Source organism: Clinocottus analis, unplaced genomic scaffold (assembly GCF_023055335.1).
Source record: "Clinocottus analis isolate CAN_PGR_092001 unplaced genomic scaffold, fCliAna1.0.p SCAF_2, whole genome shotgun sequence".
NCBI classification, from domain to species: domain Eukaryota; kingdom Metazoa; phylum Chordata; class Actinopteri; order Perciformes; family Cottidae; genus Clinocottus; species Clinocottus analis.
The window spans coordinates 12,239,740-12,304,237 of NW_027175931.1; the positions used below are offsets into that span (position 1 = coordinate 12,239,740).

Here is a 64,498-nt window from a genome sequence, read left to right on the forward strand (position 1 = left end):
CTAAAACTCTATTTGTATTATGAAAGTAATTTACATTGAAATTAGACTGAAGTTTGAAATGTATCACCAAGTGCAACCGTGTAGCCTAAACTGTCACTTATTGATTACCAACTTTGCTGCCTTTTATTAATATTTGTCCTTAAAATTAAGAGTCAACCTCAAATTAATCAGTTAGTTGAAACACACGTTTTCAAAGTGTGAAATGCACTCTCATGTGCTGCTGCAAAACAAAACGCTTGTGCAATTTCACATGAGATCGGTCCACATCTTACCTCCGGCAAGCTTGCTATGCAAATCCACCGTGCAGCGTACGTGACAGTCTGAGAGTACGCATGTTATTTCCGGGATTGTCTTGCCGGTGCGCGTCCTATCCAATTTTCGTGTCCGTTATAAATAAGACCCGGAGGTGATCTGACGCATTCAACTCAGGACTCCTCGAGTCACACGAGGTGCCTCAATCACCCCCCAAAATGGCTCTTCGTTCCGTTGTGTCGGCGAGTGGCCCAACGTAGCCCCCCAGCTCCTCTTCCTCCTCTTCCTCCTCCTCCCACAGCGTGCGTCTCTCTCTCTCTCTCTCTCTCTCTCTCTCTCTCTCTCTCTCTCTCTCTCTCTCTCTCTCTCTCTCTCTCTCTCTCTCTCTCTCTCTCTCTCTTTCTTTTTCTTTTCGTATGATTTCCATTGTATTGTAATTGGTCGAGATGGAGTCAATTTGTACTATTTCCTACTCTATCTAAAATAATCTGAAAAGCAATTTAGCTTCAAATGAATGTAGTTAAGTAGAATAGACTTGCGACAAATGTAACTTCTTCGTGACAGTTCAAGCAAAGCACAAGTACAGTACTTCCAAATTGTACTTGTAGAAAAGATTGATTGATATTCTGATGATCCTGTTTATCCAATAGTGCAATACATCCGTCCTGTGTGTTGTTTTTTCAGCACTTCTCGAAAATGGCCCTAGACAACAGCTATGTAAAGGATAACACTATAATGAACAGTTTAAGAGATAAGATAAAATAATCCTTTATTCGTCCCTCAGTGGGGAAATTACAGGATTACAGCAGCCTTGCTCACAGTAAATAAAGATCAAGTAATATAAATAAACAGTAGAACCGAAATAAAACATTTAAAAAAATTAAACAGTAAGAAAAATATAAAATATACAGATGGAATAAAAATAAAAGAAGTGAAAGTGTGTATAAAAGTACTGCACCAGGTGATGAATAAAATTAAAGTGTTTAATGGAGTGCTCGCAATAAATGCAGTCACACTGTTCTATGTATTTATTCTCGGCAGCGACAGTCAACTTGTAGTCATTTAGATTTGTATTAGGACTGAATGAGTTTGAAAGACCGTCTCTGACCTCGGCACTAAACTCTAGGCTTTGCCTACAATTGACAGTACGGTCCACCTGTTTGTTTGTGTAACATGACATGAAGTAATGTGCCGTTATAAAGCAGGCCTGGATTTAGGGTGGTGGGTTTAGGATGGTGGATTTAGGGTGGTGGATTTAGGGTGGTGGGTTTAGGGTGGTGGATTTAGCGCGTGATCCAGAGGGATTACAGAAATAGTGTATTGACACAATACTGGCACGCAACATCCCTCTGGTGCTTTCAGTGCAGCCTATAGTCTCAGCCTACATGGACCACAAGTCACGCACATTCTGGATGGAGGTCTACTGTACCACTCAGCATACACGTAAACTGTCCATGTAAATGTAAACATGACGTGTTTATCAAAATTCAGATTGAGAACATCTTCAGCATGAACGGCACCCCACAATGAGGCTTTAGAGTACCATACTATGAACGTAGCATTCACATTCAAACATGCACCCCGCCGAGGGTCAAGATGTACACATGCATAACAATGTGCATTACACGCATGCTTATATTTACTTACTGTATGTAAAAACACAGTGAGTAATAAACTCAATGAGTAATTTGACATTTTGGGAAATGCGTTTCTTGCCAAGAGTTAGATTCAATTTTTGTATACATTGATTCTATTCGCTAAAACTGTGAATAATTGAGCTTTACCTTTCAATAGAATTGTTTCAGCCCACAGCAAATGAAATCCTTCATGGAAGTTCAGAGAGTTTCATCAGGCATATGTGATGTATAACACACGAGCACACATATGTGCAAACCATTAGCCCCGGATCCAACGATGTAACAAACATAAGAGTTATGGTCAGAGAAAACATAAATCAGGGCTCCCACTTACCAGGAGATCAAAACAAAAGCTGTGCCATAACTAAAGGAAAAAAACAAGCTTGGAAAAACATGCATTCATGCACCTGCAGCATTAAACAACCCCGACATCTTCCCTTCCTGTATCCTGTGGGTACATTATGGTTCCTCAAAATAACTTACAATGCACAGTTTACGTAATGAAATACGACAACATGACACCAGTTTGATTTGAACGGTTAACCGGTGTATTTGTAAAACAATTTTAGTTCTTTTTCAAAGTTCAGCGGTAACGTCTCTCCTTTAATTAATGTCAGTAAATCATTTGTCTGCTGACGAGTTAACACTTGAATTAAACACTTGTTTGTCCAGAGACTGAAAAACAGTGTACTCTTTGCCAAGGTCAGTGCTCCCAGCGCAGCTGGCTGCCATCCCCCAGACTGTGTAACACAGTAGTGCAGCTCTGCACGTACACATCTCCTCCTCCTTCTTCTTTTCTCAATCCCTCTCTCTCTCTCTTTCTTTCCTCTTTCCTGTCAACGCCACAGGATTCAAGGAAAGGCGATAAGAAAGAGTTAACAGTTGAGGCCTCCAAGTGGATTTGCTCACTTGGCCTTTTATGTGCTTTCTGAGTTTACAAAAGGCCAATATGGCTGAAAAACATTTGGTGTGATCATGCTACTGTTCTTATAACCAAAATATTAAAATTCTCTTTTTTTTTTACTTGAATTGTTTGGGGGTTATGGTTATGTTCTATAAGAGGTTAGGAGTGTTGTACATGATACACAGGGGTTTGGTTAACGGCAAACTGTGTGAAAGCAAACAGCAAATGAAGGATAGCGTTCAAGAAAAAAGGTTTTAAAAAGTATTAAAACTCGACATACAATGTTTGAATCCATAATTATATCACTATGCTCGTAAAAATCTATTCAAGAAATTACATAGGGAAAAAAAATGATGTAAAAAGCATCATAATGACCTTGCAAAATAAAGAGGAAGTGGATGTGTTGAGATGAGAGCAAAGGGGAAAGGAAGTGAGTAAAAGCAGTGAGGGACACAGAGCGATACGGCTGAGTGGACTTTTTATCTTTTAAGAATCTTGCCCAATTAATTAACGTTGTTTTACATATGCATTTATAATATAACTACTAAGTACCAAGTCGCCACCACATGCAGCCTCTTTCTAACTTCAGTCCAGCCTTAAGCTGACAGCAGCTCATATCTGGGTGTAGATGAGATAAGCAAAGCCATTGTATGGCTAACATCTTTTTTCAGGATAAATATCTGCTGAGCTCACTAACATGACATATTGTATATTCAATTGGAGAATAGTGTGTATAGTATACTGTATGTTTCAAATAAACATGCTGTTTAAAAAAGACACATGCAGGGTGATTAACTATGGTTTTAAGGGTGAAAAACCTTATTCAATAAAAATCTGATATTCGCCAGGAGTTGGAGAAAATGTAAACCGACCCTTATTGCACATCGAACATCTATATATAGATGTTGACATTTGTAGTTTTTCACAATATGTGTGCTTATAAGAAAGGGGTCTGTATACATTTTTCATCTACATTTCTCAATAATATGTTTTCATTTTTTCACTCTAGAATATATACATAATAAATTGGTATATCACCAATTGTTTATATATTTGCACATGTACTGTATGTATGGTTTGCATGTTAAAAATAGCACCAATTTTGTGTTTCATAAAGTTAATAAACACCTTTAGAATTTTGCAAATAATATATGAATGTGAGTAAGCATCATTAAAGGTCAAGTCTCCTATCAGGAAAGCGCTGCTGCTGCATCTGGAAAATGTGTCATAGTGCTGGAAAACTTATCTGCATGTGTAAGCATGTGCATGTTTGTGTGTGTATGTATGTGTGTATAACAACATCAGTCCCCTATTGTGTTGGGGACAGTGGGCGTGAGAGCGACCAAATAGTCAGCTGCACATCACATCAAAGATTTGTCTGTTTGTAAAAGACCCCACTGTTAACACACACACACAAATACAAAGTCCCATCTGAGACCCGCTGCAGCTCTCCTCACACTCAACAATCAGCTGACAGGTGGGGCCTCGCTGAGTCCCAGAGGGCCATGAAAGACAAAAGACCTTCAGGAAGAGGCTGTCCTATCATCCTCACTGAGGACACAAGTCTCTCCTCTCTCTCAGTGAACCCCTCTTTCTTTCTATGTATCGCTCTCTCTCTCTCTCTCTCTCTCTCTCTCTCTCTCTCTCTCTCTCTCTCTCTCTCTCTCTCTTTCTCTCTTTCTCTCTCTCTCTCTCTCTCTCTCACTCCCTCTCTCAGTCACACACATCAGTCACACACACACACACACACACACGAGCGTTAGATTGTTGTGAGAGAGAGACAGGTTAGTTTTACTCTACTGATGATGTGTTGTTGCAATAGTAATCCTGCTCATACAGATATATTCCACGTGTGTGTGTGTGTGTGTGTGTGTGTGTGTGTGTAGGTGTGTGTGTGTGCGTGTGTGTGTGTGTGTGTGTGTGTGTGTGTGTAGGTGTGTGTGTGTGCATGTTTTAACCTCAGATTACATATTTACATCTTTCACTTTCATCTTTCATTGTCCCCTTCAAGTTCAGTTTAAGATATTCAAGACATACTTCCTTTATGTTTAAGATATTGTTGGTATTATTTATTGTACTTGTGTGTATGCCTTGATCTGAACCTCAGTCAAAACCTTGTACTCTGGCGCCATCCGGTGACATATCGATGTAACTGCACATTATAGTATGTCATTCAAGGGGAAATCTCGACAACAAACGTAACCTACAAGACAATACATTAAAAGACAAATCCGCTGTGGTTAAACATTACTTAACTAAACATGTATTTGACTCCAACGTGATGAATATCACTTCCTTCAGTCGCATGATGGCGCTGAATCATTTGCGCGCACCTTTTCGCTGCGTCGTGCTTCACTGGAGACACTTCCGGGTGTCGTCGTCGTCGTCGTCGTTGCCCGGTGTGAGAGTTCAGAGCGAGTGCAGAGGTCGTGTTGTGTTTTCCACCCGCGTTGCGTTTGGCTGTCTGCGGGACACGTAATGTGATGGCTTTCTTTAGTCTATTCATGAGGAGGCAGTTGCCGCCGGCCGTGGCCCACTTCGTCCGGACGGTGAGGCTGCTGCGTCCCCCCGCGGCTCCGCGGAGGAGGCTGCACGGCTCGGCCTCTCTGCGGCTCGGGGAGCAGGGACCGTGGGTGAAGGTCCGCGGGGATCTGCCGCTGCAGCAGCCGCTCACAGACCTCGACAAAGCGGACGCTTTGGTAGGGATACGTCACCGTGATGGTGCTCTGTTCATGGTGGAGTGGGCGTTTTTAAAGCTGTGAGATATCGCAGATCATGCTTCTGCTTTCGGTACCGCTTCCCTGTTGCAAATGGGCATCGAAGCCGTTGCACATGCACAACAGATACTTTAACTCGTCATTATAATGCGACTGATTAAATGAAGAGGTTGATGTTACTGATATTGTTGTTCTCCAATTTTCGCAGATGCTGAGAAAGTCCCACGAGACAGGTAACCTGAGAAAGGTCATGCTGTAAATGTGTCTGGATTAAACCCAGAACCTCTCTCACCACCGTTGTTCGTGTAAATGCGTCATTGTAGGTGTGATTACAGGAGGCAAAGCAACTCCTTGACGTTTAAATGAGCTTTACAGTATGTTGCTTTCCTCACAGTGTCCTGTAGTGGTTTGTTTGAGCTTAAACGTGGAGCAATTTACATCAGAATGACCTTTTATCTTATCAGTGTTATTTTTATTAGTATGTAGAAATTGGTGACATCATGTATTGTCCCTGCATAACTGCACCCAATCTTATCAGCCAAAGTTAGGGGATAAAGGTCAAATAGAGCACTTTAAAAACAAACTAAAGTGTGCTAAAGTGCTTTAAAACATTTATTATGAAGAAAAAAGATCATCACAAGGTATACATATTTATTTACATTCTCAGATACACAGTGCACAAATACACACACAAACACACACACACAAACAAACAAAAGTTGCACAGACATTCACGTGCATCAATGCAGAATGCAAATCATGTCGATACGTTTATGTTAAGTCACAAAATGTCTTAACCTTTTAAAGGATGCAATCAGCTTTATTGTGTGTACATAGAAGTTGACTCCATTTACACTTTGCTCTCCTCAAACATATACATACAGTATTATATACAATAAACAGAAATACACTGCCTGGCCACCAAAAAAAAAGGTCCCACACACACTAATATTTCGTTGCCTTTAGCTTTGATTATGGCACGCATTCGCTGTGGCATTGTTTCCATAAGCTTCTGCAATGTCACAAGATTTATTTCCATCCAGGGTTGCATTTATTTCTCACCAAGATCTTGTATTGATGATGGTAGAGTCTGACTGCTGCACAAAGCCTTCTCCAGCAAATTCCAAAGATTCTCAATGGGGTTCAGGTCTGGACTCGGCGATTTGATCCCCGACTCCGCTGGCCCATGTCGATGTGTCCTTGAGCAAGACACTTAACCCTAAAGTAGCTGCGCCTACAGCGTATGAATAGTTGATAATACTGATGTGGCATCTTGCATGGTGGCTCCTCTCGTCACTGTGTGAATGGGTGACTGATGTCATGTAGGGTTTAAGTGGTCGGAAGACTAGAAAAGCGCGATACAAGTACGCGTCCATTTACCATTCAATAGGGTTGTTGATCATCTTTCAATTGAATCATCAACAACCCGAGCACCGCTTTCACTGTATACTTCTAATTCACGGTTTATACTAGCATTTTTTTCAGATTAATATGCTGTGATCTGCTATTGTATGTATATTGAGTATTTCCCATACTTCATACTTTCATATTTACTCTATAGCGTGCTTGCTGCTGCTAAAAAAAAGTCCCCTTGGGATGAATAAAGTATCTATCCATCCATCCATCCATCTATCCATCCATCTATCAACGCATACTAAATACTCAATTTGGTGTTTGAGAGTCTGTGTACTGACCTCTTTGAGTGTCATTAATGTTGTCTTTTTTTCCAGTGTGAACGCACATACCCTGTTTAGAATTATTCTTTGTAGTGTAATACGAAATAGAGACACAGCTTGTTATCCAGGTATGCTTTGAGTAAAGCATCTTTACAAGTCTTAGAATAATCTAACTTACTTGAAGGTTTTGACAGACGGAGGCAGCTGAGGCCGTATTTCTCTCATCATAAGCAGACTGTTTGTGGTTCTTGGTACAGATTTCTGGTCTGGCCGTAATGTGTCTGACTCTGCTGTTTATTTCTGCCTTTGGCTGTTTTTTGCAGGATTCCTTTCATGGTTCAGGAACGGTCTGCTGGCGACGGGGATCGGAGTCATCGCATTTGTCCAGAGTGAAGTGGGACGAGAAGCAGGATACGGTACCGGCTCCAGCTCGCTATGTTATGTACAGCAGAGCTGCAAATCAGCAGCTTGTGATTCTAGATTATTTTTACTGCTAAATTATTCAAAGCTAGTGGATTTAAGAAAAATAAAGTCTTGAAAATCAATGAATGGTAATGCATTTTATATAACTATAGCATATGTACCAATAAACCTCAGCTCTTTTTTTTTTTAAATCCTAGAATCAATTTCTAAGAGAACCCTGCTGTAGATTTTATTTTTTGATTCAGCAAATGAATAATTTTACAAGAATTTCTGCAATTGACTAAAATCATCATAAGTTAATAAAGAGCTGACATCCTTCATATCTCGTTGTAACCGACTGATCAAAGGTTATTTAAATCATGCAATAGTCATTGAGTTTTTACACCAGTACAGACGAGGGCTCGTGTTCTTTTATTCTGTTTAAAATCAGGAAAAGTCTATTGTATTTTTCTTTTTTTCCATCAAAAGAAAGTTAAAGTGCCTCATTCCAAGATTCCATTACAATGTGAGTGAATTGGATCTCTACAATGGTTCCATGCCGATGTGGTCTTCCTCAGCGTTCTTCATCCTGGGCGGTGTGTGCGTGTCGTTTGGCGGCGCCTCGTACATCGGCAGCCTCTTCGCCGTGCGGAGGATGATGCTGCTGTCTGTCCCGGCGCTGCTGCTCCAGAGCGCCGCGGTGGGCAGCGTCGCCCTCTTGTGGCTCTGTGCCGTATCCCTCTACATCGGCCGCCTGGAGGTGGAGATCATCCACGACGGGGAGGAGGGTGACACGGAGGAGGACGATGAGGAGGATTGCCGGGAGTGCCGCGAGAGGCGTGAACCCCCGGGTTACCGTGGCTCCCACAACAGCCGACATCACGGCAGAGAGGACAATGACAGCAAGGGGCCGAACGAGTAGACACCGGAGATGGAAGTAGTGTGCGTGTTGCTTTAATTCAGGGCTCACTTATTGTGTGTGTGTGTGTGTGTGTGTGTGTGTGTGTGTGTGCGTGTGTGCAAGCGCAAGCAGCCTACATATTCATATGAAGGCTGTGTGACTCTATAAAAATACAGACTGATTGTTTACCAGTATATTGATGTAAAGATTATTTGTTCAGGGGAACAAAGACTTGCAGGCCTGTTGGGAAACTGCTCAGAAAATGCTGACATTTTGGTAGTTCAACTACATTCACTTCTGGTGAATATATCAGTCTTTTTTGTAAGATTTCTTATAGTCATATTCGACGCTGCTTTACTTGCATTATCAATCTGTCTGAAAAGTGTATCAACTTGTTCCTTACAGTGCAAAGATTCACTGAGAACGTCCTATCTGTTGATACAAGTTTATAGTTTGCACCACCTGCAAATATTGCTCTTTGTCTCTTTGTCTTATCTCGTTCGACATCATTTACTCTCACTACTTGAAGCTTTTATACAAGTCCTGAAATTAAACAAGCGAGTTTGAGATCCAGAAGGAATGATCGTATATGTGCATGTTTCAGGTCTGTTTTTTGTTTTTTTTATCAATGAGGGCTTACAATGAATTTTTTCATTATTATTTTTTACAGAGGTTAAGTGTGTTTTTTAAATTATTTTTTTAAGTTATTGTGGTGGCTCCAGGTTTGTTTTTTTTTAACAAAAAGAATTTTCATATATTTGGCTAGTACCTAAAAATAACCAAAACACATTTGACCTTTTCCCACCATCTGGTATAGTTACTGTTTTAATGGATGTAAAGAATGGGTCTAGCGTTTGTTTCTCTTCTGTACATAAAATAATAAAGCGAGAATAAATCTATGCTGATACAGGGTCAAAACTTCTGAGTCTGCATGATTTGCTTTCACAATTAAATGGACTTGTGCTTCTCCACCTGTAGGGTTAAGTTTCAGGAGTTAGATCTGAAGGTTATGAGAGGATGAGCAGGACGAGAAAGACGCAAGTCTGCTTCACAAAATCATATTCATATTTTCACCAGTATAATATTAGCTCTACTAATTGAAATTCTCTATGATTGTACCTCAAGTGTTGCAAGTAGACGTTGCTTCATATCCCGGGGATATTCACCACTAAGGTGAAATCTGCATTATGACTTGAAGTTGATTATTTTAATTAGAGCTCGCATATTCCTGAATAACTGTGTTTAATGAAATGAAACCAAACTGACACATACAACTTTGTAGCCTTGTAGTATTCCTGGTTGATACTTGTACTGGTTGGTTTCTTGACCTCTTATTATATCATAAAAGTCCATTTACAGCATTGTACATGGATGGGAATTAGGTGCATGAATACAGAACATTCATAAACAATTTAGGAGCCTCCTCAAATAAAACATGGAAACAGGATTTTTGATTTAAAATTTAAATTAAAAAAAAAGATCTTAAGTTTTGCAAACATTTTCAAGTCTCTCCAGAAATGTTCGATTGGGTTCAAGTTGAACCTTCATCCCAGTCCTCCGGTCCTGGACCACTGGACCAGGTTTTTATTGAAGATATCTCTATCATTCCTAAACAGCCCCACGGATGGACGGGTGGATGAGCTCGCTTTCCTGTGCATGGCGCTCGCAGCCAAACAGTTCCATCTTGGATTCATCAGACCAGATCACGAAGGTCTTTTACCCCTGGTTGCTTAATTTGACCAGGCAGACAGCTCAAAGAGTCCCGGTTGTTGCAAACTTCTACCATTTACAAATGGTGGATGTCGCTGTGCTCTGGAAAACCTTCAATGCAGCAAAATGTCTTTGCACCCGTCCCAAAATAATCTATGCCTCCACACAATCCTGTCTCTGAGCTCTGCGACCAGATTTTCTGACCTTGTGTGGGCCTTTCCATCAATCATTCCATGTCCAATCAATTGAATTACCACAAGTGGACTCCAATCAAAGTGTAGAAACATATCAAAGATGATCAAGAGAAATGGGAGGCCGCAGAGCTAAGAGGTGTGAATTAAAAAAAATTGATTTCTTGCCAGTACAGGTGCACTGGAAATCCTGTGCACCTCTTAGTCAGCTTCATATGAAGCTGCTCATTTGCAAGCATGTATGAATATATACAAAGTGAGTTTGAGCTGAGTGTTTGTGTGTTTGTGTGTGTGTGTGTGTGTGTGTGTGTGTGTGTGGGAGTGCTGGTGATGAGGAGGCTTTGTCTGTGATAACCATCACTGACTGGGTTCGGGTGAAGGTCTGTGATATCTCGCGGCCATCGACACAGTGTTGCTGTTGAGACTCACCTCAGAGTCACCCTCTCTTCCTCTCCTCCTCTCCTGCTCTCTCCTTCGCTCTCCCTCTCCTCTCCTCCCACCTTCCCTTCGCCAATTCCCAGGGCGTTCCAATGCAGCTGTGTTTCACATGCAGGGTGTGTCTAGATGGCTGCTGCAGTGTGACCAGCACCCTACCTCCTCCCCTCGAGCTCCTCTCCTCCCTCCTCTCCTCTCTCACTCAGATCCTCTTCTACCCTTTCGCCCTCGAGTCCTTACTTTCTGGACTCCTCCTCACGTTCTCTTCTCCTCCTCTCCCCTCCTCTCCTCGTCTCTCCTCCGTGGCTGCATCTGACTGCACAGGTCTGTTTGGCATGCAGGAGGCTCCTGAGGCCTGGCGCGTCTAAAGGGCAGGGCGCCCAGAGGCAGGAGACGCGCCCTCACTGACAAACACCATCCACCCCAGACCCAGAGCCTCAGAAAGCACAACAGCAGCCACGGCTCCGAGTCCAGGTCGAACCTCATACATCTCTAAGCCTCAGCTGCACATCCACACTCCCGGCTCTGGAAGTAGGAGCCATAACCTCTGCTTACTTTGAGACGAGATTGCTCATCTGCTCTCAGGTGTTAAATGCCACACCTATGGATCAAAGCATCTGCCTTGAGTTCTGCATTAACTATGGATTGGCCTTATCCCGGCTGAGAGGAGGAGGAGAGATTGTTTGGAAACATTGACAAAAATAGTCGAGGTAGCAGAGGAAGGATGGAGGAAAGACAGAGTTGTGGAGATGTAGTAAGCCCATGTCAGGTGGAAGCTGACTGGGTGTCTCCTTCCATCCCTCACTCTATTATTCCTACCCATATTTTTACTCTTTCAGGTGCATTTACATGTGCTCAGGTATTTCCCCCGGGAGCGCGACTCCAATTCAGGGGGTAAGATAAGCCATCAAAGTCCGTGACAGAGAGGGCATATATGGGTGACTCAATGACAGGCTGAGGAAAAGACCGTCAGGAGAGCTGCCATGAATCGTGCACACAGACACACATGGACATTGACACAAATAGTGCGCTGTGTACAAGCCAAGCCTTTATTTCCCTTTATAAAGACTGTACTCCACAGAAAAGAGGATATAGAGACAAAACCAGAGGTTATTGTGCAGCTCTCTGTCCCAGCACACCAGCGCACACACACGCACACGCTTACGGTTTTGCACGTACAATGGCATTTTCTCCCCAACAACTGCTCTTGTTTAGTATGCGCTTCCTTTGGTCTTGAGGAGGAATGATCCTCACTCTAATGAACTAGGGCCTGCCACTTGAATGTAAAACAGGATTTAACCCGTCTTCAATGTCAGAGCCCCTCCCTGGGGCTGCTTCAGACAACACACACACACTTGCAAATTCATGGAGATGCACACACGCGCAGACACACAAGCAAACCACCAAAGTACACACACACACACACACACACACACACACACACACACACACACACACACACACACAGTGATGCGTGCCTGCATATAGGCTCTCATAAGTGAAATGCTCTCCGTGTACTTTCTGCTTTCTTGATAGTTTCAGATGAATCGGAGTCGTTGTAAAATCCAGGACACTTGAGCGACGTCCTGCTTCATTCAGGGTTGCTCTCATTTGCTCCACATGCTACTTTTTGAATAAAAGATTCAAATTATTGTTTTATTTATTGTGCGGGTGATTGCGGTTCATCAATTCCAGGGGTATGAAGGATCGCACATCTGCTTTGTTGATGACACATTACTACTTGCAGTGACATTTTGTTATATTTATTCACCACTGATTTGTCGCATGTGTTTGTTATTCTTGGCTGTATGTTGCACTAATTTGTTAGTTTTACATGTGTAGTGAAAGTGTCCGTTTTGCCTTTAAAGAACGAGATATTGGTGTGTTGTGAATGAGATGCGCATTAGCAGCTGATATTAAGACTAACACATCTATTGTATGCAAATGTTGTGTAGAACAACCTAATTTACCTGAAAATATGTGTCCCACGGCCACATGATCTGTTTGAATCACACCTGAGACCTTAATTAACTGTCATGCCATTTTATGTATCTTAACTGCTGAGTTTATGTGCAACAAAGAAACAACAAAGCCTGGAGTTGTGCTCCTCTACTGGAATATTTTATTGTTATCGTCATCTGTATCACTGCTTTTCTTTTTACATTTGTTCATTTTATTTGATGATTGGGTGGAATATTCACAAAGATGGGAAGATAATGTTAAATTCACAGTGATGGGTAAGGGGTTAGCTATTTAATTAAAGAAAAAAAACATACACACTTGGACAAGCATACATCATACACACAGGTTATACCAGTAAACACCCGAGAATATGTGCGCTCACACATGTGACAGCTACAGTATGGGTGCGTAGTGCATGTCGGATCTGAACGATTAGAAATCATCTTTCTTCTCTTTTTTCTTCCCACATAAACTGAGACCTCAAATCAGACAGTCGACCATAATCTCAATTTTATAGCGAAACATAAATAACATATATATGGTGCCTTGCTTTCGGCCTCATTTTGAAGACTTGGTTTTCAACAGATTTGATCAAATTACTTGTTTTTTGATAACATCGTAGATCAGTTTGAAAGACCTTTTTCTCAGGCGTTAGAAAGCTATCTGATGTTTATTTCTGAGAATGTTGATTATTTTTGTATTATTTTAACCATCTTATGTCTAATGCATTTTACTATGTTAAAACCAACTTTTCGTTCCAAATGTAAAATGTCACATTTTGGATTATTTTATTCTCAATTGCAACCACTTTGTGACTCACTCCAGTTCAAATGCAATGTTAAAAAATGTATATTATATTTTGTTGTTTCTGTTTGTCTTTTTTTTAATCCTGAGAGGAATTCAAATCAATCAGTGGAAAAAAAAATGAAATTTAAAGTGTTATATGTATATTTCCACTTTTTAATTTTAAACTTTACAGTTAACTGAATTGGACTGACACCTTTATCAGAATAATTGTGTTTATTTTTATTGACCTCTAATGGTCGCCTTTTAATGACCACATCTGGTCTGTTTTTTCATCTGCTTTTTAAAATGACCAAACACCCGCTCCACTCCACTGTGGTCAGGCGATGATATTAGTGACCACTCTCGCATTGTTTTCTGTTTTAACAGGATCTCACAGTAAGTGTTAAGTGAAGAAGTGCTTTGAGTTCACACCGGAACAAATTTTCAGTAAGTGCTCAGTAAGACACTTGTGTCCAGCACCATTTCCCCTCCTAAAAACGTTTTCAGAAATATATTTATTTTTACATAATAATAAAAAGATATTTGGATGACATTGTACATCCAATAAAACAATGTTGTTTTGTCTGTCTAGACAACATTTTCACATCCTTACATTTGTTTTATCTGGTGGAAAAAAAATCAATACAAACTTTAAAAACAAAAAAAACAAGAATATGGCTTTCATACGCGAACACAACCGCAGCATCATACAGAATATACTATAATTAATACTCAGTTAAACAAATTGCTCTCCTATGATCAAACAACAGAAATAGCGTCCTGTCAGCATTGCATTTTTTTCCCTTATATATATATATATGTATATATATATAATGGAATGTCTGGGACGACATTATTCATGTTTCTGTCCCAACAGTGTGCTTTAAGTATGGCTGACTGATGAAGATGTTTTTATCATTATCGTTTTGAATCTCAATACAAAAACACCACAGGGCTTTCTCCATATTTTTTAGGGAAACCCTATAATCATATTCTCACCTGCATCCCAGGGTGAGAAATGATTTGTCTAATACTGCGATAATAAAAATGTATATTCCAAAGTCGCTTTCATTCCTACAGACAAGTGGCCATCTCGTTCTACAGGCTTTAGGGTTAATTGGGTTAATTGAAGTGACAGTGAGGAGGATGTGAGCTGAGGGTCTTTATGGTTTTGTCTCTATATACAATATGGCTTCTCTGAGTGGAAGAGACACAGAAATCAACACAGTTGTCTAGAGAAAGACACAGAGCCGAGTTCATTATTGTTGTACAGACGGAAAGTCTTGAGGGACAACCAGTCAAAAGTGTCCAAGTCCCGTTTTCTTTGAGAGTCACTGTCACTTGTCCACAACGGGCAGACACAATAATTCCCTGTGGCAGCAACTTGTCACATATTTTAAATCACAGTTATTCAACTCATTGTCCAATTAGTAATGTCCTTAGAGGCTTAATGTCCTGCCACTTCTGTCTCTCCTGCCCTTTTCAATGTCTCTTATTCTGCTCTGTCACTCTGCGGTGTCTTTCATTTTTTATCTTCCCTACTCGCCTCCTCCCGTCTGCGTCTCAGTCCTCCTCGGGGCCCGCAGCCCCCCTCAGTCCGTTCATACAGAAGGGCAGGCCGGAGGAGAAAGGGCTGTCAGACGGGGAGAAACCGCTGAAGGGTGGCAAGCCGGCCAACCGCTGTAGGTGGGGAAAGAAGGCTGGCGGGGGTCCCTTGTGGTGGTCCGAGCGTAGCTGCAGGCCATCGCTGTGTTCTATGCCGTGGTGGTGAGAGGGGGGCAGCTCAGGTGGAGCGTAGCGGATAGTGCTGGGAGCGTAGAGGCTCTGAGGGCCCTGCGGGCCGAGGGCAAGGGGGTGGAAGAGGACCCGCCCCGCTGCACCGCCTGCAGCCAGTCTCTGGAGCAGCTCAAAGTCAGGAGTGCTACCTGCACCACCACTGCTCCGAGCGACCAACCCCGACACAATCCTGTCCTCGCGAGGCAATGGAGAGGACACGGACATGGCGGGAGAAAGAGCAGGGGAAGGGGGAGTGAACAACCCTTTTGGAGGCGCCTCACTGCTGGAAGAAGAGTCAGGGATGGTGGTGGTGGGGCTGTCGCCATTGAGGCTGCTGGAGGGTGTGTGTGCATGTGAGGGTTGAGGCTGAGTGCTGTGTGCGTGGGAGGCGGAGGTCTGCGTGTGTGACCCCCAACGCCCCCCTGTGGTCAGGGCTTCATGTTCAGTCTTGATGCTGGGGTTGCCAGGCAGGGGAGACGGGGTCACTACGCTTTTCAGTTGCTGGATCACAGCCCGGCCGTTGTGCACCCTGCTCCCCCTCTCCCCTCTAGTGGGGATGTCTCCTCCCCTACTATGTTTACCTCCTCCACTGTCTTCCTGTTTCAGTCTCCCATTGTTTTCCCCCTGGTCCCACTCTGTCTCTTCCTCCTCGTCCCCCTCGCTTTCGCTCGCCAGGTCCGAAGAGGCCGATACACTCTCCTCTGCGTGACGGAGCTCCTCCAGTCTGCGACGGGATTCGGGAGGAGCGCCCTCGGGGTCGGACCTCAGCAGGCGCTTCCTCCTGTCCTCTGATTGGATGGCAGCGGTGGAAAATTTCTCTCTGCCTTTCGTGTCGGGGTCACTCTTCCCCACAGAGCTTTTCGCTAGTTGCGAGCCTGTGCAGGAAAGGAGAATAAAAAAATTGACACAAGAGTGTTTATGTGTATCAGTGGGCATCATGAGAAAGTACTAATGTGTGTGTGTGTGTAGCACCCTACCTCGGCCCTGGGGGGAACTGTTTGTGGGGGACGAGCTAACTCGAAGTCGCTCTGCTCTTACGTTCTCTGGTAGCTGCATTATATCCAGGGGAGTATCGGGCAACTCTGTTCGGCTGGATGGATGGATGATAATATATATATAGATAGATAAATAGATAGATAGATAGATAGATAGATAGGTAGACATATGAAAATGGAAAAGAAGAAAGGGAGGAGAGAAAAGGTGCACATATACTCAATTGATCATACACCACTTCAAAGCCACTTACAGCAACAAAAGAACCCACTGCTGTGCTGATTTGAGTGAATACTTAGAGATAGAAAGAACATATAATCTGCCTAATAACAACCTCCAAAGCCAAACTGCCCCTTGTAACCTTTACCTAGCACATCAACCCAATTCTCCAAACAACAGCCCCCATCACACAACACACACACACACCGCCACGCAAACTGACTGATAGGCAGAGACCGCCCTTCAAGACACGCACACACACACGCGCACACACACACACACACACACACACACACACACACACACACACACACACACACACACACACACACACACACACAGAAACACACACACACAGAAACACACACACGGCCACACTCAGCAGCCCACCTATACACAGCTAAGCTCAGACAAGGAGGAGAGGCTGTTGGAGAAGTTAATGAGCTCTTGTAATTACAGCACTAATTAACTAAAACACCATTCAGCCCAAAAATTCTGACATCCATTTGTTGTAATTATATAGCTTCATTCCAATTAGCATTGAAATTCAGCCTACTCCTCTTGTTTTTGTCTCTGCCGTTGAGCACACAATTTCTATTATGTGCGTGCATGTGTCATGTGTGTATGTCTTCCAAATGTCTGTTTGCGTCAGTGCCCGGGTGAACATGTATGTGTATACAAGAGGAAAACAAGGGAAAAGCATATTTTGTCAAGGTTACAGCAGTTGGTGTGCCTGTTAAGTAAATAAATAAAGCTACTTCTAATTTGAACAGAAACAAAGTGCAGAGTTTTGGAATTTCCTTAATGAAAGCTTATAAGATCATGCTAAGTAATGGCAATAAATAGTGAGTAAGTCATGTTAAATTACTGTTTATAGACAACATTACACACTGCAGAGTAATGACTTTTACTTAAAATGATTTTAACTTAACTCTACAAAATACAGAAATAGACAACAAGAATAGACACCACAAAAGGAAAGTGATCATGCAGTCACAAAGCTAAATCTCAGCTGAATCATCTCACCAATATCTGCATCCTATAATAGACAAAAACATTAAATAAAAGGGAATTCATCAACTATGATCTGTTTTTTAAAGAAAAACAAATCAAAAATCTATCAAACATAAAATACATTTGTCATCTTGACTATTTATATAAAAAGGTCAAATAGCTGGTAATGTGCTTTGCCCTGAGTATCCTAAGTGTTGGAGGCAGAGAAACTCTTATATTAATCCCTCTTCAGGGATGAGTTCAGGGATGAGTGCAGTCCCGGCTGTACTGACCTCAGGATGTAGTTGACCCAGATGACGTTGCGTTCATGGGGGGCTTTGTGGTTGATGGAGACGGTGGCGCTGGACTGGATCCACAGGTAACCTCCTCTCCTCTGGAGCCAACGGTAGTAACCGGTCACGACCTGGCCTTTCCTTAGCACTGAGAGGAGGCAGGCGGAGGATAGAAAGAAAGAACGTAAAGCAGGACACGGGAGAGAAGAAGGACCGGGAAGAAGCAAGTTATTGGTTTGGCAGTTCATGATGATGGCAGCAGAGGGCGCCTATCACAACGGGACAGATTGAGATTTCAACAGGCTCTCACTCCCAAGTTCAGACACTGTGCAGAACAAGGGGGATGGGGATGAATTACATATACACATGCATATAGAAGTGACTCACAGTCCTCATGGCTCTGCCGGAGGTTTTCCAGGTCTTCTACATGGATAAAGTGGTAACAGGTGTGTCCCACCACCTCTGCTGGGGTCAGATCCATATACTCTGAGATCCTATAAAGTCATGCAACAGAAATATGAATTAATATTCCTTTGTATGTATTCAACGTCCGTACTGCTGAACTTCAACACAAGGGCGAAACCCCTACCTGTTCTCGCAATATGTGACCTGTAGGTCCATGTTCACTCGGAAGACAAACATTTGACTCTCCATGCGGACTTCGTTGAGGGAGGAGGGCGGGAGGGTGTGTGCCAGTGAAACCAAACCTATCGGTCGACGCACCGAGCGAGCGGAGCCCGGCACAAGGGCAGGGCGGCAGCGGATTCGTCCTGTCACATGGATTACCTGACAATCAGAAAGCACCAGTATTTACTCGTTTCACAGGAGGATTTTATTTTTCATTGCTCGTCCTCATACGATCCAGGATGTAGGAAATAGCTTTACCAGGTGATGTTCTCAGCTAAAGAATGAGGCTGCACAGGCAGTAAACTGACTGTTAGGTGCAGCGGTTCAGTGTAAAATAAGGTCACAAGCATAAAACACACTGAAAACAATGAAACATTAGCTGTGTAAAACAATATGACAAGACTCTTCTTGTTATTGTACCATCACGAGAACAATCAGATAAAATAGGATTAATACAAGCTATGTTTTTCACTTCTGAGAAATTATTTTCTCTGCACCTTGTAACCAGAAGACTTGACATGCAAGCCTCTTTTGGTGAGCGTGGACTTCATGCGGATGAAGTAGCCGCGGTCGGGAGGATCATCAGCAGGGGAATGAGGACTAGACGGAGCTGTTGAGGGCGAGAGAAGACATGAAACTATAAAACATATCCATCCCTCAGGATGTCATGAATTCAATTATTTTTGTCGTTTTGGTGATGTGAATTGAGCTTTTCTTATGTAGTTTTGGAGATTGAAAAGTATAATCAGTACCGGGTTCAGGAGTACCAGCCAGGGATGAGGTGGATGCGGAGCTGGAAGCGCTCTCGGGGCCCGTGTGGCAGCCGGCCTCGGCCCTCAGATGCGGACTGATTCCCAGCCGCTCGGCCATCTCCACGTGGTCTGCTGGGTGGATGTAATCAAACACACTGCTGCCGGTCAGCTCCACCTGAAGAGAAACACATACACTGATCAAAAACTGAAGCTTAGAGCACAAATGCCTGCACATGAGCGCCCACACACACACGCACAGGGAAAAAAAATCAATATACGTTATGGCAGGAAAATGAAAGCACTGCTCGGGGTTACAACTCAACAAGGAGTGTAGCGGTTGTAAGACATTCCCGCGCACACACACACACACACACACACACACACACACACACACACACACACACACACACACGCACATACATTTAAGTCCAGTCTCAGAGGACCAAGTGACTACAGTATTACACAAATAAAACCAGGGGAAATAAAAATCAATTGTATTTGCTGATTAAAAACAGGTGAACTCCAAGTATCTCCAAAGGTCACATTACTATTCTTCTTATTCCCTGTGTCCCTCCCTGCTCCTTCATTTAGTTACAGTCTACACCGGCAGCATGAAGAGCAATGCAAATAGCTCATGCAGCTCTATATGATCCTATCATCATAATGCATCACAGTCGCATCTCTAATCATTTAAAGGTAATAATGGGGCTGCTCTTGCATGGCATCCATAAAAGCAGCACAATCGGAGCAGGCGTGATTCCATCTGAAGCTGTAGACATGATTGTGTGTGTGTGTGTGTGTGTGTGTGTGTGTGTGTGTGTGCGCACACGCGTGTATGTGTGAGAGAAAAAGTAATGGGGGAGAGAGAGCGTATGCATGCTTACACACATGCATGTAGTTTCTATTACATCTGTGAATGTGTGTGTGTGTGTGTGTGTGTGTGTGTCTGTGCATGTGCGTGCCAATACCATTCCATCTGATAAAGCCGTGGCTGCAGCAGCCTCACACCCTTGTCTGTAGGACACAGCCATTTATTACCGGATTAGAGCCATTTACTGCAGGCTTTATGGGAGCTTCAGCAGGCCCTCAAGGACATCACAGCCGGGGGAGAGGAAGGAGCAGGAACAGGGAAGGTGGGAGCAGAGGAATGAGGTGGACGATGAGCGAACGAAGAGGGGTATAGATGGAGGAAACCCCAACGAGTGAGGGAGGACACGTGAAGGGATAGAGGTTCTTAGCCCCAGACTTGCAGCTCTTAATCTCTTGAGGGATGTCATGGTTTTTGGGAAATTTGCCACCAAATATATCATTAAATACTAGATTTGATAAGCAACATATGGAATGATTCCCCCAGATACTGGAAAAAAATACTATAACGACTATTTTTTTGACATATGTACCAAAGCCAAAATGTATATCTGATTATTTCTTATTTGCCCTTTATTTGATGAAGCTCGCATTACAGAAATGCATCAAGTCAAGTGTTATTTTAAGTGACTTTTAAAACCACGATAACAGTTACCTTGCAGTCAGTAGTAGGCACAGGGATAAAGAGAGGCTCTGGTAGTAGCTAGCAGTTGCTAACTTTTTAGCGATCCACTCACATTGGAAAGATTTGATTTCCATTTCACTTGTTACATTCTAGACAATAAAAAAAATACTCTTACTTCCGTTTAAAGGCAGCACCTAAAATAAGAGATTGATTTTGGCTCCTTATGGGCAGCGAAAATAGGTTATATACCCAACATTGACATATCTTTCAAGTTGTAACTTGTTAGCAAAGAGTTAAACACTATTTTACGGAGCAACATTATCATTCATTTGGATTTGTGTTTCTGGCCAACTGGAGAATCTTAGTCCAATATTCAATCTCCTTTTAGCTCTATTTTTGGTTGCTCCTGAGGGAGTAAAAATAGTGTCTAGTAATCTAAAACTAATAATAAAGGCCACTATATGTTTTTTAGGTTCAGTCATATTAACATTTAATTCCTATTTATTTTTCTCGATCCTGGTGTTTCTATTTTCAGAGGTACAGTGATCAGCTTCTTGTGGTGTTTCGTGTGTGTTTGCTGACCAGCAGACGACAGGTTTTTGAGTTGATTACTGCCTCTAAAATAAATGACTTTGCTGTTTCACACTTGCTCAAAGAAGATCTTGTAGATGGAACCGTTGCTTTGATAAAAGAAAAAGAACAAAAAGAAAGCCAAATAAACTATTTATTTAGAAGCTCACATTCTGCAGACCTGCTTTGTATTCTTTTGTTTTGCACCTGAGTATCTTTTCCTGGATGTGCGCACACTCTTTCATAATGTTTTTGGCAATACAAAATATTGTGTGTTAAAAGAGTTACATGAAAAGCTTCACAACACCCTCCCAGAGTATGTCTTCTTTCTTTCTGATCCCTCTTCTTTTCATTATGCAGATATAACGTCAGAAGTGTAATTAGGTGCTGGATTTTTCTGCCGCATTCCTTTTGATTCTGACATCAAAATAGATTTGTTCATTAATATTTAAAAATTAAGAGCTTGCATCTAAGTATTAAGAGGCTGGATTTCTGACAAGTAAGTGGAGTTTGGTTTGAAAAACTCTGGATGAACCATGCTTTGAGCATATTTATTACAGATTATATGAAGATATGTCTGTCTGTCTGTCTGTCTGTGGTCAAGGTGTCTGTGTTTTTATGAGTAGCGATTCCACAACAAGGACTAAATTTACCTCTGCTCAGAACACTGGACCAGCCATCTGAAAGAGACACAATCCCCTGGCCCTGTAGTATTGGAAAACAAGGTAGAGAGACAAACAGGTCCTTATGGGCTTTAACGGGCTTAAGTCCTATCCGAATAATATCACTCCATCACAGGCAGGAGGGAAGGATTGAAAAAAGATCAGACAGAAATGAGAAGATGAGGAAGAGACGGAGCGATTGAGAGGATGAGTCAGGCTCAGACATACAAACAGGTATAGAATGTGGCGCAAAGGGAAGACGTGAGGAGAGACCGAGATCATTCAAATCTCTCTTAGTGTGTGTGTGTGTGTGTGTGCATGCGTGTGTGTGTGTCTGTGTGTGTGTATGCAAGCACACGGCGCACCTCTGTTTCCCTTCGTATGTGACTAGACTAGTCTGTTTTTGTGTCTCCACACGTCATTGTGTGTCATTGTTTGTGTGAGTAGTTGTCTGTCAGTGCACCTGCGTGAACCTGCTTGTGTGTGTGCGCAGGCATGCACGTGCATGTATATATGGCAGTGTGGTAGGGATGAAGGGGGAGGAGGAGGGCAGCAAGCAGGGGAAGGAGAGACATGATATAAATAATAGCAGGGGGCTTTAATATGTATGAGGCATCCGGGCAGTGGTCCACAACACACTCTCAGCCCTCAGCCCTCACTGACTGATGGGAGAGGAGAGAGGGAGGGAGGGTGGGAGAGAGGGAAGGGGGAGGGGGAGCGGAGGCTGCATACTAACCATTCCCAGATCAATTCTCTCCTCCCTTAATCCACCATCCTTCCTCCCTTCTCTTTACCCCATTTATCCCTTTTCTTTCTTCTCCCATCCCCTTCTCTTACTTCTCCATCCTTTTCATCTTTCTCCCTCCAATTCTTCATGTGCTCCGGCCTTTGTGTCCTCTTCTTCAACACCATCTATCCATCTCTTTCCTCCTCTACCTCCTTCGCTCGCCGCTCCCCTCTTCTGCTTTGTGGCATTCCCAGGTTTTATCCCTGATGAGCTTCCGGCCTGGAGAACCGGTGAGAAGAAAAATGATACCTGCAGGCACCAGGGGAGTGGGCGGCAGGCTGTGCCCTTGGTCAAGGTGCCTGACCCGGGCTAAGCCGGCTAAGCAACCCCCCTGTCAGGGGAGAAGCCCAGGGTGTAAGCCAGGGCAGAGGGGTCAGACAGGGGGGACAGGAGACGGCAGGGCAGGGGCGGTCCACAGGGGCGACATGCCCTCTAAACAAACCACCAGTTACACTTTTTCACTCAGAACATCATTTGTTTGTCTGTCCTTCCTCTCTCCCCTGTGCCTGCCTCCACTCGCCAACAAAGTGTTTTTGTCCTCTCCCTCCCACCTTCCCTTTCTCTCTTTTTGTATCTTTTTTCTTTCCCGTCTTAGGTGTCTATAAACACACTACTCCCTCTCATGTATCCCACTAACTCATCTCAACTTCTATCTGCCCTTTCTGCCTGTCTCTCTTTCTCATCATAAATCCCTCCCGCCTGCTCTCATCTTTTCAGGAAGGTAAACGTGGCGTTGTATGTTCAAGGTTTTGAACGTAATCTTCGATCATAAATAATTTCATTAGAATGCTGATGGTTCAGGCCCTGTTTGAGTAGATGTGATGGGTTAGGCCATCTGCTCAGCTGATAAGAACAGCTCTGTTTTATTAGCATCTCCACCAAAGCCTCGGCTGTCTTGTTTACCTAGGCAATCCCAAGGCGAATTTCATTCCTTCTGCACATTTAAACTCTATTTACACACTCAGACTCTCTCTCTCCTCTTTACCACTGTCTCTCATTCTCACCCCTATTCCACTCCTTTGTTTTACTTCTCTCTCATAATTGTCTGTATGGTTCTCTATGTTTCTCTCCATATCTTGCGTTTTTATTCTGTATTCCGACTTCCACCACTCGATCTTCCTGTTGCATTTGTCTTTGCAAAGTGAAGACTCCATGGCAGGTGCACACAAACAACTCTCGTCTTGCTCGCTCCATTCAAACAGGATGTGTTAGTATTTTTTTTTTTCAAGTATATCATATATAATACAAAATTGCATGCCCATTTCTACATTAAACAAGTTTTTATCGTCTCCATACTTCCTACGAAGGGCTCTCTTCCTAATGTTACTTATTCAAATAAGCAGCCGATAATGTTGCTGCCGAAGCTGATGTGCTCCTCCTGAAATATGCAAGTGTACGACTGAGCTATGGCGCTGACGAAGATTGCACACAGAGATGACAACAACTGTGTCTGGTCAGCTTGTGTTTTCTGTGAAACAGTGCAGATAGTTGATATTGAATACAACATTCAAAAGTAAAATCCTGTTGTAGCTCAAGGTGTGTCCATACACAGTGACATTAGTGTGATTACCCAACGTCATCTAAGTTACAGTCACAACCCCAACTTCATTGGAAAAGGAAATGTAGGGAAATTCTGAAATCAGTTGTGCCGCATAAATCTAAAAGTAAAGATATCGATGGCGGGACGCCAGGTAAGCCCTGGTGTAAAATATACATTTAGCTTAAACTATCTGCCGTCTTTCTTCTGCAAAAAAAACAAACAAATGCATTCTGAAGTTCAAAATAAAAAAAAGGCTTCAGTAATCTAAGTCAGACAAATTAGGTGAATATTGACTTGGTCCTTGCTGTCACATAATGACTGTGTGTTGTCCCTGAAACACAACTACATGCAGCCAGCAGGAAGTATGAGAATAAGTAAGGGAAAGAGTAGAAACACTTCCTTCCTTTACTGTAAACAAGCCAAACCCTCAATCTTCCAATATTGAAGCACTAACTTCCCTCTTTCTCACCTTCTCTCTTGCCTTACCAATTCTTCTTACTTCGAAACATCTCTCTCTTATCACACCTCTCCTCCAGTCCTCCCCCTCTCTTTCTCTCTCTGGCTGTCTCTATCTATCTTCCCATCCCCCTTGGTGTTTTTCCCCCTCCCTACAATCAATGTGGCTTTTAAGATGCCTATCGATTTGTTCCCCTAGACAGGCCCAGCGCGCCGGGGCGACACTTTGATTGCTGGGCCAGTAATTACTGTTATTATTTATGCATCTGGGCAAAATAGCAGGACTTAACATTCACAGTACAAGAGGCCACAGGCAATCAACAGAGGTGAGCACCTGGAGAGAGAGACAAGGCGGTAGAGAGAGGTAGACAGAGAGCAGCATTGCCCCCGAGAGAGTTGCACTCCAGAGATGAGCGTGAAGAGTGCAGTCAAAGATATTCACACTCACACATACGCAAACACACACATACACACACACACACACACACACGTGCGCTCCGGTGAGGGGGATATGAAAGCGTAAGCAGAAGATAGGCACGTGTGTGCAAATGTGCTTGTATACAAAGGATTATTCCAGTGTGTGTACGTGTGTGTGTACGCAATGAGGTCGTCTTACCTGTGAGAGTCCCAGGTAGATAGAAACTGTCTCTGAGATGTAGAGGAAACGTCCCTCCTGACTGACCACGAACACAAAGCCATCCAGAGACTGTGCATGAGAAAACACACGCACATCACACCCACCGACACAGGAACACACACACATACACACAAACACACAAAGGCAAACAGAAACAAGACAGACAAATTAGAGCAATTAGTGTGTATCGAACAAATTACAATGAGCTAGAGAACAAACAACCCGTCACCCCTCGGCCTCTTCTCTCAATTTATAAACACACACACACACACACACACGCACGCACACACCAAAGTGAACAGACATGAAACAACAGGCATGAATGCAAGCTGCAGCTCCACACAACAGCTGTCGACAAGGCCTGCATAACTAAACACACAGAAAGCAGCACAGAGACAAAAGTACCACATGTGCGTGCACAACCTCTTTCACACACACACACACACACACACAGTCAGACATTTAGACGAGCACACATACAAACATACATGAAAAAATAGAGCAAAGAAACATGATAAACTGAGCTTATAGACCAGAGCTGTTTCAATCAACTGTAATAAACTCAGAGTCAAAGCATCATCCTGTAGGGCCACACACACACACCTACACACACACAGACACACACACGCAGACGTAAACACACGCCCAGACACCGGTACAGACACAGACACAGATAGAACCAGAGTCATTATAGCCTGCAGTGATTCTAATGAGAAGTGAAAGGTATACAGCCAGGCCATTAGCGAGGACTGCTTCAGAGAATAATATTAATCGTCATAACAAGCATCCAGGAGTGAGCCGACAAAGCCTCAGCCTCACACACACACACAGACCATGGCCACTTTGCTCTAGAAGAATGATTGCTATTTTGGCGGCCCAGTGCTTAAAGTGGCAGTGGTAATTTATGCAACTGACACATCCAGTATGCAAATGTGTGGCCGGGGTGTGGGGCGTCGTGTGTCGCGTCGAGGAGAAACCAGCCGCCTGAATGTCGGAGAACTAAAGTGCAATTATCAGGCTATTACGGCGGGAGGACGGCTGGGAGGAAAGAATCATACAGTTTTTCTGGAGCGTTAATTTGATTTCTATCAGCACCGTTCCCTAAGCCTCCTTTCCTCTTTAAATTGCTAGAGGAGAGCAGACATATGCAATGTTTCTTTGTTTTACCACAACCTTCTCAATTATCAGCTTCTATTCTTTTTGTCTCTCTCAAGCTGTTATAACTACCTGTTTCCTGCTTTGCAAATGTATTTGTTCAATTCAACATCCTTTGCATAAGACATAAGGCATTAAGTCTGGTTTAGTTTTTGCTCTGGTTGCTCCCCCAACGATCTCTCCTCTCTCAGCCCCCTACACCTGCACTGTTGCCTTCTTCCCTCTTCCTCTTCTTCTCTGTCTCTACATCCTGAACTTCGTCATCCCTGCAGCCCTCTTGCCCCAGAATCCCCCTCAGGCTCCATTCATCCGTCAATGCAAACGGAGGCATTCTTTGGCAGCCAACGATATCGCCCGAGCATCTGAGGTTTATGGGATGTGTGGGTGTCTATGTGTGTGCATGGGAGGGCATGCCATAGGAGTTTGCTTGGAAATGTATGTCTGGAGAGACTGAGGTAGGAAGACTTGAGCTGGTACATGCTGTGATCACACACAGCACCAACAAACTGTGGCACAACACAGTCATCTATGAGGCAGATGTGCTTCTCTGTCAAGGATAATACTTGATCGAACTGACCCTGTGATCATTCTGAGAACAAAGGTTTCTCTGCATTAACATTAGAGTATAGCTGTCCAATGAAAGCCGTAGTAGATTTGAAACCTTTGAGATGAACAGAGAGATTGTCTGTTGATTAAAGTTAATACAATTCTCAAGATAAATAAACCATTTGAAAATCCATTGAACTGTCTGACCATTTTCACAAAGCTGAAAATGGGGAAATTTGATGTTTTTGAGACATGGTTTGCACAGGATGTCGTAGACAGAATATTTTCACAAACCCATTACAGTGAATACATCGCGAATACATCATGTAAACACAAGTTACATGACATAATAATCGTTACACAAGTGGATGTGCTGTGGTCTTTACCTGCAGAAGGTGCGCCCCTAGGTGCTGCTCAAACATGTCAGTGGCTAGAGAAAGAGATGATCGTCTTACTGCAGGGAGAAAGTAGACAAACACACATCAGACACTGACTGACATAAACATGTACTTGATACTACATGTTCAAAAGGGACTGTTTTAAGAGTCCCGGTCGCTCTTACCATCCAGGTACAAATCTCAATTTTCCACCTGAAGTACAGATTTGATCTGTCAAACTACTTTATACTCACTGCAGATAATTGTTTAACAAGTTTAAAGACCTGTTTGAAGTAAAAGAAAGATCGCAGCTTGAAAAGTGATGTTTAAAGTGGGGCTTGTCTCAATAACATGACAAGTCAAAGAAAAGACGAGTGTTGTACCTCTGTGGACATTTACAGACACGTGACAGGATCAGGGAGGTGATATTAATTAACTTACTCCACTTTCTGATTGGGTGAATATAGACGTAGCATATTAGTAATTATACAAAATGATCTGGAAACATGACTTGTCCATGGGGGTTTGTAATAACGTAGCATCTCAGTGAAGTATTTAAATTTGCACTGAAATGAAAAAGCAAAACTTGATCATCACGTGTGATGAACAGCAGAATCGACCTGCGTGTCTAAAAAAACTGAGCATAAGGAGGGGGTGCAATGTGATGCAAACCACTCAATTGCCAGCAGACACGCAAAGAAACACACACACACACAAACACACACACACACACACACACACACAAACACAGTGTCTGCATCGGCACTCTTGATGCATCCCAAACACAAGCTATCAGAGCTGCTTCAGTGCCAAAGTGGTGCTGTTTACCAAGGCAATTACAATACAAATAGAGTTGGAGGTGGTTAGGTAGGGGAGGGGGTGTGAAGATGGGTACGAGAGGAGCAGAGAGGGTACGGCAGGGAAAATGAGAAAACACTAAGGAAGGCGAGAGTGATCACTTTCTCCCAGGCAAACCTGGGCACGAGGGGTTGCAGTGACGTGGAAGATTAATTTAGCAATCAGTCCTATTTACTGTTTTATGTCAAAAAGAGAGGGTGATGGGTGATGGGTGTGTGTGTGTGTGTGTGTGTGTGTGTGTGTGTGTGTGCACGCACGAGCGAGTGTATGATTGCAAAAGCAGGGACCATACGTGAGAAGTAATCTCACTCCCAACAGGACTGCTTTTGAACACAATGTTCCTTATCCGGCAGAGACAAACTATGTATGTGTGTACGCACAATGTGTGTGTGTGTGTGTGTGTGCACGCACGTGTGTGTATGTGTGTGTATAAGAGCATATTAATGTGTGCATGTGTGTGCACAACTTTAAGGATTATTGGATATCTGTATGTGTGTCTATGTGTGCGCGTGTAAGTGTGTGTGTGTGTGTGTGTGCGTGTGTGTGTGTGTGTGTGAGTGTGTCGCTGCAAGGCTGAGGGAAATCAATACACGTTATGACAGGAAAATGAAAGCGCTGCTCTGGGTTACAACTGATCACAGAGGGAGGGTCGGAAGACACACACGCACACACACACACACACACACACACACACACACACACATACAGATGTACAATCACACACACACATATATATTGCATAGTTGCCTGCTTGTGATGTTGGTTTGGTGAATAGAGGATGGAGGCATTCCATTAGAGCTATAGACACACACACACGCACACGCACACGCACTCACACACACACACACACACACACACACACACACACCCACCCACCCACCCACATGCACACTTCAGGAATACACACAGCAATGAATTCTCATGCACAGACTACACAGCGGCAACATGCCCTCCGATTAAAGAACACAAATACCCGCGCACGCACACACAAACTCACACACACATAAATACAGAGTTGCCGGACAAAGCCACAGTGGCATTGTGAGATTGGGGTCCCCCTGTGTGACAGAGTGTGAATATAAATAAGGCAAGTCCATTCAGGGCTATGAAAGGGGGTCTGGTGCTGGGACCCTTCAGCCTAGCCAGTCGCTGCCTGGAGGGGGATGGGGAGCCCATCTCGCTCTCCGCCTGCCTCTGAGGCTCCCTTGTGTGGCTGCGATGGAGCTGCAGCGCTGGGGAGCCTAAAGGAAGCAACCCCCATCATGACCATATGAGAATGACTCTAAAAAGAGACACACAGACACACACACACTTTGATGTTAGTTTGTGCATGCCTCACAATTGTAAAAAAAAAAAACAACACTTGGAGTGTGCGTGTGTGTCTTGAGTTTCATGTCAGAGATTCCCGGAGGAGTGAAGGTGGCGGTGGGCGATCAGTAGTGCTGAGTAGTGTCAGTGTGGCGAAGGAAACGCTGGATGTGACATGAGGCCAGGAGGGCTGACAGATGAGTCTACACATGCACTCACACACACACACACACTCACACTCACTCAGACACACACCAATACACAGAGGACCATTTATTAAAGACTGCCAGGGTACAATAGGGCAGCCAGGAAACCAAAACACTGGACCTGGTGTGTGTGCGTGCGTGTGCATGTGTGACGCATGCACAAACGTGTGCACAAGTAAAGAGAGAGAGTCTCACATCAGTGTTCGTATCTCAGCCGGAGAACAAAGATCCTTCTGTAGTGGTGCTTTGAACCCCTATTTCTAAATAGGTGTGTGTGTGTGTGTGTGTGTGTGTGTGTGTGTGTGTGTGTGTTTGGGGGGGGTGTCTGTGTGTGTGTGTGTGTGTGTGTGTGTGTGTGTGTCTGTGTGTGGGCTTTACATTATTCTGTTTGTTCCATAAATATGATCAATTCTTTCAATTCAAGTCTAATTATAATCTCATTAAAGTGTGTTAAAAATAAATCATAGTTCAAAATCAATTGAAGGAAAATCATTGTATTTCTGTAGTTTTGGCCCTTATTCCTCTCCGGATTAATAAAGCCATCCTCACAAAGTAAACTAAAGAGATCTGCTAATGTAGCGATGCTGATACAACAAGATCAGGCAGATTAACAAACGAAGAGTGTAACCAGATTATCTAAACAACCCTTTTTTTATTATTAAAACTGCAAATGCATGCATCCAAAATGTTGGTAATGATAACGCCAAATGTAGCCGACTTATTTGAAAGAGAAAACAAACACCACCAATAAAATTATTACCAAAACTGTTCCATCGCAATGTACGTCCTGCTTTTAATTTGACCAACCTCTCTTATCGTAGTATTAAGAGCAGAGGCAGTAATCTTACCAAAATACGTTGGGTGTATCTGAAGGTGTTGAGTGCATGTCCCTTCTTATAAACAATGTGCAAAGACATTGTTAACATCCGTATTTGCCAGCTTGCAGATTTCTACATTGTTGCATTGTGGTCAAAACCTCCACACAGGAGCTTTAATTTGAGGGTAAAAAAAGAAGCGATTTGGGTTATGTTGGAAGAAAAATGTATTTACTCCTGATTAAGTACTGTTTGACCATAATAATAAGTAGTATTAGAAGGCCGGTGACTTTTCATTGAACTCTCGCTCATGGCAGTATCTACACATTAACTTATCTACACATTATCTCCTAATAAGTCATGAAACAGCAAGTGTCTGTTGGTCTCAACATATAAGCGCCTGTTTCTTTCTACTTCGGCCATGACTGGCCTGATAATCAGTTGACTGGGAAGAGCTCACGATATGGCCCTAAAGATGCCATGTGTGCCTTTGTGTATTGATAAACATATGTATTTAAGATGATAGTGTTGGGCTGTTTCTTTTTAGCAGTCCAGTAGATGCAATTTGCCTGTCACGTATTTCTGACTCTGCTCCTTCTTCGAATAATAAATGTACTTGTTTTAATTATTTTACTCCGAGGTGTCGAGTAAATTTTTCTAACATACTATTACCTCATTGAATCATGTAATACTTTCATCTTATAGTTATGGGAGAAAATTGCAAAAAAAAGACCCGCACTACCCGCAGGGCTCTGAAAAGACCACTTACTGTACAAACAGAGGATTTTGGAGACACTACTGGACCGCTAATGTCTTTTTCAGCAGCTAAACTAGATTACAGTTGTACATTTTTGCCTCTCGGTTTCCACAGACATCAGACCTATTTTGACCAAAACTAGTAAAAAGACCATGTAAACCAACATTCAATAGAAACTGTCAGTACCAAAAGAAAGTACTTTGTACTGGGGACTACTGGGCAATAAGCGTTTATTACCAACCTTTTTCGGTAATCGAGCTAAACTGTTTGTATCCTGTGTGACAGTTTGATGACTCATCACACTGTATTGTTGCAGCATTGTTGCCATGTTCACAGATCTCGGATTCATCTGCAGCAAACTATATTTTGGGTGGCCAGTAATGTCTGCATGCTTGAAGACCTCTTGGGGTGGCGGTGACTCTCACTTTCTCGAAACACGTTTTAATACTTTGTACTGCCATTGACTTACTTTTAGTGTCTACCAGCTAACGTAACTACTACACACACTGCTGAGTGAACGAAATGTAAACGACTTGGAGCCGACTGCCTCCAGACATTGCAGCCTATTTTAAGTTTGAATAAAATGTCTTTTAACTCCATACAGCCCACTAGTGCCGAGACAGGAGGGGTCAATCACACGATACAGCTGTGGTCGATGCAGACACACCTGGCGCTCTGTTGAGTGCACCTTTCTATTCTATTATTATAGAGAAAAGTGGACAAAACAAGAAAATAACACTCAAGTTGAAATGGACTAATTATCCTTTTACATGATTTATGTGAATATACGTTCATCTTTTGTACTTTTGCGTCTGCCCGCGCACGTCCTGTGATTGTGTGAGTGTACAGACCTGAAGCCGACCCCGGGGTCTTTGATCGCTCCTTTCTGTCACACTCCCGTTTCATTAGCTTCCCAAGACTCTGCTGCAAGGTTTAATTTCATTGTGGGAATCGGAGATAGAATGGGCCGGGCCACGATCGGACACGTTAATTATAGTCTGACTCACAGGTCAATTCTCGGGGTCTCCCCAGCGCTCCATGGGGAGAAAAGATAGAAATTTAATTTGAATGATTTTCATTATACCTCTGTCTAATACATAATTTAGTCCTAGTTAGGTCCACGAGTAGTGGCCGCACACACACACACACACACACACACACACACACACACACACACACACACACACACACACACACACACACCTAAACATCCCCCTACCTACATGCATATAACTGTAGACTTGCACATCGCCCTTCTCTCCACCCCCAAAGTGTCAACCTTTTAAACCAGGTTCGGATGTTACCATGGAAACCAAAAAGATAACAGACGCAGTGAACCCCTCTTTCTTTCTCTGTAGCGCTCTCTCTCTCTCTCTCTCTCTCTCGCTCTCTCTCTCTCTCTTCATATCCATCTTTGCCTCTCAAGTTCTGCTCTGCTGCCGTAGTTTCACCCTTTCAAAACAAGAGCCTGATCACCTGCCAAGTTGTTTACGACCATCCAAATGTGACGTTCCGGCTGTTCGACAGACAGAGAGAGAAAGAGTGACCCTAATCGCGCCGTCCCTCTCTGGCGCAATTATCTTCTCACTCTGACATCCATCCCTCCCTCCTTCTCTCTATCTCTCCTCTATCTCTCCGTCGCTCCTCCGCCGCTCCCTCACTCCTTTTGCGGTCGAACATAATTTGAGTGCAATTAACTTCCCTTAAAAGCCCCGGCTGCTTTAAACGCCGTGAATTAGAGGGGAGGCAGATGCAGGGAGAACGCAGAGAGGTGGGGAGACAGAAGGGAGGCGAGGGAAAAAGAGGCAATGAAAGAAAGGAGACGAGAAAGAGAGGGAGCGAGTGGAGGTGGAATGAAAGTCAATGTCACCAACGCTGGGGAGGAGAGAGGTGTGTTTGACCTCACTAACAGAGACAGTAAAACACTTGAGCTGGCCCTGTTGCTGGCAGTGAATTGTCATTGTACTGTACCTTGTAAAAGAGCGAGGGGCTCTCCAGTTGCCATATTGCATCTGGTTGAGTTGTTAGAGATTCATGGACAGAGAGAGTCATGCAAGTGATATTACAAGCGTGCTACAGGGTGTGTCGGTACAGTGACATCACTGAGGGGTGTGGTCACATGTGCAAAGAAGCACTTCTGAATAAAAAAAACGCCAAGTTATGTAGAGAAGAAAACAATGGCAAATGTTAAAGTTATTACCAAAACGCAGAACATGAACATCCATCACACTGAATAGACTTCTGGTTCATGTTTGACCTACTGTACGCAGTGTAGTTGTGTGCACACTGTTTTTCTGCAAACACTGCAATGTAGTGGGTACAATATTATTAAAACGAATAGGAAATGAGGCTCTGGTTAAAATAAACTGGAGTAATCCTTTAACGGGACATTTAAAAAAGCAGGGAAAAACTGTACCCCAAAGCAAAATGTGCCTTATAGAGAAAGGTTTTGAAAAATAAATGATTACAAATAAAATGTGGTCCTTCAATGTGCTGTGCAAATAGGTAAAAAAAAAAAACACACACACACACACACACACACACACACACACACACACACACGCACACACATACACACACAAACGTTGAATGGGAATGAATATCATGGGTCATTTTACTTTTCCACCCTTCAGCCTTTCCTTTTCGTTTGCTCCCTCCTTCTATAATCGGTCTCTCTCCTCCTTCTTTTCCCCCTCTCCTGCTCTCTCAATCTCTCTCTCGTTCTCTCTGTGAAGGTCATGCAATTGATTTTCCTCTGTCTATTCATTTTTCAAGACTGGCTTTGAAACGTGGGAAGCAGACAAAAGCCACAACCGCCCCGCCCCTTGCCTCCATCCCTCGCCTCGCCTCCACCCTCCACCTTCCTTCCCTCTCTGCTGGCCCTCGCCCATCGTCCAAAAACCCTCGGACAAGAAAGAGGGAGAGTAAAGGAATGCAACCCACCCTCTCTTTACCCCCTCTTTCCTCACACTCCTCTTCTCTTTCCCTCTTTATTCCTTCTACATTCATCCACTCCCCTCCTTTCTGTCCTCCTTTCCCTTTCAGCTGGATCTCTGACCACATTCCACTAACGGAATTAAAGTCATGCATCACACTTAAAACCCTGCCAATGCATTGTGGGTAGACTTGTTCAAACTGATGTCCAAATTACCATCGCATTTTCAGCCTCGGCCCCACTGAGACTTTGTGACTTGCTTGTAAAAATCTCCAAACATTTAATAAAATACTCAAGGTATCAGATCCCGACCCAGTGGAAGAAATGTTCAAGATAATTCAAACAGTAATACCGTTCGTAGCTGACATGCGATTCATTGTGTTTTTCCAATTTTCTATGACCTTCACGTAGCTGCTGCAGGATTCTATATATTTACAGTTATGGTTCACATTTGTAGGAGAAGTGCTCTCATTGTAGTGTAAGCAGCATACCTCACATTTGTCTTTCTACCGCACTTCCAGTTCATGCACAGGACAGCAAGACGACTTTTCTAAACAGGTATTTTCTTTCAAGGCCAAACAAAAGCGTCGAACACCGAGGCAAAACAATTCACAACGCGTAGAGCTCAGTCAAGGCCACGGCTGTGCGTAAGTGTGATAGTGCACGGATATCACTCAGACATTCAGATTGTGCAGCGCTGCATGGCTGGTTAGCAATGGATCCCAATAGATTCACCCATAATATTTTTTCTGATACCGTGGCCAAAGCTCACCATGTCAGTATTATAAAATATGAGAACATATAAGTAGGATACCTTGGGTCAGACACGTGTGGCGAGTATCAAACCTCAATAGTTAGTACAACTGAAAATAGTATGCAGCACTGAATATTTTAAATAGTCAAGTATGAAAAATTAGGACCAGAATTAGGACCAGAAGCTGTCTTGGGTGGATGCTACCTACTATTTGTGACCAGTGAGTGTCCTATTTACTGCAATTGGCATCACAAAAGAAATCTATGCAATACAACTTTTTCATGGAAGACATTTTGATATGGAAAAAGTACCGGTGTAAACAAAATGAATGTTGGCTGAATTCCATTTAGCTGATTCAGTTTCAGGGTACTGGTATTGTGCATGCTGGCTCACTATCACACTGACATTTCCCATAACGCAGCAATCGTGTCTTTCCTTTTAGAAAATCCCTGTCTGGTAGATGTCATGACTTTTCAAACTCTTCACACACTCGGGTATTACTCTGGCACCACTGTTTATAATCAGCCCAACTTATTATACTATTAAGACCATTGTGTCTTAACAGGTACGTGTGGCACATATTGTACCACTCAGTCACACAAAACCTGTTATTAACACAACTGTTTTTTGCTCACATTACCTCAAATTAGAACAGGCATGAACACACTCAGACACACACACAAACACACACCTCTAATTGTACGGTAGCTGCATCATTTCCTCTCAGTAATAGTAGCAATTAGACAGGCTGTATAATTACACTGTCCTCGTTATATAGTTAATTTCTGTAATTACAAATCACACCAATAGTTTCCTCCCTCTTTCTGGAACATCTATCTCATACAGATTCAAACTCACACCATCCCATGGAAAGTCTTTATGATTATATGCACATGTATGTTTACAGGCCTCAGAATGAACACAGCACAAGTAATTATGGTTGCTAATAGAGGACTGGAGTTATGTGGCAGAGGAGATGTCTGTGAGCTGTGAGCGGCAGTATACGGGCTTGGATTGGACGGTTGAGGAATGCTTTTGATTGGAAGAGATATGTGAGATGGATGCATACAATTCAGCGATTTCTGTCCAAACATCGGCAAATTTATCTCTGCTGTGTAATTATTCTGATAAGCTTCCTTAGTTTAGAAAATATCGTTCGACCATATTTAATTTACCTTTGCATATTTTCACGGGGCCATTGGCAAAGTCCATGAAAAGTTTCAATATTGAACAAATTATAAAAAAATAAAAGGAGTGTAAGCAAGATTTAAAAAAAAAAAAAAGTACACGTCTCCTTTGCCCAAGAGAAGTTAGAGCAGACAATAAAAGGCCTTGTATTATTTGGATTTTTATATATTATGCAATTATTCACTAAAATTTAATCACCCAACATGAAGGACTGTTTTTAGTCGACTCCAGATTCTCAGAGGGAGTAACGAGGACATGACCTCAGTGCCTTCAATAGCTGCTACAACTGTGTTTCCTACTGAATGGGTGTTCAGACAGAATGCAAATCAAATGAAATGGTAGAGGTGGCGTGTTTGTATACAAAGGCAATGCAATTGATTGACGCAAAGACAAGTCCATGCAAGTAGTTATAACTCAGTAAAACTTGCAGTGTATCCGACGGCTTTTTATGCATATTTCACAAACATACAGAGACAAGAAGAAAAAGGATAAAAACTGGAGGGAGACGCAGAGATTTTGACAGTAAGAGGCTGAACACAAACAGACACAGTCAGTTTGTTTGTGGCTAGCTTAAATTGTCTGTTTCGGGGGATAAAATACAAACAGTGCAGTGATCAAAACTGTGCTAATGATGCGAGGCAAGAATTTGCTTCATGTTCTTTCTGAACACTTTACAATAGTTTTAGATTATGATACATCCTCTCTTTGGTTATGAAAGGCAATATTACAAATATAATCAAATTCTATTGCACGTCCAGTGAACCAAAGCAGTTTGCTTTACTATCTTTATTTTTCCTTTTTCTCACCTTTTCTGCAGTTGTTGTCTCCCTCCATCAAAGGGCTCCAGGGCGGGTCTCCCTGGCTGGCAAAGGTGCGCATATGCAGGTAACTTATGGTCAGCCGGATGACTGAGGCCTTGTCCAGCTGGCTGGTGATGGCTCCGGGCAGAGGCAGCATCTTGGCCAACTCAAAGAACTCGAAATTCTCCTTACCCCGCCGTGATCGGGCCGCATTGCGAGACTTCTCTTTACGCAGGTTCTGGAGACTGAGAGGTGCACAGGGGGAGGGTGTATTAATAGAAGACATAGATGAACACAGGGGGGAGAGAAAAAGAAGGAAAGGCCGGACAAATATTTTAGGTCAGCAGTGTGCTGAGAGAAACAGGTAAAGGGTGTCATATAATGGGCATTTACTGAACACCTGTTGATTGATTCATGCTCTGTATGAATGACCTGAGCATCAATCTAGAAAAGTCATTTCATAAATATAGTACATATAATGGTAATGGCTCCTGCAATTCAAGTAAAACAATCTCCCTTCTGACCCATCTCTTGCAGATTGGCCTGGTAATTACAGGCAAACTCCCATCTTCTATCTGGCAGAGCGGAGTCCTAATAATGCCATTTGCTGCACAATCTATATGTGAACATACACACACAAGCTCTCGCTGCGTACATCTCTCACTTTTCCTCCCTTCCTCTCGCCAAGCCCTCGTTCTCTCTCTCCCTCTCTCTCATCTGGTCCCGGGCTAGTGAGCTGAAGCCGTGATTGAGGGATCAATAGGAGAGGGAGGGGCAGAGTGACAGAGGGGGGCCGGGGCTCAGGTAGCCTGTCTCTCTGATTGGGTATTGACTCTCCTCAATGGGGCCTGAGTGGTGGAATTATGTTGTCACAGCCACTTCACAATTTGTGTCGGTGCTGCGCTGGAATAAAGTGTGTGTGTGTGTGTGTGTGTGCGTGTGTGTGTGTGTGTGTGTGTGTGCGTGTGTCTGTGTGTGTGAGAGAGAGCGAGAGAGATAGAAGAGAAAGAAGAATCAGCCCCTCGTGTCTGTATTGTTTATTCTTATCATAAGAAAGACCACTGGTGGTGTGTGTGTGTGTGTGTGTGCGTGTGTGTTTGTGTGCATGTGTGTGCGTGTTTGTGTAGGTGTGTGTGCGTGTGTGCATGTGTGAGTGAAAGAAAGAATGTAACAAAAAGGGCTGTGCATCATGTGTGTTCATATCTTAATCAGCTGACCCAGTTGTTGTATTTCTCCCTGCTTTCCTCAAACAAGCGAAAACAGCGTGCGTTTCTGTGTGTTTGTGTGTCTGCTTGTGAGTGTGTGGACTCATGCTGCCAGCCCTCTGTAACATCTCATTATTATACTGCCTCGACCCCAGCCACCGAGAACAATCAATACACACACATTGATTCTGCTTAGTTTTTATATCCGCCTTTAAATGACTGCCCATTAATAATTCCAGCCAAATTTACTTAATCTCCCACTAAGGGGAGGGGATTCACATCTTTGACAGGATTGGCAGGTGAGCAACAATGCAGGTTATATGTAGCACTGAAGAGATCAGACTTATGGCTTCTGGATTGTGTTTCATTGATAGGAAATTCTTCTTCAGGCTGTCAGTGTGTGCAAGGGTGTTAATGCATGGATTTCACCTTGCAGAGATTCATTCATGGGCATGCACGCAGGCTTATACAGTATCAGCCTGTGTGTGTGTGCGTGTGTGTGTGTGTGTGCGTGTGCGTGTGTGTGTGTACGCGTGAGCATGTGTGTCTCACCAGGGAAGGGTGGGTGGCTTGGCCAGTAGTCCTTGTAGGAAATCCCACTCCACACTCACACACTTCCCTTCGCTGACAAACGGCATGGTTGCCATCCTTCTCCCAATCACGTGCCGACGCCGCAGTTAACGAAGGCTCTGATCGGTTGAGGATGTGACAGACTCAGACCTGGAGATCCCCGAAACACAGTGGAGGAGGAGCATGAAGAAAGAAAAGAGTAAAAAGAGTCAGTCAAGTAAGTCATAGAAGTCATGACATACCTAAACGTTGACAGGGGACAGCACGATGGAACACGTTTTAGCGAGCCCTTGATTCTTTAATTAGCAAACGGGTTTTCATCACAATATATTGCATAATGTATTTTTCAGTGAAATACATTTTGAGCTTGGAGTGAGCACAAAGCCTCTTTTCAATAAAGAACATTGTGACATAATATCTCCATTTGCAGTTTCTATTCAGCCCTTTTAATTTGAAAGAATACAATTTGCATTAAAATGCTCAGACGGAAACCCATTCTTACTTCATCCATCAGAGAGAGAGAGAGAAAGAAAAAGAAAGAAAGAAAGAAGCTGGTGAGGTTGAGAGAGCAATTAGGTACTGTATGTACTTCCTCACATAAAGGTCAGAGACTGTTCCCAAGGTAATAGACATAAGACAAAACACTGAGCCTCCTTTGAGGTCACAATTAAGCTGAAAAATCACAGATCAAATGTCTCCACTCATCCCTGAAAGATTATTTAAACGTGTCTGCGGCTGGAGTTTAAAGCAAACATCTCCGAGCGAAGATGAAGCACATGCTGTCCACTGCCTGCTCCTCCACATCTAACGTCGCCTTCTGCCAGTCTCCAACACTACCTTCCTGTGGTGGAAGTTAAAGTTGCCAATAGTCCTCCCTGTTCTCAAACAGAGTGCCGCTCCTCACCCGTGTTTCTCTCCTCCCTCCCCTCTGTGCTGTGTTGACATTTAAAGGGCTCGTGTGGCCCCGAGCACCGCGGTGTCATGCCCTTGGGCCTGAGATGCCCTCTCCCTCTCTCTTACTGCCTCTCACTCTTAAACTCTCTCTTTCTTTGTCCCGGCTGGGTCAGCACAATCAAGTCAGTAGAGCTTTGCCGGGGCAGTAGAAAATGGATTATGTCTCGAGTTTGAGCATGGCTCTGCTGACCTTGGCTAAGAGGGGTCAGCAGAAGCTGGGCAGGTTTGGCAGATATCATTTCACAAATCTGGGCTGAAACAGCCAACATTAAATGTATGCATGATAAATTCTTGGATCAATTTCAAAGGCAGCAAAGACCGTGAGGGATTTAACACGGACAGAATAGTTGAACGTGGAGATTGGGTCATTCCCTTACCTTTGGTAGTTTTAGGTGGCAATAGTGAAGCAAAAATGTGTGCTTTCTATTTCTAAATAGTCCGAGGGCAGTGATAGAAAGATTGGCCTCAATGGATACAGAAGAGTGGGGTATAGTGTGAATATTTACCTGCAAATATTCCCTTCCACCATGCAATGTTATATTAGAACGTATGACTCATTAGAGCTTAACAAGTGCACTCAAAGCTCAATGCTCACTAAACAATAAGTCTCCAGCTATGTTAGCAGCTCTGTGAGGCTTCATTAGCAAAGCAGCACTTTGACCTCAATGCTAACGTCTGCATGCTAATATGCTCACAATAACAATGCGAACATGCTGAGCAGATATACATTCATGGTATCGGTAATAGTGTAATGGCATGGTATATTTACCATGTTAAGCATCTTCGTTTAGGGTGCTATGGTCATGAAAACTAACCATACACACACAGCTGAGGCTGATGGAATGTCCTTTTAGAAGTATTTAATCATAAACCAAAGTTTTGGACACATTTTAGACCTAATGATGGCACGACAGGAAAAGTCAGGGGATGGACATCGGCAGCACAATTCATGGCAATAGATGGCATTCTCTTGTCTGGAGCAAATTCACCGACGGTCCGTCCGACTGACTGATCTTTGTCGCCATCCATAGAGGGCAATGGCTGCTAAACGTCGAGATAACTTGATTTACCGTACACTACATTAGGAGGCTACTTGGGCTTAATAATAATATGACTAAATCAAGTTTCTAAACTATTGGACTGAACTGTTGTTATGTGATTGGATATCTTTGGTTGTTGGTAGCTCTTTGAAGTTGTATTACCTGGGACACTGAAAATTGACTTTAATATTCAGAAAACTTTACCTTTTACGAGGGCCCTTACATTTGCGTAATGTTTTGTCTAGGCTTTATTCATCTGTAAGAAAGCTATATCTTGTCCTCTCAAGCGTCCAGCCAACAACATTGACAGTCCTCACTGCAGCGTGTCAGGTGAAGAGAAGACCGGGTCGAGGAGAGGGCAGCTCACCTCTATCTAACAACTTCACCTTTGTCACCTTCTCTATCTAACCTGGATAAATGCACTCCATGTCAAATTAGGCTGCGTACAGTAGGACCGAGGGATCAAAAGGAGAGACAGGCAGGAAACAATTTACTCTTACATTTTCCTTTCCCAAACACACACGTGCACCGCCTTTTTCCATCCCATACATGGATGTTTATCTCTTAATTGACCTTATCTGTGCTTATCTAATCTCTCCCTCCATCTTTCTGTCTCAAACTATCGCTCCATCTCTCCCTGCGTCGTTCTCTATCTGGGCAGACACAGGGGCGTAATGGACAGGGGCCTCCACAGTAATTATTCAATCAACCTTGTCGCAGGTTGGGCGGCCCATTAATGCACTCACCCAAATGGACCCCACCACTTTGACTGCTAATGCTCCGGCTAGCTAGCAGCACAACAGGCTGAATGTCAGCAGTGCCATCGAGACAGAGTGTAAAACAATTTGCTCAATAGAGCTGAGTCGACTTATTCTGTGATGGCACAGTGGGAAATATATTGAAAAGGAAAGTGTGACTTCTGAGAGCACTGAGGGTAAGAATTCACTGCGCCCACTGTAGAGATCAACCTGTATCACGTGTGACCGCAGGTGTTCGCAATATGTTGCTGCAGTGCTACATATTCATAAGTGTGGTGTACATGTGTGGGTGGGTGTTTCAGACCCTTACCCTATAGAGCCATGCTCTCTTGGCACGGTCTCAACAGCAACAGAGTGGAGGGCACTGCAGCGAGCGCTCACAGCCGCTGTTTGCCGTGCGTTTTTCGCTGGCTGCTTGCTTGGCGCCCGCTCTGTTTATTTTCAGCAGGGACGTTTAATTAGGGCCTCCAGCTGTCAGAGGTTCGTTAGCGTGCCCCTCCTCTCCCAGAGCCGCCCCTCTCCGTAGGGAGTCAGGGGCATCAGGCAAATGAACACATTTAAGTCCAACAGCACGCAGGCAGACAATAGCTCCACTGCCAAGCCACCAGCTCCCCTCGGTAGAGATATGGTTGTTTTATGCCTCATCTCCTCAACCCCTAGGGCCTGATACAGAGGCTGGTCAAGACTGAGAATGTGGAGGCAGAGGAGCTCTTATAGCCCACTGGAGACGACATGCAACCTGCGATCATGTAAAGGTGAAGAGCAGGACTGAGACTGTAGAACTGAGGGAGAGACAGAAGAGTTTTTAAATCTAATAACCTAATTGTAGGGAAATTGTAGGGGAGGATACACAAACCTTTTTTCCTTTCAGTCACGAAAGTGAAAAAATAGACATATGTATCCTTACTTGATGATTTCCTCTCCTGTTTATTTTGATTATTGCCACCAATCAAACTAAACATACTTGATACATACGTGCCATGCAAGAGACTTCTCTTGAGACCTGGATACACTCCACTGAATGACCTTGTCACCATTTGCATTGTTCCTTTAAGCAGTGCTCACAAATCCTAATTGCGTCATTGTGAAACAGGACCTGGTTTGATTCTGGTATGTAAAAGACTACAAAAAAAGCTGGCATCAGTTTCCAACTCACATAAAAACTGTTTATCGCAGGCATTCTGGTCATTCTTCAGTGTTTCCCAAGTAAAATTCATCGTAGTAACACATTTTTAGACAGCTCACTTTTCTTCTTCCAAACCCCACGCGTCTTTCCTCGAGCTAAAGGTAAAAGTGGAGCACACATACAACAGCAATGTAAGATATTGCTGTGTATAATATTTTATCAAACAGAGAACGTTCAATAACATGGTAGATGTAGAAAACACGGTGGGAAATAACATGAACAGAATATTTGATGTAGTTTTCTATCTTGCCTTTCATGTTGTTGAGTAGTTGTAAATGAGTGTCTGGAGTGTCCGGGGAGATGAAGTTTGGTATTCTGGTTGGAGGGCTGAAAACTACTTATCATGCATTACGGCCCTGGTTGGACCTCAGGATTTGGAAGTCAAAAGACTTTTTAATGTACAATTTTTCAGCGGCTGATCAATCGACAGCTGCTGGACATGAAGACCCCCCCCCCCTCCCCCTCTCTATCTATCAGTATTCCATATTCTGACTCGCTCGGCATTCTGCTTCCGTATCACCGGCTGTGGTTGACCTTGACAACTCCGGATCATTCCCAACCCAAGGTTCTCTCCGACTCTCAAGGGCCTTGGCGTCCCCCCCCTCCTCCCTTCCCCCCACAATCCCACCCTCTCGCCTCTCCACCCCCTTCGCCTCTCCCATCATCATCCTCCCCATCTCTCCTAACCCCCTCTTTGCACCTCTCTGGCCCCTGCCTGGGTCATTAATTATCTAATGGAATCAATACAGCGGTAGATTGGACCAGAGTGACCCCACCCGCCCCCAGGTATCTCCGCGTTGATGGGGAGGAAGAGGAGGGTTCGGCACGGGTGTAAAGGAATGGTGATAACAGCCTGTGTGAGCGAACCAGCATCGTACAGTGTAGATAGTCCCTAAACTGGAAAAATAAAGAATAAAGAGATCAGCGATAAATAAATCATTACAAGGGGGAGAGGGGTGGATGGAGGGCGGATGGGGGAGAGAGCATAAGTTGATGCGGAGCAAGGCAAATCAGACGGTAAAAGAGAGAGAAATGATGGACGGATAAAGACATAGATGAAAAAGGAGAGAGAAAGAGATTTGCTAATGTTCACCCTTGGTAATCAATACCTTTCTCCGCCTCCTCTTTTATTACAGAGGGCTTCGGTGAGCATTGCTTTGATGTCCACTCCTCACGGGCGTAGAGCTACGGAGAATCCAATCCATGCCTGTCATAATTACCATCTACCGCAGCCTGAGTATGCATGAAGAAACACTCTACTTCACCTGCACTGTATAAAATACAAAGTTAACAGTATCATCATACAGAATCCTGTATATTTACAATATTATCCAGAAAAACTACTTAATCTCTAAATATTGCTCTCCAGTGATTTTTCTCAAATCCACTGGATGTCATTCCTCGCTCAATATTGAAAGTAATGAACAAGATTTAAGCAGCACAACAAGTGTAATAACTTGAAGAAGGATGCAGACTGTTTTCCATAAACTGCCATTTTCATGTGCCATCTCTAGAGCTTCCAGGAGTAGCATGGTCTCTTTAAGGAATAATCCGGGTAAAATAGATATGTATATAAAATTAATATGCAATTTATATGACTGTACAAAAACTTAAATGCGTAGCCCTGTATCAGAAGTAACACAGTGCATTCTGGGGTTAGTTTTCTCTTTCAGTAACAGGGCGTAAAGAGACGCAGGAGCAACAGTACGAGCTAAAATTTTAAATGGTTCTACAGAGCGACTAAAATACAAAACCAAGTGCAAAACATCTGAACTAAGTTTACTTTGAGAATTTAAATAGCATAAAAAAGAAATGCATCAAGTAAGTCATGAAGTCACGAAGTTAACCATCCATGACCCTTTTGATATCTGCTTAAAAGAAAAAATCCTGGGTCAAAATAATAGCTGGAATCTATTCTGGGGTTAAATATCCAGACCTCCGCGTAAGGCTGGGCTAAAGTGGCTAAAGCGGGACTTACAGGAAAGTCAAAGACAAAAGCTTTGTATTTTGAACACTTTCACGAAAGAATTGCTGACGGTTACACGTACAGTAAGGAGAATACTGATCAAATTAATACAATGTTCCCAAAATTGTAAATTATTGATGAACAAAGAGAATACGGTAGGAATAAACTTCTCTCTGTGACGTTGAAGGAGTCAGCTAAGTGGATGCAGGTTCTATACGGCAGAGGATGGTAAATCCACTCCCGCAGGCAGAGACCACATCAGCACTGACCTCCACAGGCCAAAGAACAGCACACGGGGTCACTCACTCTCTCAAACACACACACACACACACACACACACACACACACACACACACACACGCACACACACGCACGCACACACCAGTGTACATGCTGAAAAGCAGGACTTGAAAGCACACTCTCATTCTGCACACCAGCACAGAGATGTTCACATGCTAATGCAGACACATCAATTAGCATGGTGCAAATGTCAGCGTTCAGAGCAAAGTCCAACTGTTGATAAGAGTTGCACAAGTTGTGTAGGAGTCTTGCAGCACACTGGGGAAACCGGGAGGCTCGCTGGCCTTCCCACACACTGCTCGGAGCTTGACACTTTGTTTGAATTATTCCAGATGTATTGTTGATTTATAAAACTTCTTCATGTGACGGCTTGAATTAAACAACGACGAAGAAGAAAGACTTGAGGGTTTTGCACCTGGTCTGACGTTCAATTTTAGAGGAAATGTGACTTTGAGTGTGGACGACTATAGATTGTGTGCGTGTAACTGCACGTGTGCGTAAGCGAGCGTGCGTGTGCACGCAGCCTGGTGGATCCCTTCAGGCCGACGTGTGAATGACAGCGGGGGTTATGTAAGGAGCCACAGCGGGGCCGGAGTGGACAGTCCAACCGGAGATCAGGTCAGCAGAGTGTGACACTAAACACATCTCCCTGACACTGCGCTGACACCCTCTGTCACAGACCCACACACTGTCTGTCAACGCTCCTTACACACACACACACACACACACACACACACACACACACACACACACACACACACACACACACGGCGAGAGCAAGACGTGTGTGAGCGGCTGTCTGTCAACACACCAGACACTGACCACCTTAGTGTGTGTGTAAGAGAGCAACAGAGACAGACAAAAATACCAAGAGAGGAAAAGAGAGAGGAAGGGAGGGCGAGGTAAGCTTTCTGTCTACCTGAGAACTTGTCAATGAGTCACAGAAAGTGACTGTCTGCTTTTGTCTGACAACCAAGATGTGTTTATATATTACTGATTATGTGATCGCTATTTATGCTAAATTAAATCAGAGAATAAAACTAACTGAGAACCAGATGTGGAGCTCGCAGCACGATCACAGACACACGACAGCGGTGATTTTTGATGACCAGCAAAATAAAAGTGTCTGCCTGCTCGCAAACCAACAGCTCAGACGTTTTATTACTGTAAATTCATTTCAACTTTGTTTCATCTGGGACACTTTGTCTCCGACATTCTTACTTTGACAAAGCCATCCAAGTCAGGGTCTGTCACACAGTCGCATGCTGGCATGAACCACAACTCCTTAAACCCAAAAGCCGAGGAAGAAACGTCTGGGTCTAATAAAAAGGCCTAAATGCGGGTCACGACCAAAGCGCCTCGCACATGCGAGAACTGAAACGGATAGAGAGGCTTAGTGGCTCAGTGGGCCGGGTATAAAGTGTACCACGGACGTGGGATGACGCGGTCTGACCCCGTTTTCATGTCAGTGTTGCTACATAAGTACGTTGCAGCTGTGTTTGATCTTTATTAGGTAAAGCAGTAATGTAGAAATTTTAAAAAGCTGCAAAATGGGTTTAAAAAATGATTTTAGTAAGTTACTAAAATCTGCTGGATTACAAAAAAGTATGGGCAGTAATCTTTTTTCACTAATAGATACTTTGACTGAAGGAGCGACTCTGTACCACAAGCAGTTATTTGGTTTGAATTTATCTGAAGTGTGTGTGTGTGTGTGTGTGTGTGTGTAAATGGGGCTGCCGCCGGAGAACGACACACAGCAGAATTCATACCACAGATTTTAGAGCAAGATTCATGTGGTGTGAAACACAAATATCTACATGTGGACAGCTACACAATCACACAGACGAATAAGGAATGTAGAAGGAAATCATAAAAATACCTTTACATCCACACACACTCATGCACATCACACACATTTCTCCTCTGTAAAATAACTATTCTGACTTTTATTTCAAGTGACAAGCCTACGACCACAATCACTACAAATTCTGAAAAAAGAAATAAAAAAGCCTGACACCTGAAATCACTATGTGATGGTTTGATGTTGTTATTTACTTTACAGCAGCAGTGAACACTGTGCGTTTGTCACAGTCACTCTGCCAATTTGGACCACCTGCTGCAAACACCCTGAAGGCACCGAATGCTACTAAGCCAGTAAACTGTGACCGATTCTGCTTCTGCAGGTGGAGACGGACAAGCGAACGCTCGCTCCCTGCCTCTGTATCTCAAACTCCACCACACATGCACACACAATTTATCAGAAAGTGTTTCGCCTGTGGTGTTGCGGTAAGGCAGAGAAAATAAACATACATAATTATCTGGCTTATCTGCATAGCAAACATTGGACATTTAAAACATGTTTTTTTTTCAAGAATTTCATGTGAAAGCAATGATGGTGCTTTCAAGGAAAAGCAAACGTTGGGTTTAATTATCCCATCAAATGAGACTTCAATAACTATTTATAATATATTATGAATACATATGTTTATAAATATATTATAATCAAATGTATATTCAGGCATGCTGTTACAAAGTGACAAAAAAGACCCCAGTAAGAAGAGGAAAGATCTATTTCAAAACAAAACTCCTCTTTCTTTTATTCCCAATTAAGTAAAAAAATACTTAAACTTTCTATTTATTTATATTGGGCCAATTTACAAAAATATGGAATAAATGCATATTATTTCTGTTCTGTCCTAAATTAAACTCAGCAAAAAAGTTATCACGGCTGCATACATGCTGATATTCTTTATCCCAGATAAAGAGTAAAAACACCTGATTTCATCTACATCAATATTTTTAATCGACAAAAACCACAGATTGACACATCGTTTTAAACAAACAGCAAAAGCCCGATAAAAAGGTAACAACTTTGTAACTGTACGGATGCGAGTGTCCGGCGCGTGTTAGAAGAATCAAGCGACAGAACGAGAAAGTGTGTGTCCACTCATGCATGTGTGTGTGTGTGTGTGTGCGCGTTGACCGTTAGTTGTTAGATCCATTATCTACTCACCTGACGGGCATTTCCTGTGTTCAGTCTCCTGCTGTTGATCTGATCCACTTTGCCTCCCTCCTCCTCCTCCTCTTCCTCCTCTTCTTCTCCTTCTTCTTCTCCTCTCCGGAGCCCCTGCCCTGCCCTGGCGGTGGCCCCCCACCACACCACCTCCACCGGCAGCTCGAGCTTAAACACAGCAAACAAACACTGTGTGTGTGAGCCAGAGGGGCTGGGACGGGGCAGCGTCAATCCCCTCACTTTCACAAAAGCCGTGGCCGTGCAGCCGGACACATCGTGGACTCCCGATGCAAAAGTGTGTGTGAGAGAGGGAGAGCAAGTGTGTGTGTGTGTGTGTGTGTGTGTGTGTGTGCGTGCGTGCGTGCGTGCGTGCGTGTGTGTGTGTGTGTGTGTGTGTGAATGGAGCTAGCTGATGCAGCTCTCCTTGGCTCTCAGACTCACTTCACCAACACTCTGCTCCGCTGCTTCTTGGAGATGGACTTGGATTAGGACACAGCCAGTGTGAGAATCTCTTTTTCGCTCCCTCTCCCTCACTACGTCTCTCTCTCTCTCCCTCTCTCCAGCCGGCATGCTCCCTCCCACCCTTCCTCTCTCCCGCTCACTCATTCACTCTCCTCGCTGAGCTTCTTTCTTTTCATTTCCTCTTGGGAAAGCCGTGCACACCAGTTGTCTCTGCCTTCAGCTGCTCCCTCTCTCCCCTCTCTCTCAGTCACTAGTAAATATAAAAGGCATGCTTGTACAGCCCCTCTCCTAAGTCTCTCTCTGGCTCTCGCTCCCTAACTCGCTGTGTCTCATGCTTTCGTTTACCCCCACCTCCTTGTGCCCCCCTCACTTTCTTTCTCACTGTCAAAGCTGCCTTTCAAATGCTGATTAGCAGTCAGAGTAAGAGAGAGAGTGGCAGGGAGAGAAGGGATGACTGGAACAAGTGGGAGATTCCATCACATCCACACGTATTGTAAACTGTGACTCCTGTCCCGCACACACACACAGACAGAAACTTGTTTTTGTCACAAAGGAGGGAATCACGTTCGCTTACATTAATTCCTTGAGATTTACTCTAACCCAAAAAAAAAGTTTTAATCATAAAAGTTTTACATTTTCGGTCCTTAGTCCAACAAATAAAATAGAGAAACCCAACAATTGTCTTTGTCCTCCAAAATAAGGCATATATCTGATGCCTTTATTACAAGTCTGATATTGTTAGTCAGTCAACCTCAGACTCTTTAGATCTGTTCAAGGTTAAATGAATTCATCCAGAAAAGATGGAAATTACAGTTCTCCTATCAAGATTAACCAATGCTCCCACAACTATTATAACGGATTGGTTAGACTTAGCCACAACAGCTATTCGGTCAAACAAATATGTATAGAAAGATTTAAAGGAAAAAAAAACAATATTGGCTACCGTCAGGGAGCAGGATGTGACTGTCAGGCTTTTGTGTCATACACAGTCAGTGACCCATCCATCCATAATCTATAACAACGTCACACTAATTAAGCTTTTGCTTCTGAGGTAAAAAAAAAAAAAAAATGAACTTCATTTTTCGGCTTGATTGCCATTGAAACTAGAGATAGTGAACAACTTTGTCTGCTGCCACTCAAAACTTCAACATTTCTGGACTGACAGGATCCATAATCAACACAATGTTTGGCCTTTAATCACATCAGAAATTTACCTTTCCAACCAAATTGCTCACAAGTGAAAACAGTGCTCCTTTTACTCAAAAACACCTTTAAGGTCGCCTGTGGAGTTATTGACCTCTAGCACTACAGAGCTGTTTTCTATGTGCGGATCGTTTTGTTTGTTTCGTCCATGAACATGCACGCACACAGGGATGACACGGTCCTTACTCCTGCCAAAGGTTTCACACGAGTCCACTAATCTACAGGTGCATGTAACGTGTCAAGACATGCATCAACACGGAAAAGAAGAAGGCTGCAAGCGAAACAAGGATGTAAACAATGCAGAATTTCTTTTTTGAAATCCACTTTGTTTTTTATGAGGGAGGAAATGCTTTCAATATTTTTGTTTGAGCTCCAAGATACACAACATGCCTTTTGTTGAATGACACTAAATGAAGACACAACTTTTGTTTGTCCACATGACAACTCCACTGTGCACCTTTAAGGCTAAGACGATTTCAGCCCTATTGTTTGTCTATTGGCCAAACGCAGTCATCTAATGGGACGGAAGGCTTTCTCCCCATGTAAGGACCACACAATGTCCCACCGCTTTGTTGCAAAGGTACCGGAAATGTTTAGTAATCCTAATCCACGAGTTAAGCTTTTAATGAAGCTTGATTGGTTCCTTTTTAATCATACAAGGCAAATTTGGATGCTGTGGATAATTTGGGGGAAAACATTTGATGATGAGATCAGTCTGTCAAAGACAAACTCTTCAGGATGCCGCTTCTCCTTGGCCATACTTCCATGTGAACCTCTATCACGTGAACGGTCTCACGGGTTCTGCTAATACATGTTTGAATTATTCTGCCATCACACTGTGACGTAGAATGGAAATACTCAAGTACAAGTACCTCGAAATTGTACGACAGTACAGCGAGTAAATGTATTTAGTTACATCACCACCACTGACTGTATGTGCAACCTATAGTCAACATGTGCTCAGACCCACATTCACACACACTTGCGATCACAGATGCATGCTCACACACACCATATACGTGAACAAATAATCACACTCGGAGACTCACTCAAGTACTCTCTCTCCCACCAATCTCCCTCCCGCCTTCCCTCCCTCCCCCTTCCCCCTCTCCTCTGTTCGTTCCCCTTGCCCTCAAACACTACTCAGAATATTGATACATCACCCCCTCCTCCTTTCTCTCTCTCTCTCTGTCTCTCTCTCTCCCTCCATCACTCACTTTCTCTACTGAATACTGATAGGCTGTCTACTCCGTGGTCTGAGTTTCAAATCTCTCCCTCCCTCTTTTGCTTCCTCAAGTCGCTGCACCGACTACAAAAAAAAACAGCAACATAAAGGAGGAAATAGCAGAAGTTAATGCACTGAGGTAGACATAAATTCACTTAAGTACCATTTCAGATTATGTCAAGCTAAAAATGGGCTTAACATTGTGGAAAGGAGGGGAGAGGGGTGACAGAGGAGGGAGGAGGAAATGGGCTGCTTTGGTTGGCTGTCTTGCCAGCGGAAACTGGCCGAGTGGCTCGCTGCACGGTCGTGAACGGGCGGCCGGCAACAAAAGGGAAGAAGACGTGTGAAAAGTTCAGGCAAATGAAGACACATTCAGTGTTTTTTTTGTCCAACTCCCACCCTCCTGTCTCATTGTTGGGCATGTCGGCTGTGCTGTGGCCGAGGGGGAGAAGAAGGGAGTGAATGAGGTCGTCAAAGAGACCCAGTGAGCCCCCTCCACACACACACACACACACACACACACACACACACACACACACACACACACACACACACACACACAGTTTGAAACAGCTGAGAGCAGGAGACAACAACAATGAGAGAAACAACACAGACAGAAATTGTCCTGCTAGTCTCATATGGATGGGAAGGTGGAAGGGCCTTTCAGGGTATTTGTGTGTTTAAGTGTGTGTAAGTGTGTATCTGCGCGGGAGAGTTTGTGTGTGCCTATAGTCTCTTTGGAGGAAGCCTTCTGTCTGCATTAGAAGTGCAGCGCGTCTGAGACATTGGGAGAGGGAGTGTGTGATTTTGTCCTCCAAGTCTTCCCCAGGCGTCCTTGAAGGAGACTTGCAGGGAATATCTGACTCTATGTGCGTGTGTGTGTGTGTGTGTCAGTGTGTGTTTTTCAGCGTGTTTGAGCCCTCACAGGCTTAGTTTAGTACCGGAGGCTTGGCTCGAGGAGCAGTATTACAGGTGTTCCCTTCATAAATCAGGGTGCTCCTAAGTAACAAAAACAACAACCCTAGGCTGGAGAGTAACCGGGCCTGATGTATTGAGAAATGTAATTGAAATGAGGGTTGATAAGAGTAAAAATCAGTTTGTGTCTCTGTGTGGGTGTGTATCTGGGTGTGTGTGCGTGTGTGTGTGCGCGCACATGCATGTGGAATAGCGTGTGACGACTGTTGCAGACAGCGAGACAGTCACACCCACATCTGGCCTTGTTTCTCCGCCTGTCTACACATCCTATCGGCTGTGGTCAGTTCGATGTCATGACAGAAAACTGCCTTTTCACAGTTCAAAGAGGCCAGTGATGAAATAAATACTCCAATCAAGTAATACCATATGGAAAATAATTAAAAACAAAGTCTTCTTCTAATCTTATATGGGAAAACATTTAAGGAGCTCAAGCTCAAGGAGATCAAAAGTACTCATCCTTCAAATTATTATTAAGCTAATTTCAACTATATATACTATTTGCATATTACATTGGTATGATTCAAGCATTATCACGTTTTCTATGTAACATTTTAATCTGCAAAGTAACTATCATTGTCTTAAGTGTAGTACAATAAAACTACAATATTACAATTGGAAATGTTGTGGGAGTATGCAGTATGAAATGTATATACAGAAGTTAAGTACAAGTACTACATATATACTACACAGAAACAAATAACGTGCTTAATCCACCTCGGAAAATGAGCAAAGAATGCTATTGAGTGTAAATGTTCATTGTTAATATTGGAAACAGTGGTTTGAAGTTTTATTTTTTATTTTTTTGCAATAATTACAATGAATAACAACTTTGTCATGACATGTTGCGTTTTGCCTTTATGTATCATGCACTCTCTTTGTCTATTTAACCTTTTCTGTTAATGTGTGCAGTTTGTGTGTTTTACTGTGACGTGTCGCTTTGTTTCTCATGTAATTAACATGCAGTTGATGTTTCACTCTGCCCTCCTGGACAGTTGCAAAAGACATATTTTTCTAAATATATTTCATCTGGTAAAATAAAGTTAAACTAAATAAAATTAACACACACGAATTGCAACTAATACAACAAATCAGCCAAAGCTTTCAGATTAATGTAAAATGCTTTGTTGTGTTGTAATGTTTAAAGTTCAACAGGAGAACAAAAGTGGCAGTTTAATATTAAATGTATTTACTTTGTGTCTTCTGAACGACCACAGGCTGCTTTCTGTTTCTGCAGGAAGTAAACACGCGTACGACTAAAACTCACTGTTTTCTGCAGTGAATGAAAATGAAGTTCCTCTGTTGAAATGCTTTCCAATATAGACCAGGGTAAAATGTTGTATATAGATGTCAACAAACAGCAAACTGTACACCACACAAATAGAAACACTTTTTAAAAAAAAAATATTATTAACATTTATCAAATAGATGGATAGTGATTATCTTGTTTATCAAAATGTTTCTTTGGACTTTATTCAGAAAAAATGGTCTACAAAATAAAACTATGTTCTCACCACATATTTTATCATCATCAACTTCGCCAATTTCCCCCAATATTATTCTAACTCTTGAATAATTAATATATGGTTTATCCCTGATATTCAACTAGTAATTGGTGTGTTTTCACAGAAGCAACTTCAAGGAGATGTCCGACAGTTTTAGTGGTTTTGGGAGGTACTTGTTACACTAAAAAGACACCATCGGGTTGCAATGTGTAAACAACAGGATCCAGTATTGTTTTAGCTTGACTCGGCACAGGAAGTAAAAGCCAAGAACAACTGCGGAAATGCGCATAAATCCGAGAGGATATGTGACCTTGATACAAATTTGTCTAAAATATTGTTTGTCTTAATAGACGACTGATGACATAGATGTGATGCAGTCATCTCTGCAACAATAGTTTGTTTTCATCTGTTATTTGTTTCTGTCGACAAATGAAATACTTGCTGTCAGTGTCGTATTTAAGACTATGAAAATGTTGCATAGCAGTTCACAACATTTTATTCACCTTCCCCTCACACGCTCACATGAATGATAAGTATAAAAGGGTGTTTAAAGATAACTGCCATAAAGTAGATAATATTCCAAATCTATCAGACAATAATTCTTTGAGGGCATGTGGCCATTAAGAAGCTATTTCGCCTTTTGTTGAGTATGCTCCTCCATATTTCATTGAGATGCATATCTGCCTTTCACACTGTCTGCCTGCTCCGCTATTCTCTATTCAACAGTGACCCATTGCTCCCTGCCATACAATCCTTCACCTTTCTGGGCTTAAAAGTAATTACCACTTTAATTTGCTGTCCGCTTTTGTGCATGCCTGAGTGTATCTGTAGCTGACTGGAGAGCTTGCTCTGAGTGTGTGTGTGTGCGTGTGTGTTTGTGTGTGTGTGTGTGTGTGTGTGTGTGTGTGTGTGTGTTGAAGGGTGAGGGGGGGCATGTGTGTGCATACAAGTAGCAATGAAGTGTATGTACAATGTAACAATGAATCATTGACTGAAACAATGAGTTGATCATGTGTTAGATAGGCAGACAAAATTATAAAAATGATTAATTGTTTTAAAAGTCATCTGAAGTGAAAGAAAAAATGTAAAATCTCATGAACACATATATATTAAATGTATTTTTAGATGTTGGTCAGATGTTCGGTCAGACAAAACATTTTCTTATAATTTATCAGACCAAAAGGTACAATGAATTATAAAATAATTGACAAATAAACCAAAAATAAAAAAATGTAATATATGAAGGTTTTATGTGTGTGCAATTAGTGTTTGTTCATTACCATTTGCATGAGTAGGATCACAAAGAAGACGTTTGTGCAAGTTTGTTATTCACTTACATACATAACAAATGTATATATTGTGCGACTGTGTGCATATAAAGCCGTACACGTGTGTACTTAAAAGTGAAAAGGAACATGTGCGGTTTGTATTGTTTAATATGTGTGTGTTTATAGTGAGCCTCCCGTTGGCCCAATTACTCCAGAACCAAACCCCCTCTGCTGCCCTGCTTCCCCCTAAAATCCCTCACCCCTCTCACCTCACAGTCCCTGCGGTGGACCCCCCAAACACCTCCAACCTTGCAACCCCTGCCCGGCAGCCCCATGCGGCCAGATTGTCCATCACAATACCGCCAACCCCTCACAGGACCTCCACCACCTCTACTGTACCTTCTGCTCCCCTTGTCTGCAGTTGTCCCACCAAATCACTCCACCCCCCCACCCGCCGCCGCCTTTCCTCCCCCCACCCCACTTCTCCATCTTCCCCCCTGCCCTCCCCAGTCCCAGGTGAGCTGACGACACAAGGAGAGCTGAAACACTCTGCGAATATTAATGGTTTGATCTGAATATTAATAAACCATGCATCTTAATGATCTTTAAAAAAACAAAACAAAGAGCCACAGTCAAGGGCTATACTGCCAGCGCGCGCACACACACACACACACACACACACACACACACACACACACGGGCCTATGCAAACACACACACATGCACACAGACACACACAGGCCAATGGAAACCCACACGCGCGCGCGAACACACATACACACACACACACACAGCTGAACTATCTGCACGGTGTAGATTAGTTAAAACAGGGCCTTATCCTCCAACCTGCTGTTTAAATGCTGAGCATCACGTTCAAGACAAATGTGTTGTCTTTTTTTTCCTCTCAGTAAATGAAGACACCTCTCCTTTCCCACGTCCTTCTCCTCTATCTCCTCCTGTTGCTCTCTTCATTTTCTTTTTATCTCCTTCTGCTCTTTTAGTTCAGGCCTCCCTCCCCCTCTTCCCTCCCTCTACCTCTCACGGTAGCCCCATTTCACCCCCACCTCTCTTCCTCTTTACCTACTCCTTCCCTTTTCCCCACTATCTCACCCTTTCTCTATCACTTTCTCACTAGATTACCCCATCTCTCCCTCTCTCCCTCTCCCAGCCTCACCTACTCGATATTCCAGCCTTGTTCTCCTGCAGTCTCCAGCACAACTTTCTGACCCACTTCCTCTCTCCTCCCTGGCCCCCTGATCAAAGCCTGCAGGACGGCATTGCCTTGGGCAGAGGAGAGGGAGAGCGCGAGATGGGGGGATGAAGGGATCGGAGCTGAGAGAAGAGAGGAAGAGACAGATAGAGTAGGGATAGAGCGGCACGAGAGACAGGGAACAGAGAGATCACAAGTAAGGGAAGAGGAGCCAGGTGCCCTCTCAGCCCAAGGACAAAAGCTCTTCCTGGCTGATCACACACACACTCAGCGAGTCCTGTCAGCGCCGTCATTCCTGGTCATGTACGATATGTGTAAAGACAGCATTGACATTAATGTGGTGTGAAAAAAAAGCATTTCTCTGCAGCTCAAACCCCCAAAACAACTTGACTTTACGAGTGATGGCCATTAAAATTCAACAGGATGTTTAATAAATTACACTTTCAGATTACATGTTGTCCCATCTTGTTATTCTGTTTTGCATTCTGGCATTGCACAGGTGAGCGCACTGACAATGTGTATCTGTATCTCAGCAGGTGTCAGTCAGGGTGTAAACTCTCCTTATTACAAAGTCATTTTTGTCTCAAAGCACTATTTTTTTTAAGCAGGTAAAAAATACTTGCTAGCTTTACTAGCTTTTTTCAACAATTTTCCATAATCAAGTTGCATTTTACTTGATTCGAGTGGCGGAAACTACCTTCCTCTTCCCTGACATGCACACACAGGCACAAATTATTACAAAAAAAAATCATTACAGAATGATGTGCACTAACAAAATAAGTGTTTTAAGACTCAGTTATAGACTTGATGAGATGGAGATTTCTTGCAGTGCACATCCTTCTTCTCTGTGGAGTCGTTATAATTTTAAGAGTCCGGGTTTGGGATGTAAGCTCTGTCCATCCCAGTGGCCGTGTCGGTTGGGCAGTGGGGCGGGCGGGGAGGATGGTGGCAACACCAGCCCATTTGTACCCAGAGCGAGGTGGCTTGTACTTTAACATTCCCCGCGCATCCCGACAAAGAGCACTAATTATAAATAAATTAGGGACACGACACGGTGTGCCACAGGGGGACCAGCCAGAGCAGTCACAGAATAGAGAGCCTGATAGAGAGAGAAGAGGGTGTGTAAAAGAAATAGAGAGAGGTAGGAAGGAGGGAGAGGAGAAGACAGAGAAGAGCAGACAGGAGAGATTTGGCAATGACATAGAGGAGCAAGTAGGAGAAGAAAGTAGATAAGAAAATAGAGGAATGGAGCGTGGGGAGGCCTGGGGATACAGAGGGAGAAGAGGGAGGGAGTGTAAGCAAGCGGGGTATACAAGGCCTGAATCCTCAAAATATAACTTGAACATACATCCGCTGCCAAAAAAGTGACAAGATTCTCTCTCGATGACGGAGGCAGTGCAATATGTTTAAACAGAGATAGAAAAAGGTGGCAGGAAAATTAACAGCCAAAATGAAAGAGATGGAGGCAGCGTCTTAATATATATATATATATATATATATATATATATATATATATATATATATATATATATATATATATATATATATAGATATACGCGATAGAAACAAGATGAACTCTACTGGGGGAGCAAAATTGAAAAAAATAATCTGGCCTGCATCTGTTATAAATGGATTCCTGTTATTTTAGAGGTAAATAGTACAAATCTTATTAAGTAAATACTGTATAATACAATAATCATAAGGTGGCGATATCTACCAGAGTGTTCTACACACACTAGCAGTCAACACTCCCTACCTGTCACTCAAGCTTATCTGAGATGACTTGTCAACCAAGCAAGTGTATGTCAAGAGACTGCCTTGTGTGTGTGTGTGTGTGTGTGTGTGTGTGTGTGTGTGTGTGTGTGTGTCTGTGTGTCTGTGTGACTGTGTGTCTGTGTGTGTAAAGATCTGTTTCTTTGTGTCTGCGTGCACACAGGTTTGTGTATACTCGCGAGCGCACCCGTGTTTGTTTGTTGCGTGGGGTGTGTGTTTAGCCTAAGTGTGTATATGTGTGCGTGTGTGCAGGGAGAGAACCTCACCACTATCTAAATGGATCACACTTCAGAGTGTGCCGCCATTTCTCAGAAGCTGCCATCTCTGCGCAGACAGACAGACAGACAGACACTGGGTGGGGGTGGGGAGGCTCACTCCACTCAAGGTTATGTCCTGCCTGAAGTTGAGAACGGATGACTGTCGCCACAGCGGGAAATGTGACGGAGCTCCAGGGGAAAAATAACCATTGTCTTTACTTGCGGACATTTCTCTATGTGATGTGATGCGAGTGTCTCAAATGATGGAAGTTAACAACCTGCCCAGACGATAAAGCCAGTAGACATTTATCGTCCCGGAACAACTGCTTTGTGTCTCTCTGTTGGACCGGGGGTCAGAGGTCAGCTGACTGTGACACAGACAGAAAGGTCGACTGACTGACCAGCTATTGGCCCCTGACATGGCCCCCCCACTGACACCGTGGTAGCCATGGTTACTGAGCTGCAGACAAACATGTTGTCAGTAAAGAGTTGTTGGTTGGGGGAGGGGGGTGGCGATGAGGGCGGCGGGGGGCGGGGGTTGCAGAAGAGAGGTCAAATAATAAGTCATCGAAGATTACCTTTAACATACACATTCACACACAACTAATCTGCCATTACGATCTGTTTTCCCGAGGAGAAGACGCTCAGAAACGGATCAAATAATAGAAAAGTGCTCGAGTCTCCATTATCAAAGTCCATGCTTCTGTCTATAGTGTCTAAACTTTCTGCACAGAGGATAGTTAAAGAAGAAGAAAGGTAGGGAGGGAAGACAAGAGAGGAGCAGCTTGTTGCATTAGCATTCCACCAGCAGAGAGGCTGTCTGTTTGCCTCTGGCAGCAGCCGAGAGAGGGGGACACTCTCTGCATCCTCACACAGCTCGTCTATCTCTCCCTCTGTCACTGTCTATCTCTCGCTCTGTCTGTCTCTGCCTGTCTCTCTCTCCCTCGCTCTCCCTGAGTCTGTCTGTTACATTTCTCCCTCCACTCTGCCACTGCCTGTCACTGTTTTTCTACACTCTGGACAATTTTCTCTGCAGTCTTCCTGTATCTCCCCATCACTTTATCTTACACTGTCATCTTTGTGTTTATCTTTTTTCCACTAATTTATATTTTTGCCCTCTTTCTCTTCACATTACTTTCTTTCAGGACCTCACGTTCGGCTCACAGTCTCGCCCCGAAGTTACGCCGGTCACGATTGAGAAAACGGGCTGGAGACAAAACTGCCAGAAGAGTCATGCGGCCACACAGTCTATCATGAAGTTGGCACGCATGAGTTTGCACTTTTGGGCAACATAATAGATGTATCGATCTATTACGGTGGAGCTTAAGTAAATAAATAAGCGTCTTTGGTTTCAGGACGTAAGCTGTGGTGCAAACCTCCCTCTTCGTTGCCATGGTGATTTTAATAAACAAGCCTCGACCACTCCGGTCCTGCAGAAACGTAAAGAGCAAAACCATTAAATAGTATCATGTTCTCTCTTTTTTCAATTATTCATTGAATGTATTAAAGGTTGCATTTTTGCATTCATTATTAAATATAAGTCCTCCTGTAAATGAATGCTGGAAGAAAAATGGAGCCAAACCAAAACATGAGATTTCAATTTCTTCTCAAAGGGTTGTGCAATGATCTGAATAAAAATATATGTTAGTTTTCAATGAGGTTTACATCCACATCCATTACCGTTATTAGGACAGCAAGACACAGAATATGACTGTACAGACAAGTCAAGCGAGGAATTTGAGAAGCAAACAGTGGATTATTATTGACTGGCCCAGTTGTCACCTGCAGGAACACAAACACAGAGTGAAGCCGGTTACAGTTCAGCTCTAGTGAGGCACCAAGGAGGATGCCAAGTATCTGTTGAGGTGTATGGGTCGTTATTGACTGCAAAGCCTTGGACACCAGGTGTCAATAGGAGGATTGTATCTGTATTATATGTACTGTGTTTTTACATGTACAATCACTTGAGTAACTGTGTGTATACCAGGCTACAGTTGCTGCACTATTCATCTGAAATGAGTCAAACACTCAAATTAAAGTTGAAGTTAGCTTCAATCAGAGTAATTGTTTCAAAATTGAAGGTTTCTAGTTTACAAGTCTCTCTTGTAAACGAGCTCTTAATCTCAATGAGACAGCCTGATTAAATCAAAAATGTAATAAAGTAAATCAAAACAGCACCTTCCTGAGCAGACATCGCAAGGTGCAATAGTTAAAGCGACAGACGTAGAACACGCACAACATAATAATGAAAAAACAAACAAATAGAAAATAAATCCAGTAGAGTCAGACTGCACTGTTTGTACAGGTGTTTGCACCCATTTGACTTGAATTGTCAAGTGCTTTTCGACTTGTCAAGCTCCAGCCTGTGTTCTCGTTCCATGAAAGAAGTCAAACTCTTAAGAGAATTCAACTTTTGTCAGCATGTTCTACCTACATGCATGAAAGGCAGCGCCTTGTGAATATCCAGCATAGTTTACTGTCATTCTCTCCTTGAATACAATGCACATTTGCTCTGCTATCAACCGCGTAACAAAGTGCACGCGGCTTAAAACCCATTCAGACAAAAAATACCCTTAATGAAAACATTCAATCACAAAAGAACAAAATTACCATATCAGTATGACAAGTACTCACCATTATACTCTGATGATTATTCTTTACTTTATCAAATTTAATTAGATTATAAAGGCTTAGTCTTCAAATAGCTGTGGGTAAGTAAATCATGTGCCGTTCAGGGGCTGAGCTTAAGCCAAGCAAACTCTGTAGTGTAGCCACAGAGACAAAATGCATTCAAACAAATTAATAGTCCATTAAATAAAAGCAAAACTCTGGCGGCCAATAGTGCCTTAAAAGCATTTTAGCATTAGAACAGGATAGACACTCATTTGTCTCTTGAAAGACTGTTTCAGCAGTAGGAATCTGAGGGATGAGTTAGCAAGCCTCGTGATTCTTTCTTTACATACATGTGACATCTGGTGAAGGTCTTTATCCCTACAGTGCTGTGAGTGATGGTTCGACCTAACCCTGACATGATCAATTTTTTTTTCTTCTTTTCTTACATTGTCACTGAAACTCATCCTTCTCATTTAAAAGGTACTGTATCTCCCTTGTCTCAATTAATCTCACTCTCTCCCTCTGTGTGCCCTTCCGCATTTCCACTCCCCGCATCCCTGCATCCATCTTGTTCCTGCCCTCCCCCTTTCCCCCAGGCCCGGCCACCACTCTGGTATTCCCAAAGTCATCTGCAATCAGACATCTTCAATGGATTAATTACACTGTCCTCACACAGCTTGATTGAGCATCTAACATCTACACCCCACCTCCTCAGACCCCGGTGCTCCGTCCTCACCTCCACCCACTTACAGACCTCGAAGGTTTTCCTTTCGCCCACTTTTCATCTCTCTTTCATGCTTTCTCTCCTTGCCTCCTTTTCTTCCTTTTATTTAAATATGTTCTCCTCTAAACCTCCACCTTTAACTCCAGACCCCGCCACGACCTCCTGTTCTCAGAAGATGACCACAGCGGACGCCCCCCCTCTTCTCTGGGCAAGGGAGCCTTTGCTAATTGGACATTGATTTGCAGGGCTCCCTCCATGATCTCCCCTGAAAATCGGGATCACACTAATTGAAGAATTAACTTAGGTGAGACTTGAACCTGGAAAAAAAAGGAGGAGGGAAAAAGACAAAGACAGACAAAATGCTCCAGCTTAAAGAAATACAATAACGCACACACAGGGGTGCATTCAGGCGCATGCACGGGCGTTTATGTAAAAAAAAAAGAGAAAAAGACATACACAGAAGCTCCTTCAAAGATAAACGCCTTTTTTTGCTACATGGTAGGATTCACAAAATGTTACATGGATCATTATTATCAGACATAGGGGAACTTTAATTAGTGGAGTTTCAATTAGCTTCCCTAACAAAACACTTCTCCAGAGGAACGGTTAAACTCACAGCCTGCCTACTTATTTTTAGCACACAAATACACAAAGTCTCTTTTTTCACTACACTCCCTCCAACATACACACACGTCCACCTCACATCAATCTTGGACCTCAGACCATAACCTCAAAAGCAGAGCGCTGCTTTGAGTCATTCTAAAATCATGATGGATGACAACTTCCCAAAGCAATCCCTCTGCGTGCCAGCATCATTTAACTAAAGGCATCAACCTGCCTCAGCCAATACCGCTCCTCCGTCTCCTCGGCCCGAGAGCGCCGGACCCGCCGTTCAAATACACTGACATGATTCTGAAAAAAAAATCCTCCTGAGGAGACATATGAGGGCTGCCACAGAAGAATGAGCTTCACCCAAGTTTCTGATCATGAATCTGTATTCTCACCCCCCCCCCCCCCTTTTCACGAGCAGTAAAGACGACGAGAGACGAGATTGCGAGGAGGTTAAGATGACCTCAGGCTCACTCTTTGGAGCAGGCTCACCCTAGAGTGTGAGATGACAAAACATTTAGCCCGATCTCACATGCAGCTCGCTGACAGGCTGAAACAAAAGAACGGCCTCGAAGGAATTTGAAATCATTGAATGAATGTCAATTAATTTCACAGGACGAACTTGAATTGATTAGAATATAAAACAATCTTTCTTGAAAGCAAAAGGGAATTGATGTCCAAGGCCTTCAAACAGAGAGAGTGGGGAGACAGAGAAACGACAAAATGAAAGACGGCTGATCTTGTGTGTATGTGCATGAGCTAAACCGTGTGTGTGCCAAGGTGCATGCATGAGTGTATTTGGGTGTGCGTGTGTGCTCAGCAGTTGTGTGGCACGCTTGGCTGGCGGGGTGTGTGTAAAGTAATTAACATGATAGCCTCCCTCTAAGCCTGATAGCCTGTTCCCTGCAGCGAGGTCGTTCAACAGACACCTGAGCTGCGTCTCAGACACAACCCTGCAACGCATCTCTAATGCAAATACACACACACACACACACACACAATAACATGTTCAACCCACATGTGCCTGGTACCAACAAATACTGGGAACATACAGCCATCAGCAGAAATGCTGTGGTACTTGTCTACCTGTCAGCAGCATGCTGCATGAAGGTTGAGAAACTATTTACTGACATTAATCAATTCAAAGCAAAGATTTATTCAAGGGAGAATGTGAGAGCAAAATAAGAGATAACAAGAAACTCAGGGAGCTCATACCTCAGCTAAGGCTTCACAAAATGCTCAAAATATTCAATCCTAAAAACACAGAACGTGTTTTAATGTGCATCTGGATCTGAACCCCAACAAACATTCTGATGAGCGTCCTCCGTTAAAGCGGTTACTTCATGACGATGTATCAAAGGACAATGAGAATGCAGTCGCACAAAATGTCAGAGAACTATTCCCTAAATTTCAAGCATCCCTCAGCTTCCTAGATCTTTAGTGTCCCTCCCACAACTTCACTGTTTTGACTCACTCTCACGGCTCTCATTGTGTCATTTTTGGCGATAATAGTAGTCTGTGTTAGTAACTAGCTGGTGAACATGGTGACACGTTAAGCTTCTCAGAAGCCACATTCTTTCTTAAGGAGTTGAACTCATGAATTATACTAATTTGGCACTACAGCTACACACTACAACTTTTTAAGCATCATCCAAATTCGTTATGGATTTTGTATTATGGATAAAAGATTGGAGGGAGTTAATAGTGTTTTGGCCAAGCATGGAATCTAAAGACATAGATAATGTGGTTAATATTTACAACTATCTACACCAAACTAAACAAGTATTACTGGACTATAGTGTTTTCTACCAATGTCATTAAACTGGTTAAGTTTTGATCCTGCAAATAAAAAACAAACAAACATGATGAGACCAAAATCATGAGCTCCTTGGTGGAGTAATGAGGCATCACATATGATCGCTGGTGCCCGACACAATGCTAACAATATCCTTTTCTTTTGTTCCAGTACAATCTATTGTTTCCATCTTCTTCATCCCTCATAACCCCAGGACCTTGACTATGGTCCTGTAATACTATAACTGTGGCTCGGCGCAGACCCCCTAACTCCCGGTCAGACCCACACAGCCCTCATTTGCTAAAGGATTAGAGTCAGGGCACCGGGGTCAAAGTGAGACCACCACCAGAGACCCTAAAAAAGAAGTAACGCACACACCAGGCACCACAGAGCCACAATTACACACACATGCACTCTCACACGCGCACACACACCAGCATTGCGTACACACAACAGTGTTACACAGCTTACAGTCTTAAGAGCGTAACAGCATTATGTATTCACATAATGTATGTGTGAGGCAGGACCCTCATCCCCAGACACGTACCGCAACAGAGACACAAATTTGCATGAGCATGTGCAGAACTAAATAAATTGACCTTAACTCTCGAACTAAAAAAAAACACTAATCCACATTTGTGCGACTTTACAAAACCAGGGTCAAATAACAACTTCAGAGAGAAAGAAGAAGGCTGTTGATGAATTGTAGCAGCTTTAAGGCGGCATGAATCACACCTTCGAAAGAAGTGAGAGAAAGAGAGAGAGAGAGAGGGAGACAGAAAGAGAGAGAGAGACAGAGAGAGAGAGAGAGAGAGAGAGAG

The 64,498-nt window shown here is 43.2% G+C and overlaps 3 protein-coding genes across 3 annotated transcripts in view; 1 reads left to right on the forward strand and 2 right to left on the reverse strand.

The window, feature by feature from the left end:
* The window catches only part of egln2 (egl-9 family hypoxia-inducible factor 2), a 12,183-nt gene extending 11,657 nt beyond the window's left edge, over positions 1-526 (reverse strand). Inside the window, exon 1 of the mRNA XM_068584461.1 lies at positions 273-526. The gene's annotated coding sequence lies outside the window, so the exon portion shown is untranslated. The remainder of the gene's footprint in view (positions 1-272) is intronic.
* Positions 527-5,156: 4,630 nt separating this feature from the next.
* Positions 5,157-8,683, forward strand: tmem160 (transmembrane protein 160). Its single transcript, XM_068584462.1, has 4 exons — positions 5,157-5,492; positions 5,719-5,743; positions 7,510-7,602; positions 8,167-8,683. The coding sequence occupies exons 1-4, from the start codon at positions 5,277-5,279 to the stop codon at positions 8,508-8,510; spliced, it is 678 nt and encodes a 225-aa protein (XP_068440563.1). The 5' UTR covers positions 5,157-5,276; the 3' UTR covers positions 8,511-8,683.
* Positions 8,684-12,934: 4,251 nt separating this feature from the next.
* npas1 (neuronal PAS domain protein 1) lies at positions 12,935-48,295 on the reverse strand. The gene is made up of 12 exons (XM_068585605.1): positions 48,062-48,295; positions 38,827-38,994; positions 37,076-37,314; positions 27,458-27,525; positions 25,350-25,439; positions 19,227-19,401; positions 18,972-19,084; positions 18,437-18,633; positions 18,235-18,341; positions 17,848-17,995; positions 16,327-16,439; positions 12,935-16,224 (listed from the first exon to the last, which is right to left on the reverse strand). The coding sequence occupies exons 2-12, from the start codon at positions 38,919-38,921 to the stop codon at positions 15,137-15,139; spliced, it is 2,433 nt and encodes an 810-aa protein (XP_068441706.1). The 5' UTR covers positions 38,922-38,994; positions 48,062-48,295; the 3' UTR covers positions 12,935-15,136.
* Between the last annotated feature and the right edge of the window lie 16,203 nt (positions 48,296-64,498).

Bases quoted from the DNA above. Each gene is read 5' to 3' on its own strand.
- npas1 (XM_068585605.1), bottom strand. From the start codon at position 38,921: ATGGCAACCATGCCGTTTGTCAGCGAAGGGAAGTGTGTGAGTGTGGAG. The intron at 18,342-18,436 runs GTAGGGGTTTCG...ATGACTTTATAG, and splicing joins GTCACATATTGCGAGAACAG to GATCTCAGAGTATATGGATC. The intron at 17,996-18,234 runs GTGAGTCACTTC...GCCTCCTCTCAG, and splicing joins CCGGCAGAGCCATGAGGACT to TGCTAAGGAAAGGCCAGGTC.
- tmem160 (XM_068584462.1), top strand. From the start codon at position 5,277: ATGGCTTTCTTTAGTCTATTCATGAGGAGGCAGTTGCCGCCGGCCGTG. The intron at 5,493-5,718 runs GTAGGGATACGT...CAATTTTCGCAG, and splicing joins TCGACAAAGCGGACGCTTTG to ATGCTGAGAAAGTCCCACGA. The intron at 5,744-7,509 runs GTAACCTGAGAA...TGTTTTTTGCAG, and splicing joins GAGAAAGTCCCACGAGACAG to GATTCCTTTCATGGTTCAGG.